Below are 72,089 nucleotides of genomic sequence, written 5' to 3'. Positions count from 1 at the left end.
ATACTATCCCCTCTATTCGGCAATGGTTGATAAGCATTCTTGAAAAATATAAGGCAGGTAATGAACAGGAGGATAATGTTCTTACAGATATTAGTGCCACTCTTTGGGTGATTTGGACTTATCGAAATATGGTTCTATTTGAGAATAAAGCTGTTGACATCCAACAAGCCATTTCAAGCACCAGTTACTTCATGACAGAATGGAAAATAGAATTAGATGATTACCTTCAAATTGGTTCAACACCTACTGAAACTACTGGAAACCAGTCTACATGCAGAACTCAGAATTGGCAAGCAATAATTATAGTAGATATAAAAAAGCGTTCGCACGAAGCTATTTGGAATGGAGGTGCCTTTGTGATCAAAAATCGTTTAGGCCAGTCCGTTCGTAAAGGTTGTTATTCCTGGCATTCCAGCAATGATGAAACCAACTTACTATCCACAATTCGAGAAGCTTTGTATGAGGCGTGGAAACAAGGTTTCAGGGAGGTAATCCTTTTTCTACAATCAAATCATGGAGTAAAGCTAATTCAAACACATTGCTTGACTAGCTTGGAGAATGTCCCGATCATGGAAGATATTGCAACATTACAAAAGATGTTTAAACATATTCACGTCCAAGTTGCTCCTCAACTGGTGCTCCAAGAAGTTCAGGGATTGGCAGACATGGCGACAGTATGCTTTACAAGGCTCACCTGGATATGATTTGTTTGGTGGTAACAAAAAAAAAAAAAAACTGCATGTGAATTGCTATTTAAATTACCATATAATAAGTAGAAATTGATCTCGTCATACCATTTTGGAGGCAAATTTTATCTATAAACATATGATGTATATCTTCTTTTGAAAATTATAAAAAATATATTAATGTAAAGGGAAAAAAAGATACGTAAAGAATGTAATGGCCAACTCTTTTTAAAAAAAACGTGGTATGTAAAGGAAAAACCTAAATATTATTACCAAAAATGAATAAATACAAACTAAGCACTATGGAGAGTCGATGTTTGGCAGGTCCATAATAAGAACTTATTCAGAAGAGTAAGCTACTTTGCATCGTTAGAGATATTACTATTTATTTTCTATTATTAGAAAGTGATAAAGCTTTTCACCTTTTTCTCAGTGCAAATTACATGTATTTAAAGAAATTTCAACTCATTCTCAAAAAAAAAATTCAACTTTGCAAGTGGCACTGGCGTTCCTATCTCATGAAGAAGATTCATAGCAGTCCAAATCAAGAAAGCTCATTGCGTTACCCATGCTTCATGCTTGGGACCACAACTCAAAGGCATGCTTCAACCATGAGAGGACGTCCACATCTCAATACTTTTACTACTGTCCGTCTATCCCAAACTGTAAAGAAAAACCACTATGTTTGTTAACTTTTTTTTTTTTCTCTCTCAATTTTCTGTTTTTGGGATCAATTTTTAATTTTCTAACTTAAAAAACTTATTTGGTAACCTAAAACAAGTAGGAAACAAAAATAGTTTTTATTTCTCAAAATACAAAGGAAAATAAAAACATGCTTTTACATGTTTTCTATTACTAGTTCTTAGAAAACACAAAGAAAATAATTTGCAAACCACAATTAATGAACCCGCGTCCTAGTTCGAATCCACTGGCAGCAAAACACAGAATTTCAACAATTTTGTTTCCTCTCTTTTTCTCTTACATGATGGGTTGTTTCTCTACACTCCACTCTGTGAAACTCGAAGATCTCAGAGAAAAGGACCACCTTTGTTCATGGTTGCATCAATATATTTCAAGGGGCTTCAATTTGCTTGCTGGTGGCATCAAATTGTAAACTTGTTTGCTTTTTTGCTCCAAAACAATTTCTACTGATATGTTTGTCTTGTTAATTAGTAGGCCATGAAGTAAGTTTGCAAATTTTAGACCCATTTGCCTTGTATTGCGGCTTATGATTTATCACTCTATCTAATCTATGACTATGGCCTCTATCTGATCTATGACTATGGTTTATTTGATTAGCGGCTATTAATTTATCTGATATGAAACTAGAGGCTTATGGTTTATCTGATGGTAAGGTAGAAACCATTTTGTTTAACGTTTGGATTTGCAAATACCATGAGTTAAATTGGCACCATATATTAAAATAATAAAATGTACTTAAACAAATTGACTAAGCCCTTGAGCATCACTGGGCATTTGCTAATTCCTGACAAGAGGCAACAATACTCCTACTAAATAAGTCATAGTTAATAGTTAATTTATTTGTGTGAGGCCTTTTTTTATGAAAATATACAACCATATTTACTGAACAATTATTTTTATAGTTGGAAAACTGCTTTATTTTTTGAAGTAACCAAATGTGTTTTTGATTTTAAAAACATGTGAAAATTGTTTTTTGATTTTATTCGTAAAAATAAGTTTTTGAAAACAAAAAAAAAAACATTTATCAAACATAACCTAAGTTTTTTTTTTTTTTTAATGGGAACTAGGGTTTTTTTTTTTTTTTTTTTTTTGGGGTAACAACAACCCCCCCCCCCTCCCAAAAAAAAAAAAACTTTCACGTTTTGCAAAACTTGTTGATTTGGTGGTTTTAATAATTGAAATTCAAATACAGCAATGTTGCGTTTGGAACTTTGGATTCAAGATGTTGAGCTCTTGAAAGTATTAGTAATTTAGTATGAGTTTTTTTTTTTAAAGTAAATAATGGGAGAAGGGGAGATAAGATTCGAACCACAAATACACATTCACATACTCTCTCTCTCTCTCTCTCTCTCTCTCTCTCTCCATATATATATATATGGGATCTAAAATTTATAGTTTTGTGGTTAAATGATATTGTCAAGACTCTCATGAAAGAAGATAATTTGAATTACATCTCAATCCACTCACTATAAGAATAGTATTAATACCTTTTAATTTCTAATTGTTTCACATTTATATATTACAATGAAATATGAGGGATTTGAACCAATGGCGTCTCCATTATAAATACCAAGAGGTGTAAATTAAGCTACAAAACTCTTGGTTTTTTTATTAAAAAAAAAAAAAAAAATTGCTCTTAGTCCATTGTTGGCAATTAAGGGGGGGGGGGGGGGTGATAGAAAATAGATTGTTGAGTTTTATAACATGAATTAAAAAAAAAATTAAAAATTAAAAATTAAAAGTGACTCGCTATTCAAAGTCATGTTCATTTTAGGAACCACTAGGATGTATAGGTTAAGAATTAGTAGATTAACTATCAAAAAGAATATAAAATGCCCAAGGAATGATATTGTAAGAAAATAATCAAAATGGTCAAAGAAAACTAGGAAGGGTCATCGTTTTAATGCCATTGAGGTAAAAAAAATTTGAAATCAAATATGTAATTCTAAGGGTCTTATAGCTCAATTGACACCTTTTAATGTTCCTAATAGAAATATTCAAAGTTTAAACCCCTATCATCTTTAATTGTAATTATCTAATTATTTTTATAAAATCACACATATAACTTAAATGTATAACTAGGACCCTATTGATAACTATTTATTTTCTTCTCTTGATGAAAGACTATACAAAGATGCTTTGAGAATTTGAATGGTTCAAATCAAAGAGAAAAGAAAATAGTTATAGGAAAAGAATAAGTAGAACAAGAATACACAAGAGATACGTAATTCGGTCTAACGGCTTATGTCCAAAGTATAGAAACCTCAATAGAATTTATATAGAGATTATATGACTTAGGACTATATGTAGATGGGTTTTACATTACTTAGTGGGCCCTCTTGGGCCATTACATAAAAGGTGGACTTTTATTGAGAGTTGTAAACTCTCTCAAGAAATTCCAATTTTTCAGATTAAAGAGAAAGCATGTCATGTTTTAGGTGTGTATGGTAAGTCTCTAATAACAAAACTCAACAATATATAAGTCCCATGTGTTGTGAGAAAGTTACAAACTTCTAGTTATCATTTTTCCTTCTTTTTTATTTTTAAGATAGATAGAATTCTACATTAATACCTTCAATTCTTAATGATATTGTAAAATTTTGTTTTCAAAAAACTTTTTTATTTTACTTTATTTTCTGTTTGAATATTTATTTTCATTATTTTATACCATCACCTTTTGTTTTTGCTGTATCTATCACTCAAACGTTACACTTTCACAATTTAATAAATGTTTTATTTTTTAAAAATCATATGATAAATTATTGTTGGGACTTTTTAGGCCACCAACCTTTACTGGCTACGAACAGTGCTCTCCCAATTTGAATCATCCGCTTAAACACTTCGAAATTTTCCCACACCAGAATTCCAAATCAAAAAGAAAAAAGCGGGACCCATATATAGACATTATTGTTAAGGAGAGCTTCGTAGTGAATTTCTATTAACGCAACCGTATCGAGAAGGACAGGAACGACTTCACATAAGAAAAGTAAAGAAACCTTTCATTGGAAATTTCAGAAGATTCCGTACTTTCTGTTTGTTTCTTTCTCTATCCCTTTCCCGTACACTCAATCTCTTTACTCTGTTTTGACATTTATATTCCATTTCCATCAACTAAATATTTATTTTTCAACAAGAATTTCCCTGATATTTATGTTCGCGCTAGAATGACTTATTTAGTTTTTGTTAAAAATGTGTTAAAATATATTTATATTTTAAAAAAATGAAAAAAAAAAGTAAGAAATATAATGTTTTAAGAAGTTGTACAGCTAAAAGGTGAAACTGTTGCCAAACACTCAATACCCTTAGAGAGAGTTTGGATTGCGTCTCTGTTAGTAGGTTTTGTACGCTATTTATAGACCCACAAGTATTATTTTTAACAAAATTTTCATTAAAATTGACTCCTACGATACTATTTACATATTTAAAAATTATTTAAATATAATATTTTCAGTTTTCAACAATAAACAGTATCCAAACAAACCCTTAAATTATAAGTATTGGTGAAATATGGGAGTAAAGACTTGGGTTCAAGTCTCCAAAAAGAAGTAGGAAAAAGTTTCACACACATATACACTTAAATTAAGTTAGAGTATAAATTATATAATATATAAAAAAAATTATAAAAAAAAGGTATTTTAGTAAATGTGCCGCAAATTGAAATTATGGATTGCTCTCCATGTGAGAAGTGCTTTTGTTTATTCTTTTTTTTTTTCTTTTTTGAAAGCATAAAAATGTTTATCATGAGTCATGACTTTGCTAACCCAACTTTCAAATTTTAAAACACCAAAATTGCAGTCTTTAGTTTACCGAACAAAAAACAAAAGAGTAATGCACCCAATCGTGGACATGTGGACCGACACATCTGTCAGAATGGAAACCAATCATAACACAACACGTAAACAAGTGAATCGGGGCGGCTGAAAACGACTGAAGGAGCCGGCTCTTCTCTTCTATGTTTACCCGGTACATACAGATAACATTTTTAAAAAAAAATAAGACAAAAAACCGTCAAATATTGGAATCCGAAATACGTATTTCACACTCTCTCATTTCGGTTTTGTTGTCCTTGTCTCCGTTTTCCCAATTTTGTTTTGTTTTTTTGTTTTTCTTTTCTTTGTTGATGACAATATCCCTACTCTCAACCAAATTTACGGGCCTAGTAGCTAACGTGTTTTTGAACGAACTGTTCTACTTGGTCCTTGGAGCCCGTGAACAGTAGATGTGCTCTAGAGTCTAGAGGCAATCCCGAAGTGGTGCTTTATTTCATTTATTATAATGTCCTAATTAAAATTCTATTTTTTTTCCAAAAAAATATCTCTATAAAAATCAATGAACTTAATACCAATATTTTTTCTAATAGATGGATGGATTTTGAATCCAAGTTATTCCCGTGAAGAGAATAATAAAAAATTAAAAAATAAAAAGATAATACATGATGATGCTTGAATCGTCAATAAAGATGTTTGTCCAGATGGAGGTCGTCCGCAGCTTATCCTGATCCAAAGACAAGTTGAAAATAAAATATGGTCACCGGTGTGGCGCCTGCCACAGAGTCTCCGATGCCAAAGTTAGAATAGCTAGAGTTTGAAGAAAGTAATGTGGACATATTAGAAAGTTTTTTTAGTGTACCTTTTTCTCGGGCTTTATCAATGGGCATATATAGGAGCTCTCTTCCTAACCGTTGGCTTTGCTTTAATGGTGGAATCATTGCCAGAGTCGTAACGCCTATGCGGGGTATTAAATGGACAGAATTATCTTCCAACGGTACTGAAGACCAATATTTCTCTATGTAACGCCTCGCCATAACTGAGGGACGATGGTTAAGTCTTTGTCAGACAGTTCTTCCTGGGCTTGGCTGATTCTAGTATCGTCCTTGTCTATCGTCCCTCTAGGGTGGATGAATGTATTTTCGAAACCATCAATACCATTGAGGTAAAAGATTTTTGAAACGTTTTTTGTTAAGATAAAAAGAAATTTAAAACCTCACTTTTTCTCACTTTTTCAAATTTTTTCAAGATTCAAATATATTTTAGCACACTTTTAACAAAAAAATTTCAGCAAAAAACTAGATAAGTTGTTCCCAAACGGGCGCTAAATCTAGCCTATTTTCAAAGTCACTCTATTACAATTTCTCGATATTGTCGTGAACTAAGGAGAATCAAACAAAACAACTAACTGGATTAATATCTTCAATCACAACTCGATAGGGCAATGGACAAGGGCCTTATGATTTAGAGAAGCATTCCGGACAGGGTGCACCCCTTAGATTTCTAAATCTAGCTTCCTTAGCCTAGTTTAGCACCTCCCTTCAAGCCATAGCTTTGACATGTGAATTCTCTCCCCCTAATTAAGTAGCAATATATCATAGCCTGAAAATTGTGCCTCTATGACTATGATCTTTGACAATTGCATTATGCCCCCTACCATACATCTTTGTCCATAGTCTCTCAAATTCAATAAGTTTAGAGTCACATAAATTTCACAATTGTCTTAGTGACAAATTGTTAACAATAGATAAAAAAAAGTTATGTTAATAGTTTGCCCAAATAATAATCAATAAAAAAACTCTCAACTCATATATTGTTAAAATTGTTGTGTTTATAGTATTAATCTTTAATTTTGTATACATTCATTAGTAAGTGTACCCAACAAACAACAACCACCATAGAAAACCCCCAAGTAGCAAAATTTTGTTTGGTATATCCCAACGTCATGCTCAAAGCACATCGTTGAAGCACATGGACACAATTCGTCATCTGTGAGTCTTCAATTTCCCAACCTCACATTATTAAAAATCTTCGAAACAAACCACACTATCGTCAAAAATATTTCTGAATATAGAGAGATTTTAGTTCTTATAGAATAGCTAACCCTATCACGGGAAACTAAGATCCAAAAGTTTCATACTTGCACACTTTACATAAAGCCTCTCCCACACTTTTGCAACAATCTAAGACACTCCAAGGGCATGCTCCAATATCTCATCAAAATTCTCAAATAGCTCATAAGTAATCAACAAATTACCTTTCTCAAACAACTTGGCTTTTGTTGGTAAAATGTTATCGCAAGCTTGCCATTTGCCTTGTCCTCAAGTTAAGTCAAGTTGATTTAGGGTTCAAATTGAAACCCAACCCGACCACATCAAGTTGAAAATATCAAAATTTGTTGTTGACTGAGAACAACCACGATCTCTCTCACTTAATCTACCATGTGTGGCTATCAAATTTGGTTGAAGTTGACAATGATGGATAACGAAAGGCTATGGGGAGGAGATTGCCTAATGAAACCCCTTTTATACCATCACTGATCGGGGAAGGAGACCACTCAATGCCAATTTATGACACCTTTAGCTTCATTTAAAAAGCTAATATTTGTTTGGCCAAGAGTTTTGTATCTTAATTGTTATCCCCGAGTGTTTTTAATGGAGTCGTTCATGATTCAAATCCTTAATCCCAATGTAGTTATCAAATTAGATACATAAAAGAAAAGGCTAATATTAATCTTTTAGAGCAGTAGCAATAGGGTTGGTAAAAGTGTAAAATAGCTATTTTACACTCCCTAACACCAAAATAGCACCTACAACCCGGTTGCTATTACTAATTTACATACTTGCTACAATTTGTTGTTAACTGTAGCTAATTTGTAAACGTAAATTACATTATTTAATTCACATTCTCTCTCTCCCTGCCTCTTCTCTCTCTCTCTCTCTCTCTTCTTTGCCTCACCCATTCCTCCATTGCTAGAGCTCAAGGTTCAACTTCTTTTCCTCTCTCTAAACTAAATCTCCCTCTAAATCTCATGCACTCTCTCCAAAGTTTTTCTCTTTCTTTCAAACCCTCACATTCTCTCACATTCGAACCTCTCAGCCCAACCATGGCTGCTTATGACCACTGGCAATGGTCTTCTTTTCCCCATTCACATTTCTCTTTCTTCTTCTCACTCTGGCTCTTCTCCTTGAAACCCCAACTCCAACTAGCCTATACCTCCATGGTCGAATACCATGGGCTCAGCCATTCAATCACCATGATCCATCATGAAAAGGATCTCACTGATTCTATGGCCGAACCTTTTCTTCTTTCTTTATCTCTATTTATTTATTTTGTTGTTTCTCTTTGTTTGATATGTGTCTTTGGGTGTTTGATATTTTGTTTGAGGTGTAGGGACTTCGAAATTTTGTTTGGGATTTAAGTAAATGAATAGTGTTGGTTGTGATGTGAAAAATAAAACAAGGGGTGCTGGGTGAATTGTGAAATGTTATTGTAAAATAGATAAAGTAGTTTTTTAGAGTGTAAAATGAGAAATGTTTTAGAAACTCGAATGTAAATGCACTAAAGTTTAAAATATAGAGGATTGTTTAAATTTATAAAGTTGTATTTGAAAGATAATATACACTTAAAAAATTAGACATTCATAAAAAATAAATATATAAAAGCTACTAGGCCCCTTGTCACAAGTCAAGTCGCCTTGGCTCCTTCTCAACAGTGGACTCCTCCCTCCATTTCTTCAGTTAAGATTAATGTTGTTGCTGTTGTGGGCCCTCGCTACTCTTCCATCACATTTGTCACCAGAGACTAGAAAGGGGAGCTGGTTTTTGCTTGTTCTAAGAAAGTGAATACCATCCTCTTTCTTCAGGCAAAAGTTGAAGCTGTTAAATGGGTTTTATCCTTAACAGCTAACTTGGAGTTTAAGGTGATAGTCATAGAATTAGACTCCCATATTTGTGACAATCTTCTTTCTGATTTGGAATATGCCCCCCCTTGGAGAATCAAATCTATTTATGATGATTCTCGGGTTCTCTTGGCATTTTCTCCTAAGGTTTCTGTTTATTAGGTGCCCAGTTTGTGCAATGTGGCTTTTCATTCTTTGGCACAATGGTCTTTAACTTGTAATCTTTTTGGTTCTTTTGATATTGGTAACAACCCCCTTTTCTTTTGTTTTTGTTATTCAGGTTGCGTTTGTTTTGGTGTAAAACCATTTCAGGAAATGATTTTACACCTCACCACGTTTTTGGTTGCGCATGGAAAATAGAATTTTCTGAAAAACCATTTCAGTTGACCGTGTGTTTTATGGCTTTGACTAGAAAATATGTTACACTTCTATTTTCACTACAAATGATTTCCAGACTCAGACGCGCAAAGAGAGAGAGAGAGAGAGAAAGAGCACGAAGAGAGACTAGAGAGAGTGAGATCGGGCTCGCGCCGTCTCAGACCACCGCCCTAAGCCCAGACACGTCGATGAGCTCACACCGGTGAGATCTAGCTTCGAGATCGCGTCGGGGAGATCGTCCCTGTGAGATCGTACCCCTCTAAATTGCACTGTGAGATTGCACCGTGAGATCGTCCCGCTGCCCTCTAGATCGAACTCTTTTCGTCTCAATCTCGGCGCCGCCTGAAGCCTGTCGCCGCTGGACCGATCTCTCTCTTTCTCGATCTACCTCTCCCTTTCCCTCGATTTGCGATCACTCTCTCTTCCTTCTCCCTCTCTCAGTTTGACCGAATGGTTTTGTGTATTGAGAATGGTTTTGTTTTGATTTTTGTTTCTTTAAAAGTTTACATATTACAATTTTCTATTATAAAATTTGTTTGGTAGCTGAGAAAATGTGAGAAACTAGTAAGAAAATAGTATTTTCAGAATGCAACCAAACACATGAAAACATTTTCTAGAACAATTTTCATAATTTAGTTCAAACACTTGAAAATATTTTTCTTTTCCGAAAATATTTTACACCTGAAAATATTTTACACCCAACCAAATGCAGCCTCAAAGTGAGACTTGTTTACCTATTTAGTTTGTTATCACTCTTAATAAAATTTTCATATCATAAAAAAAATAAGGATCCGGTTAATGTGTGCCCTTCATCTATTTTTAAAAATATTTTCTCGAAAATTAAAAAAATTGAAAAAAATTGTTAATACATTTTCAATTTTCAAAAAAATATTTTCCAAAAATTATTAATCCAAAAAAAGGCAAGGAGAAATATACGGATATATAGGGGATATTAATTAGTACGAAAATTGTCCTTTTAATCCAAAAAAAAGTACAAAGTGAGAGCCACCTCTTCCTAAATTGCCATATACTAAATGAATAATCAGGGTTTGTCCTGTTGGAGGGAGGAATCATTTCAGTTGGGCTATTTGGCGACAAAAGCTGGCCCAATGTCATTGGTCCGTATAAACACTCTTAACTTTATTTCCCTTTGCTTCCAAGGCATGTTCATTGTTCACTGTCCCAGACCTCGGTCATTATGAATTGATGATACATGAAGGGCATTGAGGGAATTAAACACAATTAAAAAAAAAAAAAAATTTCGTTCGGGCCCCGCATGGTTAATGGGTTTGCTCAAATTATTATTAATTATATACAAACTGGATTCGCTTGGGCGCGGAAATGATATGAATTATGAAATATAAAACGATGGGAAAAAACTTTTGTTTAAAATAAAAAAGTATTATTGTTCAATATTTGTGAGAGAAATATATGAATCCTGAACCTCTTCATAAAGAACATTAAAATGTGTCAATTAAGTTACAAAATTTAAGGCATAGAAAAATAATAATTTAAATAGAAAGAAATAAAAACAAAAACAAAACCAAATCCTAATTCTTTTAATTTCACTAGAAATAGTTAAAATTCCATTTCTTGGATCTCATTGTCACATTATTTAAAATTAGTTTAAATGTTGGAACACTAAATACTAATTTTCAAATGAAGATAAACATTTTGCATTCATAACCTATATGGCTACATGAGACTTGTTTGTTGTGACAATTTAATTATGATAACATAGCATGTGTAGTTATTATTCATGAAATTGTTTTTTTCAATCTAAGGTTGTATTTGATAACCTTTAACCTCGGGTACGGGGTCTAGTGGTAAAAACTCATCTGCCTTGCTATCAATGCTTGGGTTCAAGTCATTATTAGCATTTAGAGTTATATGGCAACGTGAGATGCCTATGGTAGACCCTGCCATACAGAAAGTGATTAACCTCACAATCCTACATTAATAAAATAAAATAAAATGATAACTTTATAAAATGTGAGTTGTTTCCTTTTCCATACGGCAAAGCAAGATACAAAATCATTATATGAAATGAGAGTATGAGACTATAAAAGAAATTTACAACCATATATGAATTAAAATAGAAAGGTAATATCAAATCAATTATCTCATATACAATCAAAAGCCTTGTTACTTAACTGACATCTTATGATGATTTTAACAGAAACATTTAAAGTTCAAATCTCCAACTATTAAATTATATATGTAAAATATGTAGATGATCTGGCTTTTTAAATAGTAAATTATTATGTGTTTTTTGGGTGTCTATAGAGTTACATATTTGCTAAAACTTGACAGATATTAGCCAGGTGGTGCTTTTATAAAACAATTTTGTCATACATTTAAGCTGATTACTCATTGTTAAAGGGAAGGCAGAACACCCTAGGATCTAGAGTGCTTGTAGACACAAAACAAGCAAAACTTCACTATTGCATTGGTCAATCTCCTTTGGAATTCATATGGTTGGTCTAAAGCGGAATTTCTGCATTGATTCAAATGGTTCTTGGAAGCTGGAAAAGAAAAATAAAAGAATGTGACTAGTAATGTTTAAGAAAGGATACCGAAAGCATTTTATTCTCTTTCACTCATCCTTCGCAATGACCAGTCGGGCTGAACTCTTAGTATTTAGCAATATAAGTGTCAATGACTCATTGATTTGAGGGCTAATTGGCTAAATAATTTGGGATCTTTTTTTTTTTTTTGGATAATATAAAAACTCTTAGCAGTGTAATTTCACACCTTGACTCTTGCTAAATTGATACTTATACGAACAATTAATTTTTTTTTTGAAACCGAACAATTAAAATTTTAGTTTGAATTTGAAATGAGTAATATCGGTTTTCTGAATTCTAAAGGCTGCATACTATTTATAAAATTGAAATTATTGTTTTTTGTTGTTGTTATAACTTATAATCAAATTATTGTTATTTAAAGTATAGAATAAATAATTGATCCTTTTTTTTTTTTGAGAAACCAATTGAAGCTCTTTTTTTATTTTTTATTTTTTATTATTTATAAATAAGATAGAAATTCTACTCTAGCTTAATCTAAGTGTATATGTGTGTAGAGTTTTCTCTTGGAGACTTGAATTTCGGCCCTAGCCCTCCACACCTCATACCCTACAAGCACTTATACTTGTAGAGTGACCATCGTACCAAGGGTACCTATAGCGTTCACTCCTAATTATAGCTCATTGGAACCCCAGATCTTTTATTCAACCATTAAAGATTTTACCAGTTGAACTAATTGGAACCCACAACCCATGGTTTAATATAGTATGAGTAAAATTAAAAAAAAAAAAAAAATCCTTTATGACATTGCTACAAAACGACCAAACGGTAGCTAAAATGTTTATCAATCAAGGTGAATGAAGATATTATACATTGACTTAATAGTAAATAACCTTCAGGTCAATTGGTATTTTCAAGCATTTTACAATGGAGATGTCCATAATCCAATTTCCCTTCCTCCACTTAACACACACACACACACACACACACATATATATATATATATATAAAACAGTTTTTAGCAACTGGATTTACTTCCTATCAGTAGTAACGACAAGCCTTAGATTCTACCATTTCATTTTTTCCTTTATATATTCAATTTTAGACCAGCATTTTTAACTGTTGCGGACAATGAATACCCGATGCTGGCATTGACATGTTCATTTAAATTGGTAGATGGCCGGTTTAAAAATTACCACTGACACAAGGAGAACCAAACAATGAGACAATATCAAAGCAACGTTCAAGGACTCGCAATTTATTATCTGAAACAATAAAATAATGGATACTTTAATTATTTTTCACCAAAACTCTATTGAACATTGTCATCCTTAAACAAAGCCAATTATCCTTGACAATATTGCACAATCTCAAAACCCGAATCTCAACCGTCAAACAGAATAAGGAAAGTAAAATAATAAAAAAAAGAAAAAGAATAAGAAAAAGAAAATCAAGAATGAGCTGTCTGTAATGAATCTATGACTATGAACCTGTGCTTTGCCTTTTTAGGATAAAATTACTACTCCCATATATCAAAGTTGGAAAACTATAAGAGGGAAGCATGAAAATGGTATAAACAGCCCAAATGAGTGGCGATCAACGCGGTAGGCTAGTAACGTAAATTAGTCAAAAGAGATGTGCCAAATTCTTTTCTTAAAAGAAAAGTAAAAAAAAAGGAGAAGGAGAAGAAAAAAACACAGAAAGGTGGCGATTTCCTAGGTCCTCACGAACCTAGTTTTATTTTTTATTTTTTTTCCTAGAACAGACAACACCATATCCTATTTAGTTTTTAGTTTTTACATCTCTTTCAAAAATTTGAAATGTTTTAAACGGAAGCAAGATTCATAAATTTGGTAGCAGCCTATAGATAGACATATCATATGTCCCACTTAGCCTTGACTCAACCTTTCTATATTGTACCCGGGTACCCTTTCACAGGGGCAGCCCCCGTGAGCAATTTTTTTATAATAATTTTGCGTATTTATTGATCAGTACTGTTAGATGTGTATAGCAACGTATATTTATTTATCAAAAGTATAAATATACGTACACAAATATAGAGAGATAAAAATTAAAAGGGTAGAAAATTAAATTGAGAGAGAGAGAGAAAGAAACGGGTACTTTAGTAAGAGCCACGGACGCTTTCCTTTCTTATTCAATGCTTTACCGAACTCACCACCCCTTTTTCTTCCAATTCCACACCTTTACTTCTTCCAACCCACCCTCTTCTGCACCCACCACTACCACCATCACTACGTCTCTCCCTTCTCTTCCTTTTCAAACTTATCGTTCTGTTCAGGTAACACCTTTTTGGGCTGTGAAAAACATGGAACAAATTTTGGGTTTTTTTTTTTTTTTTACAAAGTTTTTCTGTCTTTTAAAATTTGGGTTTTGTTTGTTTTTGTAGGGCAAAACGGAAATGGAATGCGTGGAAGCGGCTTTGAAAACCAGTTTTAGGAAAGAAATGGCCTTGAAACCAATCCCACAGGCGGCTTCTGAAGAGTTGTGGGCAGTGAAGGAGCAAAATGGCTTGGCTTGTGACGATTTTTTTGTAGATGAACTACTTGACTTGTCTAACGAAGATGGGTTTGTGAAAGAAGAAGAAGAGGTAAAAGATAAAAGCTTTGTCTTTGACCACGAAAATTCCAACACCAAAACAACCACTTTCACTGCCAGCAAAGACGAGTTTGGCTCCGTACCCACAAGCGAACTCGGCGTTCCGGTACTATTTTTTTTTTCTCTCTCTTAAAAAAAAGCGGTTTCTTTTAAGGTTTAGGTCGGTAGTTATTGACCAAAGTCACCGTCTTTTTTTTTTTTTTAAATAACAGGCGGATGAATTAGCGGACTTAGAATGGCTATCCCATTTTGTTGAGGATTCTTTCTCGGAATTCTCTGAGCCTTATCCGACCGTTATTTTAACCGACAAGCCCAAAGTGCCTGAGCCAGAACCTGAACCTGAACCGGAAAAGCCGTGTTTCAAGACTCCAGTTCCGGCCAAGGCTAGAAGCAAACGCACTCGAACCGGCGGTCGAGTTTGGTCTCTTGGGTCCCCTTCGCTTACAGAGTCTTCTTCGAGTTCAATAACCACCTCTTCGTCCTCATCTTCGTCTCCTTCAAGCCCTTGTTTCATCTACGTTAACCCAGGGCAGAACCTCGAGCCGGTCGAGCCGGTTTACGCTGAAGCACAACCGCCGGTGAAGAAGCAGAAGAAAAAACCCAAGGAAACTGTGGGTGGAACCCAGACTCCGAGGCGGTGCAGCCATTGCGGTGTGCAGAAGACACCACAGTGGAGAACCGGTCCACTAGGAGCCAAAACCCTTTGTAACGCTTGCGGTGTTCGGTTCAAGTCGGGTCGGCTCTTACCCGAATACAGACCCGCTTGTAGCCCGACTTTCTCGAACGAGTTGCACTCCAACCACCACCGTAAAGTGCTGGAGATGCGGCGGAAGAAGGAAGTGCCGGACGTGACGACTCAGTCCAGTTTGGCTCCTGCGGTTGTGCCCAGTTTTTGAGTAATATTATATTTTTTTCTTAAAAAAAAAAAAAAAATTAATCTAGTCAGATTAAAAATAGGGAACAGAGAAGATAGGAGAAGAACCGGAGACATTGATGAGTGAACCCGGTTCGAACGGGCCCCTAGTTTAGTGTACATTTTTTTCCATGGTGGGTGAGGTAGGTTGGTTAGGCATGTAACTGATTAGGAAGACTTTAATATGTATTTTTATTTTTTATAATTATTACTTAGTATTTTTCTATTTATTTCCCTCTATTTTAGTGATTTTTTTTTATTAAAAAAATTCAAAGTTAGAACTATAATGGTGGGCAATTTGACTCATTTGTGACTTGTGATAGTGCGCGGGGGAGAGATATTTGGGTTTGGGGGATAGGACTTGGGGGGTTTTGATTTTTGAATGATTTTGAAACAGTTCAAAAATCTTAATTTGGTTGGCCGTTGGAAAGCAAGAAAATTATGAATGGGGCTATAGGAAACGTGTGGCGTAGGGTCTACGCTCTCTCTAGAATCCAATTTTCGAAGTAACCCAAACCGAGATATTTTTTATTCATTCCATCTTTTTATTGTAAAAAACAAAAAAGAGAGAGAGAAAGAAAAAGAGAGAGATTCGAGAGGGCGGTGGGAGTGTCACTTGGGAGTATTGTATGGGGGTCTTTCTCTCTTTCTGCTGCAAATAGAGCAAATCAAATGCTTCCAAAACTCTAATAGAACTCTGTGAAGTGATTCACTATGCACACTGTGCCTTCGATTCTAACGTCAAAATTGGTTTTGATGCTGTTTTGGACCCATCCCCCTTTCTTTTTTTTTTTTTACAAAAGTGGAAAGTAGTCAAATCAAGTGTTTAAGAATTTGAAATTTTTTGTTTCATTTTGAATAGTTTCTTTTGGGGGTGGGGGGTGGGGGGGGTTTGTTTTGGTGTTTGAACTTTGAGGTCCAAAAAATGTAATCCGCATTTTCATTTATAAAAGAAGGATGAGAGGGTGGGTGCTCTAAATCAATGTTCATTTATTAGTTAAAAGTTAGGAAGGTCATAACTCATAAGGGCACCGCACCAAACTCTTTGCATTCCATTTGATGTATTTTTGTTTTGGAAAATTTATTAGATATTTCCGGAGTATTGTAAATGCGTACTCTCTTCTCACACATGAATGGTGGGTCCTATCATAAATTTAATTTGTAGGATCAACCATTTATATAAGAGAATGGAGTACGCATTTATGATACTTTTGGATAATGTTACTTTGAGGATATAGGTTACCCATAAACAAAAAAGTTATCAATAATTTACTGTTTTGTACGTACAAATTCATGGTAATTAGATGTAGTTTCTTAATATATATATATAGTTTGACAAAATAAAAATCTTTTAATAGATTATTAAATATACATTAACTTATTATATAAGGAAAAATCCCCTTAATTTAATGACCCAGGACACTAGTTACTTGTATCATGGTTTCTTTATTTTTGGGCTAAGTATCAAGGTCAAGTCCTAATTAGTATCTGCTTTAGGCATTTGCAATTCACCCATCCAAAATATGGACATTTGAAAAGACACATTCAAGGAGTAATTACTCAAAAGACAATGATAACTTCTAGCAGTAGATTGCTTTAGGCATTTGCACTTCACCCATCCAAAGTATGGACATTTGAAAAGACATATTCAAGGAGTAATTACTCAAAAGACAATGATAACTTCTAACTATTGTTGTTAGGGTTAGGAGTGTGCATCCAACCCACTAATTCAACAAGGTTGGTTTCGTTGGATTAGTGAGTGGGGAATTTTATTTTGAGTCTTAGTTTAGATTGGATTCGAGTTGATAATTTCTTTCTCCCCACTTTATCTAATCCAATTTGAGACACCATATATTTAAGTTTATTTTATTACTCTTATTTTAAAATTTTACTTTGATTTATTTTGGTATTTTAAGAATTAGTTTTGATGAGTTCGAAAATTTGCAATATAATTTCGATATATTATGTGAATTGTAATAATTTACTAAAAAAATGTAATTAAATAGTGTCAGGGATGTTTTTGCAACAAGGGCCGAAAATGCGAGAATTGCCCAAATCTCCCCTTGAGTTCTTTAAATGTGTTTATTGTGGAGAATTAAGCCCAAAATTTCAAATGTATAATGAACAAAAGGCTAATGGTGTTTTGACAAGAGAGAATCAAAATGTTAATAACAAAAGTGTAGAAAAAGCATAAAAACATAACAGGTTTGAAATTTCGACCTACAGTCAGCGAGAAGAGGAAATTGAGAGAGGTTGTGAGGAAGAGAGGGAAGGTTCTCCTCCATATTTCCACCCCTATGCTTCAGAATTGTGAGAATGTTAACTGGCTGAATGGGCATAACAAAAGTGCAAAAAAAAAAAAAAAACATAAAAACATAACAAGTCTGAAACTTTGATCCACAGTCAACGAGAAGAGGAAATTGAGAGAGGTGTGAGAAAGAGAGGGAAGGTTGTCCTGTACCCATATTTCCACCCTTAAGGTTCAGAATTATGAGAATGTTTTATAGTTCAGTGGATTTTTGCTTTCAAGTTTCAACTCTATAGGGAAAATGTGATTCGTTCCTTTTGAATCTGATTGGGGCCTTTTGTATTGAACTTGGGGTGCTCTAAGTGACTATTTTTGGTCAATAAAAGAGGTTTTGAACCCCAAGGTATTAATTAAAGAAGTTATGGTTAGATTTGATTTAATTGGGTAAGAGAGATGCCTTGCTTTTCACATAATTTGGGAAATAAAGTAGCTTAAATTCATAAGCTGATGTTTTCTAGACATGGCAAGTCCTTGGAGATTGCATTTGGTTGTTGCAGCAGACAAGGCCAGCCACTTAGGGTCAGCTATGTGTTTTAGGCAAAAAATGGTAGAGCAAAAAAGTTGTGCCACAGTCATCTAGAGCATAAAAGCTCTTTTGGGATGAAAATTTTGTGTACAAGACCTCCTCTATAAGCCAGAGGTGCTACCAGTGTCCCCTGCCCACTTGGTAGCACACATGGGCTCGGCTCATGCAAAATGTCCGAAAAGAACCGACCCATACCCTCCAAACCGCACCTCCTCAATTTTCCCCAGTAAGTTGCATGAGCTTAGGTCATGCTTAAAATAATAAAATATAATATAATACACGAATTGAGCTCACAAGAAAGTAGGGCTTTGTTGAATCGGGCTCATAGAAAATGTGTCGTGAATGGGTATCAACAAATAGTTAGTGAAAGACCAATTTTTTTAAGGCACATCAAACATGTAACGCATAAATCACTAACCCAACCCAATTCAACCTAATCAAATCCATGTGGGTAGTTTTCTACCCACATTATGGCATGTGTTAGGTTAAAAACTTGATAAGCTTGGGTTCGATTAAAAAACCCTCCAACCTTACCCATCATTATCACTTTAATTTTGATCTAAGTTAAGAAATGAAGATTGAAAAATGCTCTATGGACATTTGTGTTGGGATTAGTGAAGCATTTATAAAGGCAGGGTTTGCCTCTAATGCTTTAAAGTTTGAATTTGTAATATGTTACAAAAGCTAAATAACCATTAATGCTTCAAAATGTCCATGAACGATTCCTATATGTTCGCAAATACAATAATTTGAGGGTACGTTATAGAATAAATTATAAATTGCACTTTCTAAATTTTAATCTGATTTCCCCCTTTATTATGTTTTAAAATTTTGGACTAAAATAGATTAGGACAATATTATATTATTTTTTACATTTGAAATATTTAATTTTAACTTTTTTTAAGTTGCAATAAAACACTTGGAATACTGACATTCAAAGCTTAATTAAGATATTTTAGATTTTTTTTCTAATTAAAAAAAAAATCAGTTTAGCTCTAGATTTTCCTAAAATTCAACTCATCCAATTTGAAATAAATGGATTAGATTTTTCCATACCATTAATAACATAAGTAGATACCAAAATAGAGACAGTCAATGTTTGTTTAATTGTTGATATTATGATAAAATTAAATCAATTCCTTTCCAAACAAATGGATTGGATTTTAAGAAATCTAAGATAGAGTTATCTAGGTTATATTTGGTAACAGTTTTTGTTTTCTATTTCAAAAACTTTTTTTGGGAATATAAAGAAAAAATAATTTTCTTGTATTTTTGAAATAAAAAACATTTTTGGTTAGCTAAAATTAAAAATATAGTTTTTTTGAAGAAAAAGATAGAAAATACTAAAATATGTTGTTACTAGGATTTGTACTCTAATGCTAACTCAGTAAATGAGACAGATTCATTAAATTAAATGCGTGTTTTCATGGACTTTTAAAAATTAGAAACTGAAAACAGTCTTTTGCATGTTTCAATTTCCTTCACAAATTGAGTTTTGAGAACAGATTTTGCTTTCTGTCTATTTTGAGTTGTTAAACAAGTTTTTTAGTTTCAAAAATAAAATATTGTTTTTGAAAACATAAAATAAGGAAAAAAAAAAAACAGTTACCAAACATACCCCTAGTATCTACAATTCCTAACAACTCTAGAGTCTAGAGGATTCTTAAATGGTTTTATTTTATATAGTTTATGTTAATAGGTGCTTTTAGGGTAATTGTTAACAAACTATTTGAGGAAAATTTTGACACTATTTTTATGGAAGGTAAAAAAAACTATCAAATTATTACTTGTTTTTTTTTCTTCCTATAATTTTTTTCTAAAGTAGTTCACTAACAAATACTTTTAGGGGACCAATTAACATTTCTCATTTTTATATTATGCAAAAGAGTAGCTTTTGCTTCTTCTTTTTTTTTTTTTTGATAGGGAGTAGCTTTTGCTTTTGTCAACACCCTTATATTCATGTGACATTGTGACTCAAGTTTGCATTCAAAGTCAAACCGAAAATAATGGGTCTATCCACTCTATCCAAGGATATGCATAAGCCATCAAGCGTGATTTAAAAATTTTACAATGGTTTATACAATCCTAGTTGAAGTCGCAACGTCATAATAATAGTATTATTATTATAGAAATGCAATCTCAGTGAGAGTAAGGAAAGCTGATCAGTCATTTCTCTTTCTTATTATGGTTTTATAATAATTTCATTTCTGGCTGAATGGCTTCATAAGTAGTTACCTCAACACCTTCTCAAAAAAGAAAAAAGAAAAAAAAAAAAAAAAGGTAATTACCTCAACAAATTACACAAATATACTAGGAGAAATTATTTATAATGGGTCTTAAAATATCATATACAATAACCAAGTGTTCGCTGTAGGGATGTTTCACTTTACACGTGCTTTTTTTCACCACTATGAAATTAGGTCGCGACTCTCAACTAAAATAAAACTACTTAAAACTAATAAAAATACATTTTTTAGTACATGCTTATCGATGCACACCACTTACATGGACTGAAATTGTATTTATAAAATACGATTTCACAATTTTATAATTTTTATTAAAATTGTGTTTTAAAAATACGATTTCAAAAGCAAGTAAATACGGGGTGTGCAGATAAAAAGTATGTAATAGGATTTTCCGTTATCAAATTACTTATGTGGCATATTTGTTACACTGACCCTCCCACAATTGTTGCGTGGCAATCACATGATGTTCATCTCCCACCCGTTCCAACCACAACCTAACGTGTATTATAGTGCAACATTTAAAAGTAGGGCAGTATACTATATATAGATTATAGAGTATGGACAATTTTATTGTTTGACGTTTGTGTCTGCATGTGACGGGTTCGCTTAGGTATAGCTGGGTTTCCGTTTCATTATTACACATCAACGGTTTTACTTTTATGATTGTTGGATAACTTTGAAGCGTTATGAAAGAATTCCAACAGTATAATTAATAATAAAATAGAATTACTATTCTTATGCTTCACATGTATTGTGAGCTTTGAAAGCCTTTAGTCATTAAAAAAAAAAAATCAAAATACAAAATTTTAGTCGTTGAGAGGAAATTGTTTGAGAGTTAGCAATATATCGTAACTGTCTTCAAATAAAAAATATCATAATAATTAATAATTGTTATATGTGAATATAAACCTATTAACAATATTAATTTTTTACTGGAAAAAAGTAATGATTAAATTATTATAGAATAACATTTGTCATTTTTTATTTGTCCAAAATTTATAATTTAATATTTTATTTATTAATTAAATTGTATATATCATATATAATTTTTTTTTTCATCTACATTATACTAGTTCATAACTACCTATATAAATATAACGATTAAAAAAAAAAAAAAATTCTATGTGTTACATATAATTTATTTCATCTACATTATACAAGTTCATAACTATTTATAAATATAGCAAGTTTGAATTTTTTTTAAAATATAAAAAAAATTCTTATAATTTAATAAGGTTTGGAAACATAATTAGACTTCTATCTCTTTCTAATCATGTCTTGTTGTCTTTACTGATTAGAGCTTCTTTTTCTTTCTTTTTTCTTTTTAAATTTTTTTTTATGAGAAGGTACTAATTATTATTATTATTATTATTTTTTTTTGAGAAGGTACTAATTAGAGCTTCTATACTACTAAATTGGAAAAATCTAACAGGAGATTAGAGGATTTGAGATCTAATTAGAATAATGACCCTTTGACACAATAGTATATAGTACCCAAAAAAAAAAAAAAGAAATTGAATCTTTTATTGCACTCCCACTTTAATAATATAGTATATAGGTGATAGGAAAACAAAAATGACCTATAGACTGCTAGATAGAATGCTTATTAAGGTATTGGTGCTGAAGAACTTTGCGAAAAGAACACGTTTCAGAGTCTTAAAAGTTAAAAAGGCATATTTTTCGTAGAAATACTATCAAACAATGATGATAGTTTGTGAGGATAGTGATAACAATATCGATGGGGGGATGAGTATTAAGAGATATATAAAAATAAAATAACAAAGAGGGTCAGAATTTTGGGCCGGCCCCTTCACTTAAAGAAATGAAGTGGGTGATTTTTCTCGTGTGCTATCAACTTGGAAAATCCAATGGCAAAAAGCTCTCTCCCACTTCTATTCCCACTGCCTCTCTCTCTGTTATCTACAATATGTTAGTGAGCAGTGATTGTGTCCACAGTCCACCTAACCTGACCTTTTTCAACATGATGTTTAATGTCTTCCCTTGGCTCTACGTTAACTCAATGACTTGTTCTTGTTCTTGGTAGTGGTAGTGGTGGTGGTGTGTGTTTTTATGTTTAGTCAGTGATACATCCATTTTGGATTGATATATGCAGTTTCTTTTGGTCTTACTATTTGGATGGTTTGATGAGTTCTGATTGGAAATACCTACAAAAAGGGAAGGTTGGGCCGGTGATATATATTGATCTAGGGTGTTGCACTATGCTTTGAATAAAGTAAAACCCATCAAAATCCAAAATCCAAAATACATGATACTGTTTTTAAAAAAATGCACAAAAAAACTCCTAAATAAATTTTAAATAAAGGGCATGGCAATAAGCCGTAGGGAATGAAACCAACTGCTTGGTAATTTGGCGAGGCGAGTGAAGGAGTCCAGCGGCTTGGTTTGGTTTTGAGGGTGAGTTTGGCGAGGTGAGTGAAGGAGATCGGGATGGAATCATTACAAGGAAAAATGTCTATTACTATAATACCTATTGCAAACAAAAGAAAAATAAAATAGCAATAAATATCTATTGCATCCTTAGGTTCATTTTTGTTGCAATAATAAATTAAAAAATGCTAATTTTTTATATCAATATTTTATCGTTGCAATGACTTCTATTTTTATTTATTTATTTTGCAATAAACTATAATGAAATTAATTATTGAAGCAATATGTACCTCTATCATAAGTAAACATGTTGCCGCAGTAAGCCAAACCTAAAATAATATAGAGAATTAATTGCTGAGAAAAATTGTAAGCAATAAATTATTGCAACGAAATCTATCATTACAATACCTCGCTGCAATAAAAATTGTTGTTGTTGTCATATCTTAGTGCAATGAATCAAGTCATCAAAATGATATATTGCAATGAAAATCGTTGTTGTAGTAACTTATTGCAACGAAAAAAATTATTTTAACATCTTATAGCAATTACAAACAATGTCATTACGATAAATTCTTGCTAGAAAATTTTTGTTGCAATACTATTTTATATTTCTTGCAATGATTGCAAGAATTAGTTGGGTCACCTATGTTCAGATCGAACACCCTAACTCTCATGAATATATAGACTAAAATTTCATAATATAAATTAAGTTTAACTACCAACATCAATATCCTCCGATTTTTCATACCCATCTTCTACCCCAACTACATGGATAAAGGTAACAGTTTTTTTTTTTTTTGGTTAAATGGGAATTTCATTCAACTAAAGAAGCACAGCAACATCAGAGTTAGGACAAATCCTAACATGGTACAGACCATACAAATCTGAAAGATAACAGTCACGCAAACAGGGAGGGGGGGCATTGTAATACATTATATCAGCATCAAGCTGTTTGTTTCCTACTCTAGCAAGACCATCAGCACAACGGTTTGTTTCCCGGTAGCAATGCATCGCTTTAACTTGCGGAACTTGGGAAATTAGGAGCCTGCAGTCAGCCACCATAGCAGAATTTACAGCGTTAGTATTGCTAGAATCATTCATCAAATTAGCAATAATTTTAGCATCCAACTCAATTTCTAGAGCATTGATTTGAAGATTTTGACACATGATCAGCCCATCCCTCAAGGCCCAAAGTTCAGCTAGGAAACTTGTTGTGGTTCCAATATGCCTAGAAAAAGCATGAACCCATAAACCTGCATCGTTTCGGAGAATACCACCACCACCTGACATACCAGGATTATCTAGTGAAGAAACATCAGTGTTAAGTTTAAACCATCCCCTTTGAGATCTCTCCCATCTGATGAGCTTTTCTACTCGAAGCTTGCTGGCAGCCACGTTCTGAGCACAGAAAACAAACTCAGCTGCTCTTTGGGTGATTTCTTTGTGGATTGCTTGACCAGTGGGTAGATTTTTGAAAACCACCCTGTTTCGGTGCTGCCATAATATCCATATTCCAAAGGCAAATAAAATGTTCCAAGGGATTTGAAAGTATCCAGTCCTTTTCTCTAATTTGCAATTTTTTTCCAACCATGCACTAGTATTTAGAGAGAAAAAATCAGAGCTGAGATCTCCCATTCCTAAATTCTGCCAACAATTGGAGGCAAAGTCACAATCCCTAAGGAGGTGAAGGATTGATTCAGAATCTAGTTGACATATTGGACAGATTGTAGAGATAGGGATACCTCTCGAAGCAAGACACTCCCGAGTGGCTAAGCTGTTATGGGAACACAGCCAAATGAAAGATTGGATCCTTGGCAGCACCTTGAGCTTCCAAATCCATTTACCATTAAATTCGATTTGATGATCAATCTGATTGCTTGCCAAAAGATAGGCACTATTTAGATTAAAAACCCCATTAGAAGTGGCAGCCCAAATAAGTCTATCCTCCTCATCAGCAACATAGGCACGAGGCATGGCTTGAATCTCTAATTCAATCGCTGATGGAATCACCATAGAAATTTTCCCCCAATCCCAACCATTCACTGCAGCAATATCCCCAACTCTCATCTCTTCTTCCCCTCAATTAAGAGGCCCTTGGATAAGCTGTTGCAATGGGCCATAAGAGGTCCAATTGTCCAACCAAAATCTTAAATTGCTGTCTCGACCAAGGCTCCATCTAGTGCCCTCCTTAAAGACTTCCATTCCTTTCTTCATTCCTTTCCAAATACGAGAACTTGGGAGAGCATTCTCATTATTGGAAGCAGCCCTTCTAGGAGACAAGTACTTGCTCCTTATAACTTTAGACCATAGGGCATCTTTTTCAGTATAAAGTCTCCAATTCAACTTAGCTAGATAAGCCAGGTTCCTGCCTTTGGCAGTTTGTAAACCAAGACCAACCTCCACCACAGGCCGAGTCACTTTGTTCCAGCCCACCCAATGCATCTTCCTCCTTTTACCATCAGATCCCCAAAGGAAATTTCTGTTCAATCTATCCAAACTATCAAGAATTCTTGTAGGAAGGAGAGTAGTTTGCATGACATAGGAAGGAATGGCACTAGTAGAGGCTTGAATAAGGACTCTTCTACCAGCAAAGGAGAGGAGGTTTGCCTTCCAACCAGTGAGCTTTTGGTTAACACGATCCAGCACAAAGTTTAAGTCTTGATTAGAAGACCCAGCATGCCTCATTGGAAAACCCAAGTAAGTGCCCAAGTTTGGAGTTGAATGGAACGCAAGAATTTCACAAAGAGCTTCTCTATGATCTCTATCTACATTAGGCGAGAAAAATACTTTGGATTTGGTGGAATTTATCTTTTGCCCTGAAATCATGCAAAATTCATCAAGAGCTTCTCTAATACTGGTACAGTTAATTGTATTTGCCTTAGCAAAAAGGAGAAGGTCATCAGCAAAAACTAAATGGGAGAAAGCCGGGCCACTAATCGAGGCTTTCACTGGTTTCCAAACTTTCTTGGAGCATTTTTCCTCAATAATTCTACCCAACACCTCCATGCACAATATGAAAAGATAAGGAGAGAGTGGGTCTCCTTACCTAATACCCCTTGAAGGGAGGAAGGGGTCAAGGGTACCACCATTGAAAAGGATAGATGTAGAAGCCAAAGAAACATAGCTCATAATGAGTTGGATCAACTCCGAAGGAAAATTTGCCGCAATCAGGATATTTCTTATAAAGGACCATTCCAATCTATCGTAGGCTTTTTCTAAGTCAATTTTAATAACCATGTAGGCAGCACTTCCTTTTTTCCTACTGATAGAGTGAATAATTTCCTGGGCAATAATGGCATTATCCACTCCCTTCCTACCTGGGACAAAAGCTGTTTGGAACGGAGAAACAAGCTTATCCAAGTAAGGTCTAATCCTAGCCACTATAATCTTCGTTATGATTTTATACACTGTATTGAAGAGGCTGATGGGTCTGTAGTTCCCAATGGTTTCTGGACCCTTAATCTTCGGAATGAGGGCAATGTAAGTTTGGTTGAGGGGAGATGGAACTCTTTTCTCTGTAAAAATATTCTTGATCTTGTTTGAAACAGAACTGCCCACCAGAGGCCAAAACTTTTGGAAAAAACCCGCGTGAAGGCCATCGGGCCTTGGAGCCTTGAAAGCCTTTAGAGACCATAAAGCATGGCGGATTTCCTCATTTGTCACCGGAAGATTGATGAGATGGGCCTCCTCAATGGATAAATGAGGGTTATCCAAGTCATAGCTAGGAACTGAGAGAGAAGAGATATCCAGCTTAGTAGTAAAAAGCTTCAAGAAGCTGCTACGAACAAATCCCATGACATCGGGGAGATCATTGATCCACTCACCTTGGGAATTTTTCAAGTTTAGGATTTTGTTATGCTTTCTTCTGATGAGAGTAGAGACATGGTAGAAGGAGGTGTTGCGATCACCTTGAACCATCCAGTTGATACGAGATTTCATGGCCCAAAGCTCCTCTTCTTGGTTGAGAATTAGCGAGAGATCTATCTGGAGCTTCTTTTCGAGATCAATAAGAAAACTGGAAGGCCTATCCGCCATGGCTTTTTGAATGCCATTCAAGCGCGCCAATATCCTTCTCTTTTTAGCAAAAATATTGCCAAAGTGGGTCCTGTTCCAAGTTGTGACCTCTCTAGTAAATCTTAATATGGATTCATTTAAATCCGAATGATCTGACCAAGCACTACGAACAACATTAGAGATGGAGTCATCAGACAACCAGAACCTTTGAAACCTGAATGGCCTCCTAAGCCTGATATTGGAGTGAGGCTGAAGCTCTAATAGCACAGGGCAATGGTCTGAGGAACATCTTGGAAGATGGGTGACTTGTGCTTCTGGGTATATGACGCACCAGTCAGGATTTGCAAAGTACCTATCCAGCCTCTCTTGGATGAAGGTGGTGAAGTCCTGCTTAGATAAAGGTAACAGTTGTTATTTAAAATACATATTAGGTTTTAACAAGTGAGAGTTTGTTAAACAGTTACACTATTCTCATTTGTTGATTCCTCTTTGCTTTTCCTCTAGACGAGAACATATATCCCCACAATTATTGTCACTGCACCAATTATCCTGTAAAATAGATGAAAGTAGTTAATAGGAACACCATGACAGGAAGAGTATTGCTCAATGTGGCTGCAACCATGGCTGTTGTATACTTCATTCCTAGCACATATATGTTCATGCCAAATATTGGCCTGCCAAGTCAATAACATTTAAGATGTTTTAGTCTTATATGTTAATAAAGGAAGCGATGTGTTGGGTATAAGATGTTAGTCTGATGATGTGGTATGGTCCATATCAGCTTGAAGAATACTTACTCTAGTAAAGTGAGCACAACTAGTTTAACAAAAATTGAACATGTCATGAATTATACCCTTCTAATTCTGTAAGATTTGGACAAATTTGTTAATAAAATACATTTTGATAAAAAGAAAAACTATTAATCATCGTATGTGTAGACTGTAGTAGTGTATATATAATGTTCAAGGAAAGAGAAAGAAGAGAAGTTTACTGTTTACCTGTCAATATTCATTGCAAAAGGTGCAATGACCAAAATAGCCACCACTTGTTCATAGGCATCGAGCACAAAAATGCTCAGGCAATAGTTTAGAGCAACTTTGAATACTATTTCCATACCCAAATACAAGCATTGCAATAATAATACCTAAATATATGAGTTTATATTAGTAAATAGGATCGACATCTTGTTCTAAGGCTCTCTCTCCTTTTCTCTCTCAAAAAAAAAAAAAAAAAAAAAATTAAAACTCTCTCTTGTTATCTAGGACTTCGACACCACCGTATTATACTCACTATTCTTTTAGGACCTATCCAATTGTGGACCTTAACTTTTGGATCTCCCAAAATGCCCTCAATTTCTCATGTTTTAAAACTTTAAATAATAGAGAAGAAGTAAAGTTACTCATTTAAAAAAGGGTCATTTTAACAATTAATGGGTGCCCTTAGGGCAATGAATAATAAACTATTTAAGAAAAAATTTTATATCACTTTTATTGGAAATTGAAGTTAAAACATTAATTAATTTTTTTTCTTTTCCCATACAAATTTTTTAAAAATAGTTCATTAACAAATGTTCTTAGGGCATTTGTTAACTCTTCCCTTTAAAAAATCCTAAATTTTGATATTGTTTGAACACTATTTACATCATTATCACAGTATTAAGGACCTATCCAATTGTGTATCCTAACTTTTGGATCTCCCAAAATGCTTGTAATTTCTAATAGGAATTTAGATTGAGAGTTATTATTAAAAAAAGGGGAATTTAAATTAGATTTTATAGATTTTGTGAGATTCAAAAGAAAAACGAAAAATTGGGTAGTGGGGCTACGTGAGAATTCTAATTTATATATTTTTGTTGCAATTACCTATTGCCATAAAGTTTATTCAATAATGCACAACAATTTTTTTTGTTGCAATAAAATGTTATTGCAATGACTTTGACTTTATTGCAACTAAAAATGTTGTTGCAACAGTTTTTTTTTTTTGGTAGCGAATGGAACCTCTTCAGAAGACAAAAATAAGATTTTTTTTTAAAGCTCAGTTTTTATTTTTTCTTCTAAACAAATATATTTAGAATCTTTCTCAATTTTGTGATTCTTTGTTGTATGGTCAGATTTCAAATTTTTTTTTTTTGTACGGAAACTGTTGATGTAACTTCTAACTGAGTTCTCTTTGGATATAAATCAAGGAAATGAACAAAAATAAACTTGTTTGGTTTGATTAAGAGAAGAAAATTATAAAGGACTACTCAAAATTTTGGGTCTTTATTAATTTGATTATTAGCACTTTTTTCTGTTGCTGAGAAAATGTAAGTGCTAGGACTTTAGGGAGGATGATTCAGTGATAACATTATGAAATCCATAATTGGTATGCTGGGGAATTCAGTTGTGCATGTGCCGAGTCTGGTACTAGAATTTCACTTCCCTTATGAATGAAGACCATGCATCCGAGGTCCAAGAAATGAGGATTGATGTGGGTTCGAGATGGAGCTCTATTGTAACATAGCACCACGTGGGTCCTGCACATAGGGAGAGCATTGTCGTGGTCCATGTTAGGCAATGGTAAGCACTCTGAAGTTCAAATCAGATGCCTTCTAAGAGAGAGAGAGAGAGAGAGAGAGAGAGAGAGAGAGAGAGAGAGAATTAAGGAGAAATCATTGTCAAATAAGACTACACCAGGCTGATCGGACGCCTCCTGATGGAACAATATATATATAGAGACGTCATGACTTTCTTGGCCAAAATCTTGGTGCATAATGTGATAGCGAGACTAAGTGTACTATACCATGGTCAGTCTTACCTTTGGCATGTTTCCACTTTTATACTTTTATGCATATTTTGTATCTGCCACAAAACAAAAAAAAAGGAGGAAAAGAAAGGATACCACCTTTGTCAATTGTGTACAATAATGCAAATATATGTACCTAAGATTTATCCACTTGTAGGAAATATTGTCCACAATAAGGGTATTGCCTTAGTTGGTACTTCTTTGGGGATATATACTTGAAATTAGATTCTATATCCGTATAAATTATGAATAACTAAGAATGGACAAAAACATATTGAACCCCTGTGATAAATTAATTAGCCAAGTTTATTAATTAATCAAATTAACATGCAAAGCGCGTGGTATCACAAACAAATCACCAATTAAACTAAGTATGCAATGGAAAATAAATTGATATGGTGATTTGTTTACGAATGGAAAAAAAATACACGGCAAAAACTCTACCGGATGATTTTAAGGTCATCACTTTCGAGAATTCACTATTATCAAAACAAGGAGTTACAAGTAAAGGAATCTCAGTACCTTATACCAACCTACAGTTGAATCCTTACTCCAATATCCAATTAGACTTGTTCTGTAGTGACAATCTCTCCTTTCAATGCACGGCTCCCAGTAGGTGACTAACCAATTGCGCGGATTCCAATATGCGACTTGATCACCAACTTGAGAAGGATGTTGGCTACAAAGTTCTTCAATTCATCCCATGATGAAGATCACAAAGTTGCTTGGTCACAAAACCCTATGGTGTACAAAACACAGCAGCTTCTTGAAGAGAATGAAGAATTAGGGCAAACTAGGTTTCCGGTTACACTTTTCTTCACACTTGTGCAATTGTGCTCTTGTGCAACTTGTCTCGCCTTTCACGACCCTTAAAATAATCTTTATATATGTTTAGAGTTGTGAGAAAAGAAAGTCCAAACATATACCCACGGATTGGATGAAAAACAGAACAAAAAATCTTAATTTCATAAACCTCGATAAATAGTCATCTATCGGGCTAGCTATTGAGCCACGGGATTCAGCAGCTTTTAAACCTCGATAGATGCTAGTTGTCAAGTTTTAAAATCCTGCACTTTCTGACTTGATTCTTGGACTGACTTGCATAGTTTTAATACTTGAACTTGAAACTTTGTTTCTTAAAGCATTAAACACATTCTAAATCTACCCAATTACAAGTAAAGTGCGTTTTGTCAAAGGATTAGCCAATTACATAAAATAGTGATATATATTCCTAACATTTAATCACATATGTCCTAACAGGTTTAATAATAGTGACAGACCTAGGATTTTAAGTTAGGGGGGGGGTTAGAGTATAAGCAGTTTTTTTTTTTTTTTTTTTTTGTTGGTCTTATGAGTTAACAATGTGGACAATGTGGGATTTACTAGTTTTCTATTATAAATTTATCTAATTTAAAAAATATTAGTTATAGCATTATGAGCAATGTTATGAATACTGTTCTGTTTGTCCATTAGAACGGAATATATATATGATATTGATTAAAACCCATATAAATTATTAAGGATCTTAAAACTCTTAGTCCATATTTCAGAATGTCAATCTTTAAGCCTAAAATATATATTTAATACAAATATTATCAAATTAACAATTAATTTTTCAGAATTCAATATGATTAAAATGTATCTATATAATGAAAGAGGAAAAAGGCATAAACTAATTATTTTTAAATTTAAAAAACTAGGTGATAATGTGTAGTAGAGTAGAGGAGGCACTACAAAAAAAAAGTCCTATAGCCGCATTTTTAAAACGCGGCTATAGCTCCTAAAAACGTGGTTATAAGACAATTCAGCCTATAGCTGCATTTTCAGCTGTGGCCTAAAACCTATAACTATAGGCCTGAGGGGTCTATAGCCACATTTTTACAAATGCTGCTATAGGCCAGGACCAATCGCTACATTTTCCAAAAGCGGCTATAGGGGATAGCTATAGCCACGTTTTAAAAAAGCGGCTATAGCCCTTTTGTTTTTTTGTTTTTTTTAGAATTTGGCTATAACTGCATTTTAAAAACGCAGCTATAGTTTTTTTTGGCCAGATGGCAAATGCCTGTCTACAAAGATGATGAGTCCAAATGAAAGTTAAAGAATGCTTGTCTACCACAATGCAAGTCAAAGAATCATGTGGCTATAAACACCTAAAAACGCGGTTGTAGACGTATTCTATAGCTGCATTTTAAACACGCGACTATTGTTCAATACTTTAAGCCATGTTTACTTAAAACGCGGCTATAGCCCTCCTATAGCCGCGTTTTTACAAATGCGGCTAAAAAAAACGCGACTATAACCCGCGTGTTTTGTAATGAGGGTATAAGTCTAACATAAAAAAATTTGAGCTTCACTTAATTATTAGTCACGCTAGTAATGGTTGCTAGGTTTTAGTTTTTTTGGGTTGGAGTTGGTTGACTAGGTTGATAATCATAAGAGGAGGGGTTAATATACCTAATCCTAATATTTAAAAAAAAAATAAAAAATTGGGTTGGGCCCCCTCCTAGATCCTTCACTAAATTCTTAAACATGCACTGCGTTTGAAATGCAAATGTCCTCATTTTGAACCAGTGGATGGTTGTTCTTTGTTTTCCTTTTGAAACAATTCCTTTTCCAACTTCAATGTGAGAATTAACAAATCCTGAACTAGAGATAGGAGCACCCTTATTAGAGTAGTTTATAAGGGCTATTAACTAACCTAGCACTCAATTAAAAAAATAAAAGAAAAAAAAAGAGGCTATATTACAAAATTCTCTAATTTTTACCAAAATTCAATTCAATTCAAGCTTCTAACCTCACTTTCTTTCATTTAATGGAGTTCTTTAAAATTTTAAAATTTATTCAATTGAGAAGACATCCAGTTAATCTTTAAAAAAAAAAGCTCCAAAGGGAGTAAGGGAACCAAAAACGATGAATTTTTTTTCCAAATGGCCTTAAATATCAAACATTTTTGTTAGTTGTTAGGTTTCAAAATAATATTGGAAACTAACCTCTCGAGTTTTTAAAACTCGAGATCCAGTTACAACTCAAGTTTTAAAAACTCAATTTTTGGTGTTTGTCATACCCTTACGTGGACAAATTTTCCACGTGGACCAAATTTAGCCACGTAGAAATCAAGTTTGTAAGACTCGAAATCCGCACACTATACACCCTCAACCACTTTCAAACGCCTCACTCAAACACTCTCAGTCTCTCAAATACTCTCTCAAAGTTCAAACACTCTCACTCAAACACCCAAATCAGTCACCCTTAACCCCTCAGCGTGCAACAAAACTCACCCTCATCCTCAAACACTCTCCTCTTTCCTCACAATCGGTTTCAGACGATCCCCTCACCCATACCTTCAAAATCCCTTTTGCCCCTACCAACAAAAGTTTAGAATTTTTGAAGTTTGAAGGTATGTTTTTCTCATTTGTATGTTCATTTATAGAGAATTGAGAAATGAGGAATAATTTGTGATGTGGTAAAGTTACTTTTTCTTATAAAAATTTGAGCTTTCTAAATAATTATTCCATCTAGGTTTCTTTTTTTTTTTCCCTACAAAATTTGGCCTTTTTTGGTTTATTTTGTGAGATTGTAGCTTTTGATATGAGGAATCTGCACTGGAATTAATGATTGTTTCATACATTTTTAGCTAGGTAGTTTCAGTTTTTTTTTTTTTTTTTTTTTTTTTCATTTTTGAAAATCTTTCCTTTTTCTTTTATTTAATTTGTTCTTTTTGTAATAAATTTTGTAATTTTAGTTGAAATATTGTTGTAATGTATTAAAAATTTTCATATATAATTAAAAGAACAAGAATCATTGAATTTAAGTTTGTTTGTAATTTTGAGGATCTTTGTAGCTACACTGGTGAATTTGTGTAAAGACCTTATTTGTTCCTTAAAGATGACAACATTTCACATAATTTGCAAATCTGGGTTTGCAAGCATTCATATGTAGGTTTAAATAAGAATCCATTAAGGAATGTGGTGATTTTAATACGTAAATTTTGCATTTTTTTGTGTTATTTTATTGATATTGCAGCCTGCATATTCACAAACATTATGTGCTAAATTAATTTCCATCTGGGTTTGTATAATTAGGTATTAGAAGAAGAAATTGGACAAAAGGGACAAATCCTTAGATTCATTGTGAAGGAGATTCGGGTTTTATTTGTTTGGCATGTGTCACTTATTATTGTCTTGAGTTGAAATTAATGGAAGATAGTAGAAGTCTATTTCATCTCAACTTTTGAGGATATAGTTGTATAGACAATAATTTGGATTTGGATTTTTATTATTTAAAGTTATTTATATCTCCCACTTTCCAAGATTTGTTTGGCAGTGGGATCTTTTTAGGACCAAAAATTGTGGAGAAGGGAATTTGCAACTCAAATAAATTTAATAAAGAAATTTTTGTGAGTCATGGTGCTCACACATGGTGCATGCCAAACCTCTAGTTAGTTAATAGATTAACAATTTCCTAGCTAGGTTATTCATAGAAATTAATTTCTAAGATTATGCTGGGAGGAGTAGTTGGCCTTGTTTTTGCATTTCTCTCCTCTATTGACTTTGCCTGAAGTGTAAACTTGATTCCTTTAACATGTGTCATATTAGGTTCCTTGTTGATATATATATATATATATATATTTTTTTTTTTTTGGTAGTTTTTGGTCTATGAAGATACATTGTTAGGTGCTCCGTTTTATTTTCCCATTGAGGCCAAACCTAAACCAATGCTTGAAAGATAGTTGTCTATATATTGACAAGGGATGTATGGATTCTTGAGAAGAGAGGAGCCATTGTGGTCCACCACAGACCGCCCGGATCCCACAATCGAATAAAAGTTGGATCTATATTGGGTCTCACATGTGTTGGCAGCTTTAAATGCTTCATGCTTTCATTTATATTTGGGTTTGTTGTGATTGAAGCTTGCTTATGATTCTCAATTAGTGTCTATTATTATTCCTATTTCCTACAATGACTTATATATTGTCCTCGTTTTTTTTCTTCCTTGTATGTAATGAATTTGGCTTGTCCTAATCCCTAAATTTCCTCTATTTTGGTATTTATTGTTGTTGTTGTTGTTATTGTTATTTTTCTTCTTGCTAGAACTCAAAAGTCTGCATTTGGTAGGTACTCCTGTATATGTACAGTATTATGTGCACACATAAAGCCAAGTTTTTTCTAGAAAACATAAAGCCAAGTTTATTTATTTATTTTTTAGTCTATGACCAGTGTTACATAATGACAACAAGTTATTTTCCCCCATACTATTAATGATCTCACAGTAGCACTCTTTGCAGTATAGAGCCTCGGATCGATGAGGAGCCAGAGATCGTGTGCCCTGGTCCATAAAATACTTCATTGCTAACGCAACAAATAAATCATCGATCAACCGACATTTGGAATGGTGAGGTGAAATATCTAGTTCTAACAACCACTTTAATTTTTACAAAGCGAGTTTGACTTTTAGCAAGTTCTTTCAAAGTTGTATATTTAGTTCTAACAACAACTATAATTTTTATTGATTTTGCAGGACCAGGGCCCACTTTAGTGCCATGGTCGCTCTAAGGAGATGGCACTTCGAGTATTCTCTCCAACTTGTCAAACATGATCTTTATATGTTTGTCTGCTTCTATCACCATATACTTGTAATTAATCCGGTGCTTCAAGACTTCATGTGACATACGATAAGTAATTTGTATGTTGTGCACAGCAAGGTTTACACACAATTCTTCCATAACTATCATCTTTAATTCATCAAGGGTCTTCAACCTATGATCAATTTGGGTATAATAGCACTTTATACCTAGCCCTTCAAATGGCAATCCCTTGTTCGCATTGGGATTCTTAAGCGGACCACCTTAGTATAGCATTTTATCAATTACAGTCATTGTGAATCTATTAGAGTCAAGTTACTATGTTAGTTAAAAAACATTTTATCTAGTTAAACTACACAAAATACAAATTCCAATTTATTCAAAGGGCATGAATTTCATTACACATTCGTCACATTTCATACCCAAATCCTTTTTCCATCATGCTAAGACTACCCATTTCATACCCAATACAAAAAAAAGAAAAAAAAAGCCAACTTGCAAAAGTATACAACATTTTATCTAATTACATACCCATTTCATACCCAATACAAAAAAGTCATTTCATTACACATTCAAAGGGCATGAATTACATACCCATTTCATTACAATTCATTTGAAGGGCATGAGTAAGTCACTCATTTCATTACATACCCATTTCATACCCATTCAAAGGGCATGAATTACATACCCATTTCATTACAATTCATTCACTATCCATTTCGTACCCAAAACAATGATGAATAAAGTAAAAAACCTTGTAAGATCATGATAAAAATAAGAGCCTAGAAATGATGAATAAATTTTGATAACAAAAACCATGCAAATAAATACACAAAAAATTAACACTAACAAAACAAAGTTCTATAATTCACAATATTGGTATCTTAACTAAGTTATATTAACTATCTACAAAATAAATAGTCAAACTCTTTAACCCACACCCAATTACAATGACAATCAAATAAGAAAAACCCTTACCTGAGATATGAATTTATTGAGAGGGAGGAGCAATGAGAGAGGCAATGTGGTGAGTGAGAGTGAGAGGCAATGTGGTGTGAGAAGTGTGAGAGTTATGGGTGAATGAGGTAGTGAGTTGAGGAGTGTGAGGCTGAGTGTTATGGGTGAGAGAGTGAGGGTTGAGTTAGTGACTGATGCGTATCTGTGTTTATAAAATTTTTGCCCAGCAAAACTCGAGTCTATAAGACTCGAGATATAAGTAAATTTTAATTAAATTTCAAGTCTTATAGACTCGAGATCTATGTGTTATCGTTTTTCCCTAAGAAAATCGAGTCTTTAAGACTCGATTTTTATTTGTAGAAAGCGAGTCTTTAAGACTCAAGATCTATGTGGCATTTTACTGTCCAAGTCATCCAGTACAAAGCGTGTCTTTGAGAGTCGAGTTTTATATAGAACTCGAAATGCTAGCTTGCTAAAACGTTTGAAACGTATGTTAACTTACTATATTGACTACCCTTATTATGCTAGTTCCCACATATCCTCCAAAAATGACATAGTTTTAGTTTTTTCAGAATCTCATAAACTAAAAAATTTAAAAAATTAATTTAAAAAAAAGGCAAATTAACCAAAATCTAAAGTTCGTTTGCTATTGTTGTTTAAACAATAGTTTTCAAAATTTTAACAACAATACATATATTTTTATACACTTTTTGCTTGCAATTATTTTCAAAAAAAATACCCAAACCGACCTACCTCACTTTTCATCTCTCTTTTTCTCAACCATAAATTTCAATACATACACTCTGCCTACGGCTACTCTGGGCTCGACCTCCGGAGCCGGGTCGGGCCAGGAGAGGAGCGCGCGTTCTGGAGAAGTACGACGCGGCGGCGGTGGCGAAGATACTAATCAGAAAGAAAAGAGGTGAGTATGTTCACGGCGGCGAAGATGAAACTCTCAACTCTCTTCCTCCAAACCGAGAAACCACCATGGTCCGACCATCCCATCACTACTACTATTTCCAATCTAGTCATCTCCATCCTCAACAAACAACCCGCCTTGGAACGCTTACTCACTCATATCTCGTCCCACATTGTCGCTTCTGTCATCCAACAAAACCCAAATCCTCAACTGGGTTTCGGCTTCTTCATCTGGGCTTCCCGAACTAAACACCTCCGTAGCACTTTCTCTGAGACCATCTTCATTCCTTTGACTTGTACTGAAACACTCTCCAAGACCTCAAAAAAGAGTCTGCATTTCCATTTCCCGATGCTTTTAGGTCTTGATTTCAGGGTATGCTCAAATGTGTATTGCTGAAAAGGCCGAGGAAGTCTTTTCTACTAAGAAAGATTTTGACTGTAAGTCTGATGTTTTCATTTACAACTCTGTTTTACATGTTATGGTTCAAAAGCAGGTGTTGTTGTTAGCTTTAGCTGTTTATAATCAGATGTTGAAGTTAAATTGTCATTCCAATGTCACTACTTATAGCATTTTGATTGAAGGGTTGTGTAAAAATGGTAACACTAAGGATGCATTCCAATTGTTTGATGAGATGACTCGCAGGGGTATTTTGCCTAATGAAATTACTTATACTATTATTCTTGCTGGGTTGTGTCAGGGGAGAGGCTCGATGAGGCACTTAAATTGTTGAATTCGATGAAAGAGTGGGCAGTGTCCTGATGTCATTACTTACAATGCTTTGCTTAATGGGTTCTGTAAGTTTGGTAGGGTTGATGAGGCTTATGGACTTTTAGAAACCTTTGAGAAGGACGTTTACGATCTTGGGCTCCATGGGTATAGTTGTTTGATTGATGGTTCGTTTAGAGCCAAGAGATATGCTGAAGCAATGGCGTGGTTTAGAAAAATGATGGAGCAAGAGCTTGAGCTGGATGTTGTTTTGTACATTATAATAATTCAGGGGTTGTCAGATGCAGGCAGGGTTAAGGAGGCGTTGAAGTTGTTTTATGAGATGACCGAGAGGAATTTGGTTCTGGATACTTATTGTTACAATGCTTTGATTAAAGGGTTTTGTGATTTGGGTCTTTTGGATAAGGCTCAGTCTCTCCGACTTGAGATTTCAAAGAATGGTTGCTTCCCTGATGCCTGCACTTACTCCATTCTCATTTGTGGTATGTGTAGGAATGGGCTAGTTGGTGAGGAAAAACAGATATTCAAGGAGATGGAGATTGGAGAAGGTTGGTTATGTTCCTTCTATCGTGACCTTCAATGCTCTTATTGATGGCCTTTGTAAGGCTGGTGAGCTTGAGGAAGCTCATCTTTTGTTCTACAAAATGGAGATAGGGAGAAATCCTTCCTTATTTCTTCGGCTTTCTCAAGGTGCCAATCAGGTTCTTGATAAAGCCAGCCTCCAAACCATGGTGGAGCAATTGTGCGATTCAGGATTGATTCTTAAGACCTACAGGCTTCTCAAGCAGCTTGCTGATAGTGGAGTTGTACCTGCAGAACAACCTACAACATTCTGATCAATGGCTTTTGCAAGGCTGAGAATATAAATGGTGCTTTCAAGCTCTTCAAGGACCTGCAACTTAAAGGGCGCTCTCCAGATTCTGTTACATATGGAACACTTATAGATGGGCTTCAAAGGTTTGACAGAGAAGCGGATGCATTTGGGGTCTTTGATCAAATGGAGAGGAATGGGTGTATGCCTAGCTTTGCAGTTTATAAATCACTTATGACCTGTTTATGCAGGAAAAATAAGGTTTCATTAGCCTTTAGTCTTTGGTTAATGTATCTGAGGAACCTTCCTGGCAGTGAAGAGGAAGCCATAAAAGCTGTAGAGGAACATTTTGAGAAAGGAGAAGTGGAAAAGGCTATTTGAGGCTTACTTGAAAAGGATTTTTAAAAGAAAGATTTTGATTTAGGGCCATATACCATTTTGCTCATTGACTTGTGTCATGCAAGAAGAGTAAACAAAGCTAGGACAATATTTTCTGTTCTTGAGGAGTACAAGGTCGTTGTCACTCCCCCAAGTAGTATTAAATTGATTTGTTGTCTCTCAAGAAGGGAACCTGGACTTGGTGATAAATGTGGTCCTTTATACTTTGGAGAAAAGTTTCATGTTGACACCATGAATTTGCAACCAGCTGCTTAAGTATGTACTTTGTTCCCAAGAAAGGAATGAGTATGTCCTGGACCTTGTAAGTAAAATGAAGTCTTTTGGATATGATTTGGATGCTTTTCTTTACCAAAGTACAAAATTTCTCCTATATGGTCACTGGAACATGCAGAAGATAGAAAATGCAGTCCCTGGGTGATTATTGGCTATGGCAGAGGAATTACAGTCAGTAATGGATTCTTTTGGAACGATTCTTTTAACATATTGTCCTCATCAGGACAGATTTTGTATAACAATAGTCTTAATTTGATATTGATAACCAACCCTATTTCTGAGATCTTTATTTTTTACTCCGCCTTAGCCCTCTGGTGTAGGTACCTGGGGAGCAGAATTGATTTGTTCTAGTTAGTGTGAGAAATAAAAGTGTTAATACCACTGATGAAGTTGATGGCATGGACCAGTTCGTATGCATCTGAAAATTTTTGTAATGCATACCTGAACTTTTTGTAACACTGTATTTTTGTTTTGTTTTGGTGAATGTAACATTGTTGACTTGAAATAACACCATAAATTCATTTTTATCATGAATTAAAAGTTGTTTTAATGTTCTATAGTATATTTTTATTCAACATTGTAACCCCTAAAACTCTGATGAAAAGTATCAGTTGTGTGATTGTATGATCGATGTAAATTCTGCTCAAGAAACAATTTAAAATTTTCTACAATTTTTGCTTAATCTGTGATGATTGTAAGATGGTATATTCTATGTGGTATATAGTTTCTTCTTGAGGCAGTGTTATATATTTGGCTTGTTTTTCATTCAGCACTGCTGCTGTTGTAACTGTATGGATGAACTACTTGTATTCTCACAAGAGCAACATGTACTCAGACATCTCTTACTATTTGCTTTTCTCCAAGGATACAGAATTTTGGAACTCTCTCTCTGTTGCCTCCCAAGCTGCTGTTTGTGTTTATTGCCATATTCCATAGGCAATGAAGTAAACAAGGTTCGTGTCTCACCTCAATGGTCCCTAATTAATATTTATGTTTTTGTTTTTGAGATTTGAATATATATGACTCTGGATATAGCAAAAAATATCTGAATCTATGGGTATGTTATTTTTCACATTTTTATACGTACATAAAGTTTTGTGTTCTGGTGTATATATTTCTTTGGTAAATACTCATTTACTCAAGCAAATTTTCTAGTAATGGTAAACTTATTTCTGCCTTTGGCTATGATTCAAGCTGGAGCATATCCCATGTGGGCGCCAAATGCCATACACTGAGAGAAGCTATTACAGTGATCCAATTCTAAGTCCATTGAGGATGAAGGAGTGTAAGAAATTTAAACAAAAGACAAAAAAAATTTGCTTTAAGATCAGAAATTCATATTGAAGAATGAAGATTATAAATAAGGTCCCCACAACCTATCAATCTTCCATTTTCTCCTTTTCTTTTTATTTTTAACTTAACCTTCTGGTCTTCCTATTCTGTCCACCTTAATTCTCTCTATCCCTCCAGCAATGCAACAATGAATCAAAAAGAAATTAATCCTGCAATAAACACCAGAGGAAGATAATGGAAGAGATATTTAAGATAATGATAAAGAGAGAGTAAACGATACATCACAAATGACTCAACATAAGATAAGTAATATAGGAAGGGAAAGGAAATAAACAGAAAAGGTTATTTCAATCAAAAGAGGGAAGGAAACAACTTATAAATGGAGAGATAAGTTGAAAGAATGCCACTCATAACATTTAATAGGCTTATCATTATGAGGGTATTTCTAATTGATCACAAATTAAACATTTTTTTTATAAGTAATATAATACATTGAAGAAAAAAACTACCTTATGTACATTGCAAATGCATGAGATAGCCTAAAGAACTACAAGCAAAGGAAGGAGACTCAATGAACTCTACAATGGAACTAATTTCACTAAGATCCAACACAATGGACCACTCAAGTTATGATCTAATAAAAGATGTCTTCATTAACATCACTAACATCACTAGAGCTTCCACATCTTCAAAATTGTGATAATCCCGTTCCCTACTTCCCTTCACAATATTCACATTAGGCATAAGGGGGTTAAATTCTAAATAGTGGAAGAGCAATTATCAAAACTAATTCCTCCATTGAACCAATGCACACACAAAAGCTCCACAGAGCATGTGCAGATCACAATGAAGCAACAAATGATCCAGTCTCCCCATGCTCCACAAAGCATGATTTCATTCCTCCAACCAAACAGTAGATCAATAACCTTTTTGGAATCATCCATTAGAACCTAATCACACACAAAAGCTCCACCAAGCATGTGCAGGATCACAATGAAGCAACAAATGATCCATAGTCTCCCCATTGCACCTCCACTTTAAAAATCAATCTACTAGCACAATTTCATTCTTAATGAAATTATCAACACTCAAAATCTTCTTTCAAGCTATTGTCCACATAAAGAATGCAACCTGCTTTGGAGCCTTGGCACAACAAATGCTAATCCCTAGAAAATAAATGTCACTTGGGGCTTGCAAAATAGCTTAGTATGAAAAAAAACATCAAAATTCCATTTCCAATCAATTGCCATCACATTTTAATAAGAACCCCATCTCCTGGGTACATTGGAGTACTATAGTTTGAGCATAGAATCAATCGACTCCACAATCATTAAAATGTCTATTATACCTAACATTCGAATATTTTACATTGCCTTCATTTCGACACTCTAAGGGTTTGTTTGGATATCGCTTATTTTGTTGAAACTGAAAACTTATTGCTGAAAGTACAGTAGATAAAGGTAAAAGTTAGTTGAAATAGTACAGCGGCATGTGCAGATCACAATGAAGTAACAAATGATCCATAGTCTCCCCATGCTCCACAAATCATGATTTCATTCCTCCAACCAAACAGTAGATCAATAACCTTTTTGGAATCATCCATTAGAACCTAATCACACACAAAAGCTCCACCAAACATGTGCAAGATCACAATGAAGCAACAAATGATCCATAATCTCCCCATTGCACCTCCACTTTAAAAATCAATCACGATATCATTCTTAATGAAATTATCAACACTCAAAATCTTCTTTCAAGCTGTTGTCCACATAAAGAATGCAACCTGCTTTGGAGCCTTGGCACAGCAAATGCTATTCCCTAGAAAATAAATGTCTCTTGGGGCTTGCAAAATAGCTTAGTATTAAAAAAAACATCAAAACTCCATTTCCAATCAATTGCCATCACATTTTAATAAGAACCCCATCTTCTCGGTACATTGGAGTATTATAGTTTGAGCATAGAATCAATCGACTCCACAATCATTAAAATGTCTATCAAACCTAACATTCGAATATTTTACATTGCCTTCATTTCGACACTCTAAGGGTCTGTTTGGATATCGCTTATTTTGTTGAAACTGAAAACTTATTGTTGAAAGTACAGTAGATAAAAATAAAAGTTAGTTGAAATAGTACAGCGGGACTCATGAATAGTACCAAAAAGTGTAGTGGGACCCATAAATAGTAGCAAAAATAAACTAAATGGTAAAATAATTTTCATTTTTCATTAGTATCCAAACGCACACTAAGAATGAGTTAATTGAAGCATCCAAACACTACCCATCTCTAAGAATGAGTTAATTGAGTCAACCCTATCTCCTTTATTGCTACTACCCATCTCCACAAGTGGGTTTCTTCCTCCCAAAAATGCCATAGCCACTTGCCCAATAGAGTTTGGTTAAAGGTTCCTGTCCACCCCAAACCCCCATTGGCAATTGGGGAACACACTATATTCCAATCCACTAAATGTATAGGACCCTGTTAGAAGCAAAGTCATCTACAGAATGTTGGTTAAGGCTGCTTCCAACTGTTGCAGCCAACTACTTAATTGCTGATGCTGCATGCGTTCATCCAGGCTTGTTCATAAATGAATAATCAATGTGTAGCTTTGATCATACAGCTCTGCATAGCCCTTGCTTGTTTTGAGTGTCTTAATTGTGTAATGTGAAGGTGGTCTTAATCTCAACATAAATATGAGTGGTTAAAGAGAAACATCTAGAAGATTGAAAAAAAAAAGCAAAATGTGACATGACTATGTTAAGGATGCAGGTCTAATGTAGATGCAAGATTGAAACTTCTATGCATGACTGCTTGAGAGTCCATGGGGTAGTGTCTGTGTTTACGATCCAGTTGGTGTGCTTTTGGTATTCCTTGCGCAGCCCTTGCATTCTCTAGGACCTCTTTAGGATAGTAAGGAATCCCAATATTGAAATTTTACCTGCCTTCTAAAGCCTTGAAAGCAAACACATGATGAGATGTTCAAGTCTTTACAAATCCCTCCACCTATTGCTGACAGAGCAATTGCTAGCATTCAAAGGTGTTTGGGGGGGGGGAGGGTGTTGGTGTTAGCGTCCTTTTCCTGAACTATCGCTTTGAATTGTGTTCTACTACTGGTGGTGGTCTGGAAAGATGACCTTTTGGCTGACGATTTTGACATATATCTTTTATGGAGATTTCTTGATATCCTTTAACAGATGTCCTAATGGTAATTGTTATATATGATATCTTATCTCAGACAATTTTATATGTGGTCTCTTGTAAGTTTTATTTTGCAGCCTGTAGGTATTGTTGGTGCACTTACACTGTGGAATTTTCCCTTGTATATGATTTCTCGGAACATGTGCTTAATTTAGGATCATACAGTCTAATATCCTCTGGTGCGTATACTTTATAGTGTTTTAGGAGCTGATGACTTTAATGAATTAATAACATTTTCAAAATCCCCTGTTGTATGCCTCACTAGTATCAGGCTTATCCCACACTTTTATGTGGCATCCCAAAATCCTCTGAACTTACGCCCTTCATAGCTTTAGCAACAGCTGAGCTCTCTCATCAGGCTGGAGTACCACCAGTAATTTCTTTTATCTACATGAAAGTGTGCTGTGCTGTGTGCATATAAATTCAGAAACAGATATACTCTTTTTAGGGTGTAATGTAAGTTCGCTGTCTCTTTGGTCCTTGTAAGTTGAAGCCACTATAATGTGGCTTTGGATGTAATTATATGTTGGGGATCTGGTACAGTTTTATGTACACCAGTAGCAGTTATTACCAATTTTGAGACAGATCATTATAGTTTGTAGGTGTATATGATTGCTTCGCAAATTTTAGAAATGGTGCTACTGCAGTGGATCCCCTTATTTTTGCTATTATGAGACCACAAATATTAAGATCAATTGCCTCTTGGGGGCTTTGATTGTTAGTTGCTTTTAGTATTCTATATGCCTTATAAAGTGTTGATGAACAGCTTAAAAGATACTCTATGCTTATGCTGAAAAGGGCAGTTTTCCTCCTTGAAACATCCAAATCTATTTTGGCATGTAATTTTAGATAATTATTTATGTTTGTGGTAGGGATAAAACTAGGGCAGGCTATGCTTATCTCTGGTTCAATCCAAGGTAAAAACTTGGCCCTAAGCCAGCCCAGGCTGTACTTCTACCCCTACTTGCCCTTGAGTTGGCTTGTGTATGCTGGGTTGGTTCAGGTTTTCATGATTAATGGCCTGCAAATGTTACTCGAAAATGAATGCATGCATAACTTACCAATAAAAAAAAATTATTTCCCAACGTGAAATAATTTTTAAGAACACTATGCCTATCCCTAAAAAACATAAGAGTAAGGACTAAACTTTATATAGAAACTACAAAAGTTATAGAGTTTTAGGGCCTGATCAATTGTGTGGGTTGCATCTTTATCTGGTGTTATGCCACTCATGCAAAAGAAACACAGTGAGATTCATAGTGGATGCTGGAATATTGGCAGCTGTTTGTCAAAAGGTCATGTATCCTTGCCAATTTGTCTTTTGATGCCTTAATCTATCAATTATTAAAAGTATTTGGACTGGATCACACTCTTTGATTGGGATTTGCCATTCTATCACAGAGCTGAGGCTTTAGTTACACTCACATTTCTATAGAATTCCAAACTTCTGAAGTAAGATATAAAGGAATTTGAATAATCATTCAACTAGGATAATGAAATCAGTAGGGCTATAAAACTTACACTTGCAACCACTCTAATATACCTGCAAAATGTTCATGCATTTAAAAAATATGCTTTATACCTTTATTTTTGGTGTTTTGTTTTTGTTTTTTCGTTTTTTTGGCTCAGTTTCTATGGCTTCAGAGTAATTCAGGAACCAAATCCAAGGAAGAAATTGCTTCTGGTATGCGTGCGGTGGAGGTCTTGTCTTTAGATTTGAGGCATTAAATGTGTACTCAAATTTTCAGCAAAATTTGTTGCACTGATGAACGTTTGTCTAAGTTAAGCATAGTGGTTTATTTGCATGATTAAGGTTTGTAATTCTGTATTTGGCATTTCTTGTCTTTGCTTGGGGCTCTCTATGTTTTCAATTTTTAGATCATTGTTTTCTCTTCTTTCAAGCAGGAACTCATGTATAAGATCCAAGAAATAAAAGCAAAGCTGAACAAAGTGAAATGAAGGTTTGGGGAATATGCCGTGACATTAAAATGTTGGAGTTTGCAAAGAAGCATGTAACGGCTACAATTCAGCCCTTCATCATCTAACCATGCAAGGTTTGACCCTAATATCCTTTTATGTTTGTACAAGGTGGTTCCTGAGGGTTTTTATGGTTTCTTGCCATTAGGCTTGTTAGATTGAAAATTTATAGATTGTAATATGCAAAAGATTAATATCTGTGTCAATAAAAACAAAATTAAAAAAAATCTGTTATAATGCAGCAAAAGTAAAAGCAGTTGCTTACAGTTGATGTGCAACTGGCTTTGTTCTAGGCTACTTGTCCCGAAAAAGAAGTGCTAGGATAGGACAATTGAAGGTGCCTTTTTCTGATCTCAAACTATTCAAATAAGATATTCTCTCTCCCACTTGACAACAATCTTATGCAGCAACTTGGTTATTGTAAATTTAGAAATGAGATATAAATTGAAGACAGCTCTGTTTTCAAGCATTCTTATTCATGTCCCTGTATGGGTGGGGCAGGGCAGGATACCTGAACAAGTCATTTTACCATACTTAGTGCTCATTTATTTAGGTTATTAGAAGCCTGATTTCATTGAGAATCCTAATTTTATTTTAAATAGAATTTTTATTTTTTTTATGAGACATTGAGAAACCTAATTGCTTTTAAGATATTGAAAGAAAGTTTTTTTGGGGCATGAGTCGTATGACCATATGATTTTTTATTTTTTTAAATCATGAGTGAGTTGATAACATTTTTCTTATGTGTTTTTCCCTCTTCTCATTTATGAGATATTCTGTTGGCCTAAATGGTTAACTTGGTTGACCTTTGAACCTTCAACCTGCCTTTCCACTTAAAACCTTTAGTTTGGGTTCAATTGCTTTACTTGCAAGGAACTTGTTCTTCAAAACATTCTTCATAATCATGATGAAATCATTATTCTTTTCATCAACTGTTCCAAAATCTAATAAAAGAACTCTTAAATCTGTTTGTAAGTTCTTGGAGAATGTAAAATCCTTCTCACCATCACTTTGGTAAGATCATTATTCACTTCCTCAACTTTCCCAAACTCTAGTATACAGAATTCTTAAATCTATTTGGAGTTTTACATATATTGTGATAAGCACTTGCTAGATCATAATTTAGATCTTGTCTACTATCCTGACCTTTCGAGAATGATGTGTGGTCATATGTATTGGATCTTAATGTTATCTCATGTTTTAGACATCGTAGATTCTCTCTTATAACAGTAATACACATTATGCAATTCATTAGACTATCTTGTGTATACATCCTGTATACAAGAGGCAATTCCTTTTCTTTAATAAAATTTTATTACTTTATATAATAGGAAAAAAGTTTTTTAAAAAAAAAAAAAACCTAAAATTAAAGAGAGACTACGTAAAAAAGAATAAAATTTTATTACTTATCTGAGCAGGTTATGGACATTTCTAAGGCCAGCCAGAGGTTCGTGCCAAATGGTCTTTGGGCCTGAAGCATCGATCAGAACAGCCCAACACAATTACAACAATGTTCTAGTTTGTAGTTCATCAGTTCATTGTTTATAAGCGAACACAAATGTTTATTACAATGTAACAAAAAATGAATAATAACTTAACAAACATACCCTCAAAAGCATTCAAAACATAGGAGACTTTTATTCTATACTTTACCACACAATAGTGTGGCTGCATATATATATATATATATATATATATATATCAAGCATTATCTTCTATAACAGCCTAACAGGCATCCCAGAATTTCGAATATTTGACATTAACTGACGCAATAGATTATTTACTGTAAGTAATGCCAAGACATGAGCAAAAAAAAAAAAAAAAAAAAAAAAAAAAGACAGAGAGATAAGGCAGCAGCATTGATGCTTGTGGGTGCTTCAATATCATCATCATGCAAGCATCCTCACAAATCACACGCCCTTGCACATGCTAAGTGCACTCTTTTTAAGTCTTACCATTGTTATCAGCCTTTGGAACACTTGATTTTCCTCGGCCTCCACATCCCCAAGCCCAACAACCACTCTTGCCACTGCCTCCCCCACTGCCTCCTCCCCATCCCCAACCTCCGCCTCCACCTCCTGCTCCACCACCTCCACCCCCACCACCACCTCCACCTCCTCCACCTCCATTACCACCCCTCCACCACCCCCACACCACTTCCTCCACCCCATCCATAACCTTTACCATTTCCTCCTCCCACCCACCTCCTCCTCCTCCTCCTCCACCACCGCACCTCCACCTCCTCCTCCTCCGCCACCGCCACCACCACCACCACTGCCTCTTCCCCCACCATTTCGCTTTCTATGTCCTTTATCTTTTCCTCCTTGCCCACTACCTCCACCACCCGAACCACTTCCCCCACCTTTACCACCTCCCCCTCCACCTCCGCCACCTCCACCTCCACCTCCACCTCCACCTCCTCCTCTTCCTTTTCCTCCACTATTTCCACTAGTGTTACTTTGGACTAACTGTTTATCAAATGAAGTGGTGTTTCTTGCTTGTACATCTTCAGCTAGACCATGGTTTCCACGTGGAATCTTGGGAATGGAAGATGAAGTGTTCAACTGAGAAATGCCATCTTTCGCCTCATGACCACTCAGTCCATTCACCAAACCTAGGCCGAGCAAAAGTGCGAGAAGCAACATTGCTCGAGAGACTCCTGCAATGTACATATTTTGCCTCAACTTGAGAATATAATGCAAAGCCACTACTAGTCTTGTGCTTTTATAATCGATCTTTTTACAATGTACTTCAATGGCAATCGACAGCTTACTAGAAGCAGTCCCTATTGGAGCAAACACAATGCTACCTGCTACGCGAACCCAAAACTATTCATCATTAAGGCTGCAATAGAGGGACAAAGTGATAATGCCTAGAGGCGCAATCTGTCCCCACCTCCAATTTCCGTGACTATAACACTATTGGAGAGCGCAATATGGCCACACTCATCACCTCGATCCAATTGTCCACTATGTCTATGCCAACCTAATCAAAAGCAGCTCATAGATTTTTCTCTGTTCTTTCGTTATCATCACCCCGCTTATCCTTAATATAGAATCGCATTCACAACTTCCACTTTTACATGTAATTTTATATTGGCATTATAAAGTCACTTGTACATGAGATGGTCATTTCAGTCCTGTAATCACAAAAGACTGACACACACAAATATGATGGATTGTAGGCATTTCTTTTTTGGACCCTTGTGGGTGCTTTCATCATGGGAATGCTTGGATCATAAACCAGGCCAATTATTTTGTACATGCTTACTTTATTTGGATAACATGGCAAGTACTGCAAATCACCTGCCTGTAGGGCAGTCCCAGTATCTTATATGCTTTAGTGCTCATGTGAGGATGCCTTTGCTTGACGGATGAGAATTGAGGAAATAGGCGATTGCTGGCCATGTGATCAAGATCATGAAAGAGACAATATTTTTCACCAATAAAGTTGAGAATATGTTGGTGGAGATTGTTGGTGGTTGTGTTTTTGTTACATGTTTTTAGGCCTTAGTGCACTCCAGATAAAGTCCGTATAGATTCTAACATAATACGTTTAAACAAAGGCTGTTTGTTCATGTCGTCATCATTTCTACATGTGAGGAAATCTCCATTTCTTTAAGCTGTTGCTTATCTGGCTCTGCAGTGGACGGTGGGGTCAGTAGCCGTCTTCTCTCTTTTTTGGAAAATTCTTAAGTAGTCCTGGAGTATAGTGAAATGATACTTCTTTCTCTCATATTCATGGTGAGTTTTATCATGAATATGAGAGAAATGAGCATCATTCTCCGTACCTCGGGAGCATCTAAGAACTACTCTCTCTCTCTCAAATGTACACACAATTGCAAACAATTACGTCATGCCATATCAAGCTAGAGAAACTTTCAAGAGTCCTAAAAAACCTTGGGGGTGGGGGGAGGGAAGTGAACTTGTAAACACTTACAATTAGTGCAAAATTTCTAACATAGATACCATTACAAATTCATTCACAGTGGAAGAAGCCTATGCCGGAATCAAGATTTTAGATTAGAGGGAAAGATTAAAAAAATAAATTAGAAGCAAAATTATTTTCAAATTTATATTAATCATTTTAATAAAAAAAAAAATTCTACAATTACATAATAATATTATTTTCATACAAAATGTAATATATTTTGATTGCTCAATTCATATCTAATATAAAAAATAATCAATTTATAGCTTATAACAATTGACTCAAGAAATTTAATATAAATACATAAAGTTTAAACACGCATGCAATTTGATGACTCAAAATAAATCAATATAAAACTGTTAAAAGTATAGAAATATACTTAAAAAGTTGTTTGATTTTTTTTTTAAAATAAAAATTAAGTAGAATTCAAATTTCTTTCTTTATTCTTTTAATTATTTAAAATTTAACCTTATAATAAAAGTTTGTAGTTTAAAACCGTGAAATAATCAAGAGATTGAGGGGGAAAAGAATCAAAAGATTAGTACAAAGATAAATGCATTAGAGATTTATTGTTGTAAACTAAGATATAAGAGCATTTACATCAGTCTCTCCAGAATTTTAGCAAAATTAACCCCTAAAACTCCACTTTTACTACTTCAACAAAGAGTCAAATACATTAGTCTCAATATTTATTTCTTCAAACTATTTAAATTTATTATTTCTCTCCCTAAAGAATAAATAATTTTTTTTCCTTCTCCCATCCCACAACAACACCATCAACAACACGGCAACACCATCACATCTACCCTTAACAAGACCACCACACACCACCACCACCACCAATCACCACCAAGCACCATCAATCATAGCAAACAAAACACAAACCCATGCCACTCGCACAACCAATCACTAGCAACTACCAAAATCAAAGTTACCAACCACAAATCAAACACCACCAAAGCCAAACCCACCACCGGTGACCGGCCAAAGCCACCTTCAATCTTGCACCTTCGAGCACCACCCACCAATCATCGGCAAAACCCACCTTCAAGCACCAACCCAGCAATCACCGGCCAGGACCCAACAAGCACCCTACAAAACCCCAAAACCTCATGCAACCACTCATAAACTTCGATCTAAACCCCAAAACAATAGCCAACCATCGATTGATGCTAATCGGTTCATGAGAGAGAGAGAGAGAGAGAGAGAGAGAGAGAGAGAGAGGGAGAGGGAGGATAATATAAAAAATATTGACGGAAAGCACATTTTAGTCCCTACATTTTCAGGCTATTTCCATTTTAGTTCTTACATTTTATTTTTACTGCTTTTAGTCTCTATCCTAAAAATACTTCATTTTAGTCTCTATTTTTACTGCTTTTAGTCCTTACCGTTACATTAGAAATAAAGAAAACTGACGTGACAAATGACAGGAATAAATAATACTAAATTAATGTCCACGTGACCTAAATTAATAATAAAAATATTTTTTAACATTAAAAAATACCATGTCAATATCTAAATTAAAAAAATTATTAATTTTAACTAAATAAAAAAAATTAAAAATATAATTAAAACTAAAAATCATATGAATTGAGACGTAAATGTGTCTTGAAGAAAACCAAAAACATAAACCCAGAAATTTACTGGTTTGTGTAAGGAACATCGACCGATAACAACAACAACAACAACAACAACAACGTTAAATACAGAGGTGTAAGGAAACGACCGTGGGTTGTTTCCCGGCCGAGATCCGAGATCCATGGAAGAAGAGATGTGTGTGGCTCAGCACCTTCGATTCGGCGGAGGATGCTGCTCGTGCCTACGACACCGCAACATTGTCGTTGCGTGGTCCAAAAGCAAAGATTAATTTCCCTCTCACTGCTCCTCAGCTAGCAACTCTTGCAGCAATCAAAGACGAACAACCCAGATTTTCCTCTTCTGCCAATACTAAGTTCAATCCGATTCAACCCAACAGGCCAACGACAGGTAGTATGAGCAGTACGGTCGAGTCGTTTAGTGGCCCCAGGGTCGTTTCGAATCCGGTCTCAAGGGTCAAGATCGTGAACCCTGTTGCACCTGATGATTGCCGTAGCGACTGCGACTCGTCGTCTTCGGTGGTTGATGATGAGAACAACGACTACTGTGTTCTCACCTCCTTGTTTCGTCAGATCCAGCCGTTCGATCTGAATCTACCTCCTTCGCTGGATGAAGATTCGGCATCGCTGATGATCTTCAAGCCACCGCTTTGTGTCTCTGATTGTGGATCTAATGGTCAACCTTTTTTTTTTTTTTTTTTTCTTTCAGTTTTTTCTATCTTATTTTCTCGGGAAAATGATTAAAAAAGAAAATCGTTCCAGTGGTTGAACGTTGAAGAGAAATTGGTTTTTTTGTTTTTTCTTTTGTTTTAAATCCTTCTCTGTGTTAGATAATAACTCCTAAGGTGTAGAATAGTAGGGTATTTGAGTTGTTATGCGATCTTGGAGTTTCTTCAACTTTCATGGGCTATGAATTATTTTGTCTCTGTATTGTTGAAGATAATTAGATCTATTACAAAGCAGTGTATGAGATCTGACTTTTGAGAGTCCCTCTTTGTCTGATTTTTTTCTTTTTTCTTTTTGTCTCTCTCTTTCTCAGCGGCAAAGATTTATTGGTCTTTTTTTTCTTTTCCTTTTAATTTTAATTTCTGAGTTTGTATTCTTGGATATAGGTTTGGGTTTTTGTTTGTTATTGTTCAAGAGACATTAACATCTCAATTCATATGATTTTTTCTTTTTAATTTTATTTTTAATTTTTTTTGTTTAGTTAAAATTAATTTTTTTAATTTAGATTGACGTGGCATTTTTTGTTATTAATTTAGGCCACGTGGACATTAATTTAGTATTATTTATTCCTGTCGTTTGTCACGTCAGCTTTCTCCGTTTCTCATGTAATGGTAGGGACCAAAACGGGAAGTGTTTTTCAAGATAGGGACTAAAAGCGGTAAAAATAAAATATAAGGACTAAAATGAGAATAGCTTTAAAATATAAGGACTAAAATGTGCTTTCCGTCTAAAATATTTTGTTAGTGGTGGTGAGCATAGCGTATCGCTAGATGTAGCAAGGTCCATGTGAATGTTAAATTTTATTGCTAGTTTGTTGAGACTGATGTGTAGGTTTTTGGCTATATTTTTAACCTTAGACTAGTTTGTTGAGATTGATGAGAATGCTCTAACTATTTTCCCCCTAATTTCATTTTAAAATATGGGAACCACTACCTTAAGATTAATATCAATTTAATTTAAACTTTAAACAGTGCTATGATATGGAAAATTTGAGTTTTAATAGTTGTGAAAAATCACAAGTATCATGACTTTCTTCTATGGCATACTATTTCTAACTGTTAGGGTCATAATTTATTATAATTGACTGATCCTTTGACAAAATGCACTTTACTTGTAATAGGGTAGATCTAAAATGTGTTTAGTACTTCAAGAAATATGTTGTTCAAGTTAAGTATTAAATACATGAAAATTGGTCCAAGAAACAAGTGAAGAAAAATTGTTCATTAAGTCTTGATAGATAGCTCGATAGATGTCTGCTATCGAGACTTAAAGTGAAGCTCGATAGATAGCTCGACAGCAACTCGATCTATTGAGAATTACAATTTTAGAATTTCCAAATCTAAAATTAGGCCTAGTCTTGTGTATTTATTTGGGGTTTCTTTTCTCACAATCCTAGACATTTATAAGACTTATTTTAAGAGCCGTCACACATGGAGACAGAGACAAAGAGATTTATTTTCTCTGTGTGAAGCTGCTACGTTTGTACTTTGTGAGAGTGCTTTTTCTCTAGCACTTAGGCCCAAGGATCCTGGGCCAAATAGTTATAGTTTGCTGGATTGGGCTTTGATTCACTGCAGCTAAAGGGTTGTTTAAGAATCAAGTGGTACATAGGGCATACTTCCTACAATACACATAAACTAGCAAACAAGGATATTGAACAACAATTAAAACAGCAAAAGTAATGCAAAAACAAACAGTAAATGTACAAAGTAATGGTTAGGGATCCTCAAATCAATAAGAAATGCTTCATTGAATTTTCTTTATTATGATTACAGTGTGCTCACTAAGACGTGATACAAGATTCAAGTAAGCCCAAAAATTACAGTCTTAGATGGCTATTCAAGCCTCTAAGACTTGCAAAGTTTGATTTTTTTTGAATCCAAGTATGTGCTATAGTGGCTGTTTCTGGGATACCGGGAGATAATTTACTAATTTCTCTGAGTTTTCTTCTCGACAAAACTTTCTCAATGATTCTGTTGTAAATTTTTCTCTGTGCCTTCTTCGTAATCCTTTCCCCCTTTTTATAGTGTTATTCAGGAGTCCCGGGAAACTATTGATTCCCCTGTTTTGCCCCCTGGGTACCCAGAGCCTGTGTTTTGACTATCGCCCAGAAGGTTTAGTTTTCCCTATTCTTCATTCTTTTCTTCCTTTTAGTGTTGTTTCTTTGAAAGTCCATGGCTGACTACCTATTTCGGAGTGCGTTGAGGTCACGTTCTTCACGGTTCAGCTTTTGGCCGTCCTTCTTCTTTATCTTTTTTCTCAAATGGGCGGAATCCTACTCTACCGGTTCGAAAGTCCTTTGCTGCTACTCCTTTTTTTATACCCCTTCATTCTGGTTCCCCGAGGTACCGTTTCCCCGAGGTACCATCCACTTGCGCTATGATAAGTCACTCCAGGTTTTCTTTTTTTCTTGCTGGATCTTTGGTACCTGAGAAGGACGTGCCCATCCTCTGTCTCTTGTGTTCTTTTGGCTTTTTCCTTTAAGCTGTCTTAATCCTTTCTTGACTGTGTTACACGCCTCGGGGATCCCCAAGCCTTTGGCAGCCTCTGAGGATCTCGACTCAACTGGTAATTCTTCAATCTTCTGATCTGGGTTTCTTTTCTTTTTCTTTCTTCTTTTCTCATAAACTTCCGGGCTTATCTTTTTTCTTTATGTTTTTGGGCTTCAAGCCTTTTGGGATTACCATTTCTTTTCATTTTCCATGGCCCTTTGTGCTTATTTCTTTGGGCTTAGGTGCTGTGATTTTTTGGACCTTAACATTTAGCCCCCCGAGCTCGTGGGTTGCCTAAAGCCCACGCGTGAGTAATTTAGGGTTTCTTAGATTCCTAGGATTTCCTTTTAATTATCCCTGGGTTCCCTTCTTCCTTCTTTAGGATCCGGGCCTTTCCTGCTGCTTTTTGGATATCCTGGTCTTTTCTGCATGTCGTGTTTCTTTATTTTGTAATTTCCCCTTTGCACGGGATGTGGCAATTGAGTATTTGGAGTAAAACATCCTTTACCCACCTTTTTCGTTCCCCATAACTTCCATTAATAACTGCTAATTAATCTCTTCTTCAAAATTAAATATTTTGGCAACTGGCGCATCTTTTTATACACTGTCTTCTTCAACTGCTCTTTGTGCCTTTATTGCGGGCGTTTCACATTATCTCTTTGCTTCCCTGAGTCTTTCATTCTTAGGTCTCTTTTATCTTTTTTCAACCAGTCTGCTATTCCTGTTTCCCTTTTCCATTCTTTCAATCCTCCCTTCTTCTCATCATTCCCATTACTTTAATGGCTTCTTCTTCTTCTCGAAAAAGAAGAGAGCATACTCCTAGCCCTTCTGAGGGTGAAGGCTCTTCTGGTTCTACTCAGAGCGAATCTCATAAGGTCATTGAGCGCCCGGCTTTTCCTTTACGGGACCCCTGATACTCTCCCAGTCTATCTTTCCCTCAGGTGTCTCATGGTGAGGCCCCTCCGTCCCCTCATGCTTGGGTATTTTCTGGTTAGGCGGGTTTCGTTGGTTCCGCTCAGGTTCCAGACCCTAGAGAAAATTTTGATCTTCAGATCAGGCAAAGACTTCAAGAGGCAGTGCTTATCTTCTTTGATTTCGTTCTGGGGAAAATCCAAGGTTGGCCCATTTGGGTGGATAAGGAACTATCTGATGAGGAGTTTGTGGGTCGCTTGGAGAGTGTTGGGATCCTGAAAGCGGTGGCAATTTCTAGGAATCTTGAGGGTTTCAGAGACGCTAAGGTTCTCAGGCATCTGGTACGCCATTGGTGCCCTTCTCTTCATACCTTTTCCTTTTCTGTTGGTGAGTTGACAATTACCCTAGAGAATGTGGTCAACAACTTCCTTCTCCCGGTGTTTGGGGATGAGAATCCTTTTGACATTAGTCTTTCTGAAAAGGATCTTGAGGTAGAAAACAAGTTGTGTAGCCATTTTGGTGGTCTCATTGCTTCTCCTGGTGGTAAGCCGGCCAAGATGGGGGAGATAGGTTATGACCATTTCTCGTGAAAAAGATAAGGAAGTCAGGTGAGCTGGTTTCCTAGCATACTGGCTTAGTAAATTTCTGTTTAGTGAGTTCCCGAGGTATGGGGTTAAGTCTACTTTCTTTCCGTTAGCAATTAAGTTGGCTTGAGGCATTTAGTACCCTTTAGCCCCCTTGTTCTTGGGCCATGTCTATTCCCAATTAGATCAGCTTCACGAAGATGAAGCCGAAGGTGATTCTTGTTATGTGATCACTTCACCTCTTCACTGTGCCATTCTCCAAATATTTATGTGGGATCGTTCTTTAGCCACTTTGGCTAAGTGCAGGAATTTGAAATTTGTGAAGGACAAATTCCAAGGATCCCCCGATATAATTAAGGGTTTTTGTGGTAATTCGACTAATACTTTTCCCATCATCTTTCGTTGGATTAGTCTGAAAGGTGGCGGTCTCAACCTGGTTGAGTTGTTTGATCAAGCAAGAAATTTACACTGGAGATCTCCCTAGGAGTTTGGTCCTGGCTTTGCTTACGACTTTATGTTGTCTTCTTTTCTAACTTCTACAGGAAATACTTTTGATTTGCTTCGCGGTGATGAGGGTAGTTTAGCCTACCTAGCTTGCATTAGTCCCTCTTGGCTTCCTGTGCCTTCTTCGAGCAACCCAAGGTATACTCATTACTCGACACACCGGGTACTTCGGCAGTTCGGTTTCGATCAAGATATTCCTCCAGTTTTTAAAGATATAGTACCATCTCTACCCTCTTTGGATCCTTTTTTGAGACTGCAGCCCTTCTCCTATTGGTCGTGGAGGAACCCTCAGTTTGCAGTGCCTATTTTCCAAAGAGGAGTTTTTGCCTCCAATGGCTATACTGGCTACTGAAGGAGAATACAAAAATCTTTTGTTGATTACATTGGTTCTGGCACAATTAGGGAAACCCCTAATCTTAGTATTTCTTCTGCTCCAACATCCAATAAACACTTATCCCTGCCTACTGCTGGAATTGTTTCTACTGCTGTAAGTAGTAAGACAGGGTTCGTGGAATGGCATGCCTCCAAGGGAGGCTAGGTAACATATGCATAGGATTTTCCAGCAACTTGGTCGGGCTGTGGTCTTATTATTGGTACTTCTTCCAAGGTACCTATTAAGAAGGGTACAATAGAGACAATAGGCGTTGCCACTCCCGCAGGTAAAGGCAAGGAGAAAGGGATTAGGCCGGAAAAATTGAAAGCAGTTAATGTTGAAGAAAGTACAGAGGGCACGAAGGTTGGTCCTGAGGCAAAAAAGAGAAAGACTGGGAAATCACAGAAACAATTAGTGACTCCGGAGGAAAAGGAAATTGGGCAACCTTTGGCTACAAGGACCCGGAAAAAGACTAAGGTAGAGTCTTCTTTTTCCCAGGTTCTTGTGACTTCTTAAGTCCATGGTCCTTTGGGATTCTCTGATTTTGTATCTCAGCCCCCCTTAGGACCCTCTAGGCGTACTCGTAGTAAACAAAAGACCCTCAAAGAATCTGTAGAGAGAGAGAGAAGGTCAAGACCTCTTTCCTTCTTCTCTCTTTTATATTTGTCACTATTGTTGCAGTCACTTCCTCCTTTTAGCTAATGAGCGGTTGTTTCCTTTGCAGTCCAAACGCAAATTGGACTTCAAGAAAGGTAGAAGTCAGTCGTCCGGTGATGATGTGGTATGGCCTTTCCTTATTCACACCTCTCCATTTGCTCTTATTCATTTCTCTGGTACTGTGTGTTTGTGACACCCTGTTGTCTTTAGTTATTATTGTTTCTTTCCTTTTTTTTATAGGTGAAGGTGTCTCCTCCCATGGCTGGTAGGGTACTAGAAGAAGAGACGGTTACAGCCCTTTCTGTTGCGTTTCCCGGTATGGAGGAGAAGCCCCCTAGTGGTGGCATGGCTGAGGAGACCGGGCAGCCAATGCAGGGTGTCCAAGCTACTCAGGATCCCGAAACTTCCCAACTCCCTACATCCCAAAGTCCCCAGCTTGAGCGGACTCCTAGTCCCATCAAAACCGTGTTTCCTCAGACAGTGTTAAGTAAAGAAACTTTGGGAGGCACGTCTCTATCTAAACAAACAGGTGAGCCATATTTCCCTTTATAATATTGTTTAACTCTATTTCTCTTTTGTCCCCTTTTTCTCTCCTTCCCTTTTTTGAGTTCCTTCTTTCTTTTCTCCTTTTAGATCAAGCCAGTATGAGATCTGTTCCTAGCGTTGCCTCTTCTTTGGAATCAGAGGATTCTGAAGGTGAGTGTAGATCGTTCTTACTGTGTTTCCTTTTCTTTCTTTCTTTTTCTACATCTTTTCCCCACCTTCTTCTTCTATGGCGAAGCCCCTTGCATCTCTACCTTCTTTTAGCCGTTTTACCACAGTTTCCTCATCCTTTCTTCAACTTGCTCTGTGTCCTTTCCCAGAATCTTCCAAGAAACCAGAGGAGCAGGAGGAGGAAGTTCCGCCTTAGGAGGCTGATACTGGTTTGCTCTTTTTCCTTCTCTCTTTCTTTTTGCCTCTCCCTTTTTTTTTTGAACTAAGTCTATTTTTCCCCTTTTTGTGAGTGTTGATACAGGTGTTAGGGATTCTGAGTTTGTTGTTCCTGAGGGAGTTGTGGGATCTGTTTAGATTGCTGATCTTCAAACAAACCAAAAGGCTGAAGGTTCTCTAGTTCCTAGAGGTGGGGATACAGTTATGGGAGACGTTCCAGGAGTGGCTGCTTTAGATCTTGATTCAAGGCTTTCCACCTTTTTAGCTCATTTTGATCTTATGGAGTTCAACAGCCTTCTTACTAGCCACTTCTATTCCTTTGGGTCTTCTTATGGTAGCTTCCTGCGTTTATCCGTGCCTGTGGAGGGTCTGCCGTTGCTAGAAAGTTTGCTCAAGAGTCATGGAGACTTCACCAGCGGTTTTAGGGGAGGTGTTTTTCTGGGTAATATCTTGATGGAATTGCTGTGTGCTATGCTGATTTCTTTGAGAGATTCTTCTGTAGACTCCTTATCTGAAGAAAAGCTTTTGGAGTGGAGGGGAGTGGTTCAGGACCTTCTAGTGGCTAAGTTTAACCTGTCCTTCTTGCTGGATCATTTGTGCCTACTGGCCCGCGTGCTGTTCCAGAGGCAGGCTTCCAAGAGTATAGATGCTGAGATTGCTGCTGTTGAGGAAGCTCTAGCGAGCTCACAAGGCTTTGCAAGATTTGAAGGTCAAAAGGTAGAGAGTTCTTTCTTCTTCAGCTGTGCCTACTATTTCTCCAGATGGCTCCCTGTTGGCCGGCCTCATTTCCTAGCTTTTCCCCTCTCCCTTTTTAGATGCGTATAAAAAATTTGGGGTTGTATAAGTTTCTTTTTTTTTTTTTTTTGCTTGAACACTACTTTTTTTTTTGCATAGATCTGTGTTTGTGTTTTGAGGCTACTTCTTTGCATTTTAAAACTATTTCTCAGTATTTGTGTTTCAAGATTGCTTCTAATTTCTCTTAATAGCATGTGGATTTGCTTGTTTCCCTTTGATACATTGCTTTTCTTTCCCCTCTTTTCTCTTTTTCTTACTGAGTCCTGGGCCATGGTTCCTACAAGCCTTACTATAGGTCCTGGATCAGGTACCCGGTGGTTACTTTGTTGCGCAAGTACTGAACTGGGTACACTGGGTATCCCCTTTTTTTTGTATATATATATATATATATATATATATATTTATAGATATGGTCCTAGTTCATGAACTTGACAGGTCCCTTTTTTCTCAAGTCCTAGGCTAGGTATCTTGGGCACTTACTTTTGCCAGTGATCCTAGACCATGCACTTGAAACTATCTGTGGGGTATTTGAAATCATCTGTGAGGTGGATCCTGGGTCATGTGTCAAAAGGTATTTATTTATTTTTTTGTCTTGACCCAAATATCCTTCCTCAATTCTGTCCAAACTTGGACTTTGCAATATTTAAGACTCAAAGGCTGAAGGAAAAAGAAAACTTCATTAAAATATGGTCATTATTTAAGGAACATAGGAAAAGTCATTAAAGATAGTACGGACCACGGAGTGTCATTCAATCATAGGTTCTTGAACAAAATAATTTAGACAAGAATTCATAACAAAAGCGAAGAAATGATAAAAGAAAAACACTTAGCAAGTTGTGAAGTTGGCAAAAGGATCTTGGCATGCTGAGACCCTTTCTTTCTTATGCATAGTACTGTTTCAGCCATTTCCCATTTATGGGTTCTGTCAAGACTGTCCTATCTTCTTTTGTAAGGTAGTAATGCCTACTTTCATGAGTTGTCCTGATGATGTAGGGTCTTTTCCATTTTGGGGCGAATTTGGAGGGCCCCGGAAGGTTCCTCCTTACGTGTTCTGCCATCCTTAGTACCAACTGTCCTTCAGTGAAAGTTCTTGGGCATACTGCTTGTGCATATGCTTTAGTCATTCTTTTCTGGTACCTCTGGCTTCTCCTTTTGGCTAGCTCTCTTTCTTCTTCTACCCCTTCTAGATCTGCCAATCTCCTTTCATTGTTTGCGTCCTCGGTTTCTTCTTGACTTTCTTTAAGGACCACTCTTGGTGTAGGAACAACTAATTCCACAGGGTTGATAGCTTCTGTTCCATAGACTAGGGAAAATGGCGAAAATCCCGTGGTTGTTTTTACAGAGCTCTTGCATGCCCAAAGTACATATGCCAAATAGTCACTCCATTTCCCTCCATACTCGTGCTTCATCTTTTTAAGGATCTTCAGCATCACCCTATTAGTGGCCTTAGCTTGGCCGTTTCCTTGTGGGTAGTAGGGGGTAGAACTTCCATGCTTGATGTAATATGCCTTAGTCAACCCCTTCATGTCTTTATTTATGAACGGGGTCCCGTTGTCACTGATCAATCTCCTGGGGATCTCGAACCTTGTAATGATATGTTCTCGAATGAAGTTTGCTACGGTTTCTTTAGTGGCTTTTTTCAAAGGGATGGCCTCTACCCACTTTGTAAAGTACTCTGTGGCTGCTAAGATCCATATGTAACCATTGGATGGAGGGTTTATAAGCCCTATGAGATCGAGCCCCCAAGTGTGAAAAGGCCATGGTGTCGTCATATCCTACAACACATTTGGGTGAGTATGGATCGCATCTCCAAGGACTTGACAGGCGTGGCAGGTTTTGACTAATTCCTTGGAATCCCTTTTCATTGTTGGTCAGCAATATCCCAACAGTAATAACTATTTATAGAGCCTTCTTTTTCTCGGGTGACTCCTACAATCACCGGAATAGACTTCCCTGACTACTTCTCTAGCTTCTCTTGGCCCCAAGCATCTTAGGGGATCTCCACTGTATCCCCTTTTGAATAGGATCTTGTTCTGTAAGAAGTACCTGTCTGCAAGTTTCTTGAGCTGGTGGGCTAGTGTCCTATTAGTTGGTAGGATCCCTTGAGCCAAGTATTCTATAAAGGAAATTCTCCAATCTTCTGCAACAAACACAGCATAGCTTTCTTCCTTATCTATCGCAAGCCGACACTCTTGACATTTTTCTTGTACGGTTGCTGCCTCTTTGTTCATATTCGGCCAGTAGTATCCCATACGTTGCATTCTTCTATATAGGCTGATCTTTTCTGTGATCCCACAGGCTTGGGCATGTAGTTCTTCTAGCTTCAAATTTCCTTCCTTCTCGTTGATACACTTGGATAGGATTCCTCCAGGCAGCCTTCTGTACAATTCCCCTTCTATCAGAGTGTAATCCTTCAGTTCTTTGATGTTCCCTCCAAGTCCTGCCTTTTTCATTTTTTCTTTGACTTCGCTCCTCTAGTCCCACTGCATGGACTCTCCAGGGTACATCTCTTGGAGGATCCTTATGATAGAATGTTCTTGCTTCCCTATCCTTACTAACGTGTCCCTTCCTTTGAATGGTATTTGGGATCCCAGGGTGGCGAGCGCATCAGCAGACCTATTTTCACTTCTTTGAGTGTACTCTATGCTAAAGGTCTGGAATTCCAGCTCCAGCCTTTGCGCCCAAGTCCTATAGGCTGCTAAAATTTGTTCTCTTAGCGCAAAGTCACCTTTCACCTAGGAAACTACAAGATTGGAGTCTCCCAAGACTCTCATATGATTTACTCCTATATTGAGCACTAGAGTCAACCCGGTTAAGTACGCCTCATATTCAGCTGCATTATTAGAGTATGAGAACCCAAGCTTGAAAGACAAGGGTATGGTGTCCCCATTCTCACAGCTTAGTACGACTCCTATCCCATTTGAAGTTGTTGTAGCTGACCCATCGAATCTCATTGTCCATTTCTTTCTTGGGATCTCTGTCATTGGCATCTCACCTGGGATTTCTTCACTTAGTGGGCTTTCTTCCTTTCCTGGGAACTGAGCCAGCAGATTTGCTATGGCTTGGCTTTTGACAGCCTTGAGGGTTCTGATACCTATGTCATATTGAGAGAGCAAGACTAGCCATTGTGCTATTCTTCCCATGAGAAGGGGCTGGTGCAGGAGTGCCTTTATGGGGTGGGACTTAGTCACCAAAAGGATCTGGTGAGCTAAGAAATACATTTTCAGCCTTTGGGATGCGTAGATAACTACTAGGCAGGCTTTCTCTATTCTGGGGTACCTGGTCTCGGCGTCTTTGAGTGTCTTGCTTACTTAATAAATAGGTTGCTCGTTCCCATAGTCATCTTCCTGTGCTAGCAAGGCTCCTATTGCCTTGGAGTTTGATGCTAAGTACAGTAACAGAGGTCGCCCACGCACTGGCTCTTGGAGGGTGGGCAAATGATTCATGATCTGCTGAATCCTTTGGAAGGCCTCATGTTGTTCCGTTCCCCAGGTGAACTCAGTTTCCTTTTTCAACAGTTTGGATAAACCCGTCATTACTGAAGCTAACCCAAGCATAAATCTCCTAATATAGGAGACCCTTCCCATGAAGCTTTTGAGCTCCCTCACCGTTGTCGGTCTTTTCATTATGGCGATGGTTGTGGTTTTGGTTGGATCTACACTTATACCTTTGTGATGTACCAGAAACCCAAGGAACTTTCCAACAAACACCCCAAAGGCTCATTTCATGGGGTTCATGCGTAGTTTGTACTTCCTGCATCTTTCAAAAACTTGTTCAAGTACCCGAAGGTGTCTTGTTCTAGTTTTTGATTTGACAACAATATTATCTATGTAATCCTCCATCTCCTCATGCATCATGTCATGAAAGATAGCTGTCATGGTTCGCTGGTACGTAGCCTTCGCATTTTTTAGGCCAAAAGGCATTACAGTGTAATAAAAGTTTCTGATTGGAGTTTTGAATGCCGTTTTCTCTACATCTTTGACAGCCATGCGAATTTGGTTGTACCCACTGTACCCATCCATAAACGAGAACATAAAGCTTTCTGCAGCTGAATCTACAAGGAGGTCGATATTGGGTAAGGGGAACTCATCTTTTGGGCATGCCTTATTCAGGTTGCGAAAGTCCACACAGCAACGGATTTGACCATTTTTCTTTTTCACAGGTACTATGTTGGAAAGCCATTTGGGGTGCTGGATGAGTTTGATAAAACCAGTTGTTAGCAGCTTTTTGACTTCTTGAATTATCTAAGTTTCTACCTTGGTGTGAAAAACCCTAGTCGGCTGAACTACTGGTCTTATTCCTGGGTCCACATTAAGAGAATGAACTACCTGTGATGCCCCAATTTGATTGATTGTGTGATGTGTGTGGGTGTGTGATGAGTCCCACATCGAGTATTTACTGAGTTGAACTGGGCTTTATTAACAATTACAAGGAGCCTCAATTGTAACTAGTCCTTTTAAGATATAGCGCAGATGTGGCTAGCGCTTTTCCTTGGGTCGTTACATATGGTATCAGAGTTGGCCTGGTAATCCTGTGTGGGCTTGGAGACACTACCTCACAAAGTGAGCCATAACGAGGACATTAGGGATTTAAGTGGGGGAGATTGTGATGCCCCAATTTGATTGATTGTGTGATGTGTGTGGGTGTGTGATGAGTCCCACATCGGGTATTTACTGAGTTGAATTGGGCTTTATTAACAACTACAAGGAGTCTCAATTGTGACTAGTCCTTTTGAGGTATAGCGCAGATGTGGCTAGCGCTTTTCCTTGGGTCGTTACATATGGTATCAAAGTCGACCCGGTAATCCTGTGTGGGCTCGGAGACACTACCTCACAAAGTGGGCCCTAACGAGGACATTAGGGATTTAAGTAGGGGAGATTGTGATGCCCCAATTTGATTGATTGTGTGATGTGTGTGGGTGTGTAATGAGTCCCACATTGGGTATTTACTGAGTTGAACTGGACTTTATTAACAATTACAAGGAGTTTCAATTGTGACTAGTCCTTTTGAGGTATAGCGCAGATGTGGCTAGCGCTTTTCCTTGAGTTGTTACACTACCAATCTCGGGTCTAAACTAGGTATTTCATCACAGGTCTATGCGAACACATCTCTGTACTTCTGGAGTAAGGCCAACAATTGTTCCCTTTCTTGTGCCATCAGCTGACTGCTAATAAAGACAGGCTTCTGGGGTCCCAGCTTGGCTCCTAAATTTATTTCCTTTAATTCTTCCTCAGGCTGAATCTGGGCTTTCTAAACTGGTTCCTCTGGGATTTCTTCTTGGGCCATCATGCAACTTGGTGGTCTAGGACCTTTCTGCGTGATGCATTCAGTTCCCGCGCACCTTCACAGATGATAAATCAACCTTCCTCTGGGTTCTCGCATCACCACACATTCTCGGGATCCTAAAGAGCTGAACTCCCTCTTTTGCCTTTTTCTTTCCAGAAGGTTTCTCAGTTCACGGATGCCCTTTCCTCCTTCTTCTTCTTCTTCCAGGATAGGTGCCCTTAGAGTCATCATCTGACTCTAACTCATCGTAAAACATTGTTTCTGCAAAATTCACTTCTCCCTGGCTGAAAGGGTTACGGTTGGCAGGGATCCTCATGGGCCTCCCGTTCAATCTCCCTTTAATGCACTGATGGTACGTAGATGGAATAAGGCGGTGTTTATGGAGCCATGGGCGTCCTAACAATACATGGTAGGATACCTCGACATTAATTACATGAAACCTTGTCAGGGCCACTATTGGTCCTACTCTCAAGGCCAGCTGCACGTACCCTTCAGTTGATTCCACCGATCCTCCAAATCCTGTTATCTCCATGGGAGCCCCCAGGATCCTTCTGTCAACTAGGCCCACAGCTTCCAGGGTACTCAAGGCTATGAGGTTGAGTGATGCCCCTGTGTCCACCAATGCTCTTCTGATTTGGACACCATTTATGGTGGCCATTAGATAAAGAGGCCTACGGTAGTCTGGATGCTCAACCTCCATGTTCTCATCGGTGAAAGTTATTGCATTGGTTGTCTCCAGGAAAGCTCGACTAGCATGTGACTCTGCTGTGAAACATTCCATTCTCGAATCTGCTGCTATACTCATGAGAGACTCTGTGGCCACCCTTCTTACTTCTGGTCCAAATCCCAGTTGAATAGTGACCTGAACTTGGGATTCTTCTGAAGGGTCCTGATTGTGCTTGGGTGAAAGGATCCTTCAGATTTTCCTGCTTCTGCCGGGTTCCCATGGATCACTACCGCTACCATCCCTTTCCCTTTGTGGTTAGGCAAGGGGTTCCTCTACACTTCTGGCTCCTTCTGAGTGAGCTACAAGTTCCTTCTCTTAGTTTTCTGTGGAAGAGTCTACGGAGGGTCCAACAATCCTTGGTGGAATGCTTGACATAATTATGGATACTGCTAAACAAAGGGTTCTTTCTTTCTTCTTCAGTTGGCGGCCTGGACACAATAAATGGCCTAACAACTCCATCTCCAATCCATTTGTCCAAGACATGGTTTAACTCCTCAGCTATACATGGGATCACTGGTGGTTCCTCGAACACCTTACCGTCAGACCTCTTCCTTTTCTCTCCCACTGATGCTGTCATGGCTTAGGATACTGACATCCTTTTTGTCCTCATAATTTGTGCTGTCCTTCTAGTTCTCTGTAACAGGTCAGCAAACTGTGCGATGCATAGATTTTCGAGGTTGAGTCTATAATCGAAAAGCATGTTGGATATACAAGTTTCTACAAGTTCTTTTTCTTCGTGGTCCCCATAGCAATCTAGAGACACATCTTCAAACCTTTTAATGAACTGAACGGAATCCTCCCCAGGCCTCTACCTTACCATCTGGAGGTTTTGGAAAATGATCTTGTCTTCATCGAGGTAATACTTAGTACAGAATCTCTCCATCATTTCATCCCAGGTTTTAATGGACCCAGGTCTCAGTGTGGTGTATCAAGTGTATGCCCTATCCACTAAGGATTTAGCAAATTCTCTTAGACATAGTTCTCTATCTCCTGTGTAGGGGGCCATAGTGTGAATAAACCTACTCACATGTTCCATAGCTCTTCCATTTCTTCCGTCAAAAGGGTGGAACTTTGGGGGTTCATACCCCTTAGGGTATGGCTTGCCAAGAAGTTCTAGAGGGAATGGGAGATCTCGAGAGAATTGCTTGGAGATCCCCAAAAGCTTTTCCTTTTCTTTCTCTAGGAGGGCACTGACAACTACCAGTGTTAAGTACTAGGGGTTGGTTCTCCCTCCCACTGCTGACCTTCCTTTTGGTTGAGTTCTGTCTTGGTTACCAACAGGGGGAACATTGTCTCTGACTTTCTATGTCCTGCCTTCTTTGAGAAGGCAAACTTCTTGCTCCAGATCCTTCAACATCGCTGTCATCCGAGCCATGGGGTCTAGTTCCTGCCTTGCATGCCTTTGTCTTAACATGACCTCCTACTCTACCAAAGGTACCTCGCCTCTTTGTCTGGAATCTACCTCGTTTTCTCCCACAAGCTCAGAGACCGCATGTGGCATATTAGTACCTTTGTTGTTCCTTTGTCTTGGAGGCGTGCTCTGTGAAGGGATTGCTTCTTCCCTCTTCTTTACCCAGTCCCTAGTGAAGTCGCCAAAATGTGAGAGTGTTTTTTCTCTAGCATTCAAACCTAAGGATCCTGGGCCAAATAGTTGTAGTTTGGTGGACTGGGTTTTGATTCACCGTAGCTAAAGGGTTGTTTAAGAATCAAGTGGTGCACAGGGCATACTTCCTACAATACACATAAACTAGCAAACGAAGATATTTGTATTGAACAACAATCAAAACAGCAAAAGTAATGCAAAAACAAACAGTAAATGTACAAAGTAATGGTTAGGGATCCTCAAATCAATAAGAAATGCTTCATTGAATTTTCTTTATTATGATTACAGTGTGCTCACTAAGACGTGATACAAGATTCAAGTAAGTTAAAAAATTACATTCTTAGATGGCTATTCAAGCCTCTAAGACTTGCAAATTTTGATTCTTTTTTAATCCGAGTATGTGCTATAGTGGTTGTTTCTGGGATACTAGGAGATAATTTACTAATTTCTCTGAGTTTTCTTCTTGACAGAACTTTCTCAATGATTCTGTTGTAAATTTTTCTCTATGCCTTCTTCGCAATCCTTCCCCCCTTTTTATAGTGTTATTCTGGAGTCCTAGAAAACTATTGATTCCCCTGTTTTACCCCCTGGGTACCAGAGCCTGTGTTGTGCCCATTGCCCAGAAGGTTCAGTTTTCCCTGTTCTTCATTCTTTTCTTCCTTTTAGTGTTGTTTCTTCGAAAGTCCATGGCTGACTACTTATTTCGGAGTGCGCTGAGGTCACGTTCTTCACGGTTCAGCTTTTGGCCGTCCTTCTTCTTTATCTTTTTTCTCAAATGGGCGGAATCCTACTCTGCCGGTTCGAAAGTCCTTTGCTGCTACTCCCTTTTTTATACCCCTTCATTCTGGTTCCCCGAGGTATCGTCCACTTGCACTATGAGAAGTCACTCCAGGTTTTCTTCTTTTCTTACTGGATCTCTGGTACCTGAGAAGGATGTGCCCATTCTCTGTTTCTTGTGTTCTTTTGGCTTTTTCCTTTGAGCTGTCTTAATCCTTTCTTGACTGTGCTACACGCCTCGGGAATCCCGAGCCTTTTGGCAGCCTCTGAGGATCCCGACTCAACTGGTAATTCTTCAATCTTATGATCTGGGCTTCTTTTCTTTTTCTTTCTTCTTTTCTCATAAACTTCCGGGCTTGTCTTTTTTCTTTATATTTTTGGGCTTCAAGCCTTTTGGGCTTACCATTTCTTTTCATTTTCCATGGCCCCTTGTGCTTATTTCTTTGGGCTTGAGTGTTGTGATTTTTTGGACCTCAACATACTTCATAGGGTTTTGTAACTGAGTGCTTCCTGATTTTCATTGTTGATGAAGTGAAGAACTTTGCAGCCAACAACATTTGTTCAAGTTGCTAGAGTTAGTCACGTACTAGGATCTGTGCAAAGGGTTAGTTACAAATTGGAGGTTTGTGCATCAAAGAAAAGAAGGCTACACGCCTCGGGAATCCTGAGCCTTTTGGCAGCCTCTGAGGATCCCGACTCAACTGGTAATTCTTCAATCTTATGATCTGGGCTTCTTTTCTTTTTCTTTCTTCTTTTCTCATAAACTTCCGGGCTTGTCTTTTTTCTTTATATTTTTGGGCTTCAAGCCTTTTGGGCTTACCATTTCTTTTCATTTTCCATGGCCCCTTGTGCTTATTTCTTTGGGCTTGAATGTTGTGATTTTTTGGACCTTAACATACTTCAAAGGGTTTTGTAACCGAGTGCTTCCTGATTTTCATTGTTGATGAAGTGAAGAACTTTGCAGCCAACAACATTTGTTCAAGTTGCTAGAGTTAGTCACGTACTGGGATCTGTGCAAAGGGTTAGTTACAAATTGGAGGTTTGTGCATCAAAGAAAAGAAGACTACTATAATATCAAGTCCAATTGGGTATTGGAGTAAAGGTTCAACTGTAAATTAGTATTTCGGGATAGGCCAGAGTAGTTGGTAAGATTCCTTATACTTGTAACTGCTTAATTGTTGATTAGTGGATTCTTACGAGTTATAACCTTAAAATCACCCGGTGAGGTTTTTGTCTTGTGAGGTTTTCCTTATTTGTCAACAAATCACCGTGTTCAATTTATTTTCCGCTACACTTATTATTCTTGATGATTTGTTAGTGCCTTCACATTTTGCATGCAATTGAACGTAATTAATAAACTTAGGTAATTGAATTAATTAATCGGGGTGAAACTATCTTAACTCAAAACTAAGAAAAGTCTCAAACACAAAAACTCATATTTTTAGTTTTGTTTGATCAGCCCACCAATCTTTATTAAGTTGGAAATGTTAAAGATATTATTAATCTTACCCAAAAAAACTAACAAACTAATGTGTCAATTATGAACAAAATTGACATGAGCAACACAATTGCTCTGCCTCCTAGTGTGAGAGAAGAAATAGGCTCTTAATAAGCCTGCAATAGATATGAAGTCAACAAGATGTCCAAGAGGCAAGAGAGATTGGACCCCCTCTGAAAGAGCTTTGAAGACCAGTCCCGAGTCCCCTTCGAATATGGCTTGCTGATAGCCGAGTTCTACTGTAAACTGGACAGCCCTCCTAGCAGCAAGTATCTCCACCAATTCCACCGATGTAGACATAACAATTTTTTCCAATAAGAGCTGTCAACCTAAATATCCAAATAAGCCGACTTGGAAGGCCTGGATTTAAAAATCCTCCCATGTCATTAGGGCCTTTTTATTTTACAATCTACAAACCCATTGGGCCCTGTGTTTGGGAACGAAAAGTCCAGAATGTTAGGCTTTGCTTTTTGAAAATGGTAATAAGCTGCATTTTCATGTTGCAGCCTTTCTGTCTCAGCTTTTGTATCATTGCTAACGGGTTCGGGAAAACAGTATATACTAGTATTGGTGTATAGGGCATAGACATGGCAAAACGGATTAGAATTTTCTGATCCGACCCGAAAAATACCCGATCTGAACCCGATTTTTTTGATCCGAAGTAAAAACGGGTTGACCCGTGACCCAACCCGTGTTTTTGCGGATCAACCCGACCCGACCCGACCCGAACCATTTTTTTAAAACTTTTTTTTTTTTGGGTAAAAAAAAAATAGTGAAATTAAGACAATATTAGTTTAATTATTTATTATGAGTTTTAAGGAAACAATTGATACATTTACATAACTGCATGCAAATTAATTAAAAAATAAATGGTTGAGCATTCTGTAATAAGTAAAGATTTTTAGATATCAAATAGCAAAGTACATGCCAAGATAATCTGGTTACAGTAAAGTTAAAAATAGATTTAAAATTGTGAGATACATTCACAAGTGTAAAAATAGTAAAGTCAAAGTATCAAATTAGCATAAATTATGAATGCTTAGATCTATTTTTTAACAATTTATATTCAAAATAAACGGCTTTTCAAAATAAATTATGATATTTCTTAGAGTGTGTGCTGTTTAACAATGATATGATCTTCATAAAAGATACTAGATATAACTAAGTAAGCAATCAAATTTTAATGTATATCTCAAATTGAAAAAGAGTGTCAACCACAATTGATAATAGATTATAAAATTAATTTTTAAAATTGTAACTTTCTTATATGTTTTTATTCTTTATCAAATGAGTTATTCAATAAGTCATTTGTAATTTTTTTTTTTTGGAATGTTGATATTGTGTAAAAATAAAACTTGTATATTTGTTTTACTTATTTTTGTGTTGTTTTGTTTTAGATAGCAATGTTAGGATTTGTATAATTTTAAAATTATTGAATAAGTATTAATAAGTTTAACTGAGTTTATTCTTGATATAAGTAGTGAATTCAAAATAATGCATTTTACATCAAGTAATATGTTGCATAACTATCTAAATGGCAAATACACATCGTTTTCTTTATAAAAAAAAATAAAAAAATAAAAGAAATAAAAAATAAAAAATTTCGTGTGAAAAATACGGGTCAACCCGACCCAACCTGACTCGACCTGCAACCCGATTGATCCGAACTCGTTTTCAACCCACTTAAAATAACCCGTTTTTGACCCGTGACCCGTGACCCAATTGTACATTTTCACAATTGTTAAACAGGCTTGGCTTGTCTGTATCTCAGACACTCAAAGAGCGTTAGCATCGATGGTGCTAAAAATTTAACAATTTAGCATCTTACTTTATCTATTTTACTACTCCACTTTTCAAAACATGCACCCATCATAAGTAATTTTATTTTAGCATTTAACATAATAAAATAATATAAACAACATAATAAGATAATATATCTACTACAATAAACAATAACCACCACCACCACTACCAATACAATAAAATAATATATTTTTTTACCATTTTAGCAACAATGCATAGCCATCTTTGGTTGTGCACTATAGCTCAATAGCTAAAAAAATATGGCTTTTGCTCCATTGATGCATTAGCCTTTTGTTCCACTTTTGTTATATTTAGTTGCTAAATTTAGTATGTTACCTATTTGCCTCCACCAATACAAATGCTCAAAATATTATAGACCAGTCCTATACCCAAAAAAAAAAATCTTAGATGAGTTCTCTCATGTTGTAATATACAAGGAAGCCCAAACACAAAATAATAGGATTAGACATATAAAATTATTAATTTTAAAACTCTTAAATATTAGATAAATTTAAAAAGCTATTTACTAACAAATGGTTTTTCTATTAAAGAAAGTTACTTTTTTTTTTTTTTTGTTTTTTTTTAATATTTGTTCTCTTGAACAAACTTGAACATATCTAATTATTTACTCCCCAAGTTTTCACTAACTTCCTTCTCAAATTTTTTTTTATAAAAAAGTTCCACTAACTTTATATTCCCAATAACAAGCAAATACTTTAAAAAATCTTTCAAAACTCAATTAAGTATGTATGAATATACCATTTGTTTTTAATAAATTTCATTATATTGCTTTCTGTTTCCCTTTTATCTTTTTCTTTGTCTCACTCTCTCTTTCTCTAATTGCTCCACAAAAAATAGAGCCACCGGACCAGAGGGGAAACTGAACCCAACTGTACCATTGCCACACTGCACAGCCTTCTATGACCAAATACGTATAAGTCTATTTGCTCCAACACCAAGAAGATGACGAATATTCATGTGGCTTTGAGCAATACTTTTCTTTTTTTGAG

The 72,089-nt window shown here is 36.2% G+C and overlaps 2 protein-coding genes and 2 pseudogenes across 2 annotated transcripts in view; all 4 read left to right on the top strand.

Moving 5' to 3' along the window:
- Positions 1-704, top strand: part of LOC115950161 — an 801-nt gene extending 97 nt beyond the window's left edge. Inside the window, exon 1 of the mRNA XM_031067409.1 lies at positions 1-704. This exon is cut by the window's left edge and continues 97 nt beyond it. Within this exon, the coding sequence (XP_030923269.1) occupies positions 1-704 (704 nt within the window).
- A 13,322-nt stretch (positions 705-14,026) lies between these two features.
- LOC115951005 (GATA transcription factor 5) lies at positions 14,027-15,718 on the top strand. Its single transcript, XM_031068309.1, has 3 exons — positions 14,027-14,258; positions 14,367-14,681; positions 14,788-15,718. Exons 1-3 carry the CDS (start codon positions 14,118-14,120, stop codon positions 15,469-15,471), a joined length of 1,140 nt encoding a protein of 379 aa, XP_030924169.1. The 5' UTR covers positions 14,027-14,117; the 3' UTR covers positions 15,472-15,718.
- A 21,302-nt stretch (positions 15,719-37,020) lies between these two features.
- Positions 37,021-39,924, top strand: LOC115993905 (annotated as a pseudogene).
- Positions 39,925-49,171: 9,247 nt separating this feature from the next.
- On the top strand, positions 49,172-52,131 carry LOC115950160 (annotated as a pseudogene).
- Positions 52,132-72,089: the final 19,958 nt, after the last annotated feature.

Source organism: Quercus lobata, chromosome 6 (genome assembly GCF_001633185.2).
Source record: "Quercus lobata isolate SW786 chromosome 6, ValleyOak3.0 Primary Assembly, whole genome shotgun sequence".
Lineage (NCBI taxonomy): Eukaryota > Viridiplantae > Streptophyta > Magnoliopsida > Fagales > Fagaceae > Quercus > Quercus lobata.
Note: the sequence above shows the minus strand (reverse complement) of the source record. Positions and strands in the feature narration are given on the sequence as shown.

Coding starts and splice junctions, on each gene's coding strand:
- LOC115951005 (XM_031068309.1), top strand. CDS start 14,118: ATGCTTTACCGAACTCACCACCCCTTTTTCTTCCAATTCCACACCTTT. Junction 14,259..14,366: donor AAACTTATCGTTCTGTTCAG/GTAACACCTTTT, acceptor TTGTTTTTGTAG/GGCAAAACGGAAATGGAATG. Junction 14,682..14,787: donor CAAGCGAACTCGGCGTTCCG/GTACTATTTTTT, acceptor TTTAAATAACAG/GCGGATGAATTAGCGGACTT.